The sequence below is a fragment of the Dermacentor variabilis genome, chromosome 5 (genome assembly GCF_050947875.1).
Source record: "Dermacentor variabilis isolate Ectoservices chromosome 5, ASM5094787v1, whole genome shotgun sequence".
Classification (NCBI taxonomy): domain Eukaryota; kingdom Metazoa; phylum Arthropoda; class Arachnida; order Ixodida; family Ixodidae; genus Dermacentor; species Dermacentor variabilis.
This window is the reverse complement of record NC_134572.1, coordinates 133,450,903-133,522,991: the sequence shown is the minus strand read 5'-3', so window position 1 is coordinate 133,522,991 and position 72,089 is coordinate 133,450,903. Positions and strand designations below refer to the sequence as shown.

Genomic DNA, 72,089 nt, shown 5'->3' with positions numbered 1-72,089 from the left:
GATATTTGATATTCAAACTGTGTCGCATACATACTGAAGTACTTATTACTGGAACGGTGCTGCAATTTTGAATAACGTGCAGAATGTTTTAGCAAAATGAGTCGGGCGGTAGACGGTCGGATGGTTTTACTCGGTGTGAGTATGTTGTATGTAGCAGGTTCACTTCTTTCGTTGTTTTTCGCAATGTCATGCGCCAGACAACCGGCAGGATAAGTGCTCTTCAAGCTTTAATAATAATAGTATTTGGGGTTTTACGTGCCAAAACCACTTTCTGATTATGAGGCACGCCGTAGTGGAGGACTCCGGAAATTTTGACCACCAGGGGTTCTTTAACGTGCACCTAAATCTAAGCACACGGGTGTTTTCGCATTTCGCCTCCATCGAAATGCGGCCGCCGTGGCCGGGATTCGATCCCGCGACCTCGTGCTCAGCAGCCCAACACCATAGCCACTGAGCAACCACGGCGGGTTCTCTTCAAGCTTTTGAAAACACGAAATAGTTTATGCTCTCATATTTGATGTTCCTGTAACGACTTTTCGCTAGGAGTCCACATTCTGAAAACTTGACAAAACTCACTAAAGAATAGAAAACTCCTCATCTTTTCTGGAGCTGTACACTTTCTATGATTCTGATGAGGCAAGAAATGTGGTGAAAGCAAGTTTTCGATCAACGGGATAAAGTGGCATCTGAAAGGGTTAAGGAAATGGTTGGGGAAGTCAAGACCTAGCCTGAATCAACAAAACAGTACATGCATCCACGTCTTACGGTAAGTTAATTTTAGTGCAGGTAATTTAGTGCAGCGTCTACTGCATACAAAATTGTTCTTTTCGCTGCATCGTCGAGCAATGTTGTTAAGGCAAGCTCGCGTAATGTCTTTTTTTTTTTAATATGCGCCTTACGTTACGACCGAGCACAGCAATAGTGCACGCGTCCCCACGTTCATGATTGCATTCTCCCGTTTCGTGATCCTGACCGTCACCAGAAAAGCAATTGTGGCCAAAGGTACGCACTTAAATATACAGCGTCCACGATATGCCGCCCGGTTGACCCGTTTCGTGACGGAAACAATGATGTCATCTTGTGAACTCTTAACCTGAACGTTGTACAGGAGCTCCTGCGCTGGCTTCGTGTCGCCTGAGCAGACTACCCAATTCTCAGGCCGGGTACATGTCTCTTCGGGCAATGGAACTTCGTTCCTTCCAAACGGCACATAGCTCCCTTATTGAATCCTGAGACTTGCACCAGTTCTCATATGTTTGCCTTCTTCCAAGGAATCCGTCTGTGTTCTACGGATTTTTGATAAGAAAACAAAATGTATAGGACACTGATCCAATTTGCTGCAGCTTTAAGAAAGTTGTCTATAGACGCTATACGTTCGAGATATTGAAGGGATGTGCGAATATTCAAAACTTTGAATAGGAACAAAATAGTCTTTGCTATTCGAATCATGCTCGTATATATGGAGCCGCGGTTAATGCGTAGAGGCGTGCACCACTTGTTGAGCAAACGCCTGTAGCAGCTAACGTATACTCTACAGAAGTTTGAGCCATGTTGAGCCAGATATCATGTTATTTTGTTTCCTTTTCTTTAATCAAATAGAGTATGTATGTGCAAACCGCTTGCCGCACGATATTTCGTCACAGCACCTTCGCTGTTCCCTGGGCTTGTGCAATAGTTTCTGTTCGAACCCTTATAAAGTACTTCTCACTACCGTTCCTGTTTATGAGTATTATGTACCGTGCAAAACTGTATACATCATGCTTCCATGCTCTTTTTCTTTTCTCGTGTGAATTGTGCTCTAAATGCGGGATGTTTTAGTGGTATACATTCCAGAGTGCTTAATATTAAGATTTTATTCGGTATAATAGGATTCGTGAAAATTTGTCTCTTACTTCGTATAAGTGCTCCACCCTAAATAAATAATGATATTTACGTATTTTGAAATTCCGGTACTCAGCGTTTCGGAAAAGAGCATGTGCAGTCAAATAATAAGAATCATAAGAAGAAGCAGGAAGCAAAACTAAACGAAACGAAATGCAAGAAGTATCGCTACCCTCCCCGGAATAAAGGAGAAATGGGAAAGGTAAGGAAGATGAAAATAATTTAGTTTGTGGCCTAAATTTCCACTTGCTTTCAGGTAGAGGTGAAATATCTACGAGGTTTTTTTTATGCGCGAATGTGTAGGAGGTGCGTCACATAACTAAGATTACAAATTAATGTGTTTTTTTTTCTTTTTGCTGCTGCTGCAGTGCAAACAATAAGGTTGTGATTACCACGACTACAGCGCTGCTGCGAGCTCCATCGCAAAGGGAACAAATGCTGAAGAACGGAAAGGAAGGTGCGCAGGCTCCTATGATATATAACCTATAGGGTGTTCCAGCTAACCTTAGCTAAGCTGTTCAACGACAAAAAAAAAACATGATTTAAAAAAGCAAGTTGCACGATACAATTTTAAGACCTATGGTTCTCGGTTGTCAGAGCGCCGACAACCGAATAACGTAAGCCTTATAATTGTACATTCACCGTGCTTTCTAAATGTTTTCTTTTTTTTTCTCTGAACCGCTTCGCTAATATTAGCTGGGACACACGATTTAAGAAACAATATTCAACAGGCCTTCGCGAAGCTATAGAACGATTTGTTCGGTAACAAATGATCATAGAAGAAGCCCTATAGTATATACTTTTACATTTGAATTACGTGCTGTTAGAAATTTAGTAGCCCATTCATCTCTTTATTTAAGAACTGTTACGTAAGGGGAAAAGTAAGACTCGTGTTGTACATATCTTCTTTCCGTCCCACGTGTGTCGCGCTATGGTTTAACCCTTTTGATTATGTACGAACTAGGACAAATACCTACTTTCATGGAAGAGAAAACGTATACCTGCAAGAATTAGCTGGTCCTGTACACTCTTCGCAAACGCTCCCCGGGCTGACTCAATGTGACCGAGTTTAAAGGGACGTCCCTCGTACGCTGTAGAGGCCCTGCATGAGCGGCAGCGGTTAATGCCCCAGTCAGACCGACAAATTTCCCGACAGTTCGAGCGATTGCACTTCGCCTCCCTGGGTGTCACTTCGGCGGCTGCGTGCTATAGACGGCAAAACGAAGCTTCATTCGGGATTGACAATGATGACAATGACGACATATAGAGCTATGAAGCTCGATATGGGTCTCTGCGTTTAGAGTTTTATAAATGGTTACTCTTTTATTACGAAAGAAATTCTTATTTGCAGTAAGAAATATAAATACTATAACCTAATCATTTACGCGCATATATTCGCCTTGAGTAAATGCAAGGAAGGAACATATATCCAAAATCATGCCAACAGTAAAAAATGAGGAGACCGTCGACGAACTGACGGAAGCCGGAAATGAACGTTTCACGCTTATTTTGGCTTCACTAATGTCATGGGGATGTTCGGGATGTTCATAACGTTTGAATCACACACAAAAAAGAAAAAAATAAGGTGATGTTAAAATTAATGATGATTTTTAATGGACGTATTTCTTAATTCCTTCTTGAAGTACTGCTATCGCGGCTATAGCACACTTCAGCACAGGAATGAATGACTGAATGAATGAATAAATGAATGAATGAATGAATGAATGAACTTTATTCCCCTTTTAGGAGAAGGGAGGGGCCGGGGGGGGAGAGAGGGAGGTCTAAGTACTCCAGTCCCAGCAGGCGTCCGTCACCACATTATGTGGCTTGAAGTCCGTCTACCAGTCATGGTAGCCCTCCGCTACCTCCTCAGCCCACCTCCTACCTCCTCAGGGGAGGAGTTTTGATGGGGCATTTCCACATGATATGGGAGAGATCTGCTATCGGCACAGGGCAAAGGCGACACTTGGGTGTCGGGTATGTGGCGGGAAAGAATAACTGCAAAGTGCGCGGGGCAAGAAAAGTGCGAGTTTGTAGCTGTCGCCACAGTATTTCTCTCTGATGCGTTCTAGGCACAGAGAGAGTTGGATACATAAGGCGTTGGAGCACAGGAAAGTCAGTTCATCGAACACACTCGCTGGCACATGCACCGTCCACAGCAAGTGTCACTAAACGTTTCCGTCCGACAGCCTGCGAATAACACTAACGGCGAAGTGCACACGCTTGAGGTGTCATTAAATTTGCCCGTCTGACCGGGTTATAACACCCCAAGGTCTAATCTCGCACACACACATACACAAACACCCGTAAAATATGGACGAAAGCATACGGTCACCGCGGTAGCCTGATTGGTGAAGCACCGCCCGCATAATGAGAAGGTCGCGGGTTCAGCTCCCGCCTGTGGTAGGCTATATTTGCGTCCACTTTCATTTTCCTTTACCTCATTGCATCTACATATGAAATGAACTAAACAAAACAGATAACTTTCCGTTTGAAATTTTGCTCTAGCTTCCTTGTCTGTTAGTTCCTAAGAGTGTCTAAATTAAAATGGGGGTAAGGGGGGCGGGGCTGTTAGCGTTTTGGAACTGCACAGTGGTTGTGAGGGCCGCCGTGGCAGCGAACCGAATCCGCGACCTGGCGCTCAGCAGCAGAATGTCGTAGCCACGAAGCGACCATTGTGGGTACACAAAAAGTTTAGGATCAAATGTCAGCTGCGTGAGAAATATTTTCGTGAATGTCAGTATTTCGCTAGTTTCAGAATATCTACAGGTGTATATAGTTTAGAAAGGCATTGTTCAAAAGGAGGTATTTATTTAATGTCGCGATATTATTAGCCTTAATTTTTGTACTTAAACTGCCCCGACTACATCAAACGACCTTAAGTTTGAATCGATTTAGTTCATTTATTTTTCATTTACAGAACACATGGGAGCTATAAGGTTTAAGATGCTTATGTTTAGGTTCAATAGGCCTTCAGGCACCAGGGCAGCGCATTCATTCTCACCATGAAATCATCTATAGAGGACTTCATGTAGGCACTGACAAAAACAAATTTGTTCATAATTGTCAGAGCTGGGTGTGTGATGAAATGGAAAGCTTTATTTCGTCCCATAGCAGATTATGACGGTCCGTGCCAGATGACCATCAGCCCATGGCTGACGGCGACCTGGCTGGCACACTTGGTGGCCTGGACTTGCGTGTCCAGATCGGAGCTGGAATATTAACTGGACATAATAATGGCCACGTGATAAACAACGATGATAAGAATGCCAGAATGCCACGTGATAAAACGCGCGGTATAAGTGTGCGACAAGACATATAAAATTTTTTAGGAAAGTAACAGCTTAAACCCTGTAAAGCCGGTTGAAGATAACTCAATATCTTTAATTCCACTAATGCATTAAGATAAGATTGCAATTTGGCACCGTTTACGCTGGACATACATGTGGTAAGTGTTGGGCAACATTTGAAGATAACCAGAAATAACCTTAACCGTATTGTTTGCTTAACATTGAGGAACTTCGTAATATCTGTGTGATGATACGACGAAGATCTGTAGAATTGGTATTTAAAATGGTAGCATATTACTTTCGCTAATTAAATTAATATTGCTTTAAGAGCTTATGTTCAGATATGCCCAACTCCTAGCAGCTTTGTAGCTTGGCCTTTGTTATCTCATTTTTAACAAACTGGTGGTTTGGAAATCTGAAACATATTTTTCGGCGAACACCCGTACATGTCTAAAGTTTTTCTTTTGCGTAATGTTGCGCATATCTGGAGTACAGTACGAATCAGCTATGTTGATTGTGACTAACTTCAGATGAACCTTTCGTTAAGATTACCTACCTTTAACCTTTTCGGTTACTTACATGAAAACTTGGTTAACGTCTTAGCCTTTCAGCTGTTGTTTTCCTTCCTTCTTTCCTACATGAAAACTGTTGATAAGCACACTGTTATAGCGAAGAAAGGAATTACTGCCACTGTCCTTATCATGACACGCTCTGCGCTTTTCACTGTTAATATAGCAGATGTTCTCTCCGTGAATCGGTAAAAGGAAGAAGTTGCGGAGTGATTGTGCTGCTTCGCTCGTCTCCCTGTAGTTTTTCTGTTTATGTTATTCACACTGCCTGTCCTCTTGCACAGTGAACTTGTGAGTGTCGGACATGATTCCAGCAACAGGTCCGTCGCCCTCGGGACCACACCCTATCAAGTCTCCCGAGATTCAAGACGGTATTACGCCAAACCAACAACTGCAGATGCAAGCGGTGGTAACCAGCCTCAAGATACCCTCTAGTGTTATATTGCAGCCTGGAACAGTCACAGGCCATTACTATACTCCGTCCTCTGTGAATTTATCGCTTCCGCGTGGCTAAGGTCCTCCCACTGAGACCATCTCCTGCTTCGATGTCAGTCTGCCCGAAGGTCAGGATTATTTTTCTGATATGCCAGAATCCTCTTGCTACTGTTAGCTACACGGAGGCTACCGCGACTTCTTCCGACACCTCGGAAAAACACACTGGAATATCGCCCCCAAAACGCTGCCTCGGATTGAAAGGGTCACTCGTGGCAGTTAGCTCTCTGCCAGTTGAAAACTCACCTAAGCCGAACTTGACCATCATATTTAAGCCAAAGAATCCAGAGCAAGTTATCACACGCTTTAATCCACTCACACTGAAGACAGCTTCTAAAGCAGTAACTCCAGATAGAATACTGCAAGTACGACCAAATGAGCGTTTGAACCTCCTGGTTGTCTATACACGCAATGGAGAAGCTTCGGAACGCCTTCTGAAAGTCTGAAGCATAGCTGAAATACCTATTCAGGCCTACGAGCCACGGCCGAGCATTTGTGGAGTATAGCGTCATCAAGGGAGTTCCTGCTGACCTCGATCAAGCGGATACCTTTATGGCTGTTATTCAAAGAGCGCCTGACAAGTCTGTACGTCGACTGGGAGCGTCAGAAAACATCCGTATTGTGTTTGCCACAGAGAGTCCTCCTGAGTACGTCATCTTAGGCTGCACACGTTACCGAGTATATATACGAGTACATTGACGCCCGGAGACAGTGCTCCAAGTTCCAGGGTTTTGGGCACGTTCCTGGTGCCTGCAGGTTACAAGCACGGTGCCCACGCTGCAGGGGCAACTACGGCCAATCTGGCTGTAGAAATTAAGGGCCACAGTGCCCATCAGCGGGAAAAGACACGAATCCACGTCCGCTCGCTGCGCCGTCTTGTGCAAAGAGAAGCATATAAATAATCACAAGATGAAAAACAACGTTGAGTACCGATCGGCAAAGGTTGCGGTACGAAGCAACATGAAACTTGAGGCAGTGGCCAATCGAAGATGCCTGCAGCCGACAAAGGTACACCTAAAAAGGCAGTAGTTAGAACTGCCAATCCGCCACTAATTGACGACACAAATGAGTTCCCGTCTCTATAGCAACTCGCCTACCAGCTCCAACTCCTCCTTTGCGAACTGCTCAGGAGAGCACAGCTGGCCCGTCGGAAAAGACACGGGCCTCAACGTCCTGGGGTAGTCCGCAAGAGTGCGGCGCTCGACAAGACCGCGAAAACACATACTCATTGCCATTTGCGCTTGTCGACGCTGTTCGCAGCTTCCTCGCCCCAATGTCTTCCCCAATGGCTAAGGCCACCTTGACGCTGCTTGACTTTCCTTCTTCTGTTTTGGCAAAATGGCGCTACCGACCCAACCAGCCAGCCTGAAGAATATGCGAAACAAGGCCACCATATTTCAATGGAACGCCTGCAGCCTCCGCTGTCGTCTCTCCGACTTCCAACAGTTTGTACACAAGCACCGCTTTCCGGTGATCGCTGTCTCAGAGTCCCGTGTGCGCACCCGCATTCGCCTTTTTGGATATACCATCACACTTTCCTTGACAGGAACGGATATCAGCATGGTTGTCTTGGCTGTTCGCAATGATTTAGCTTTCATTGCTCATGCCATGCTAGCCGATGCATCTAACGAGTATGCTGCAATGACAGTGAAATGGGACAATTTGACATTTACAATGATTGCGGCGTGCATACCACATCAAGCTACATTTGACGTGGATAGGCTGTAGGACATTATAAATGAAACACCTGGACTGCAGATACTAACTGCAATGGGGACTTAATGCGCATCACTCCGCCTGGAGCGGTAGGAAGTCTTCAGTCCGTGGTCGACACCTTTTTGAGGTTTTACATCGAAATAACCTACCGATTCTTAACGACGGGCAGCCAACCTTCTTGAAGAATGACCGATCCAGCGCACTCGACGTCACTATGATCTCCGCGCTCCTCATACCTGCGGCGACCTCGTTCGCAGACATCAGAAGTCATGGAAGTGACCACGCACCAACCTACCTCTCTTTGGGCTGTAGACACACAACGAAGGGCGGTTCGTTGCGCTAACTGAGACCTCTACAACGACTCAATCGAGGAGTCAGACCTATCTGGATTGACGTAGGACGAGTTTGTTGGTGCGCCAACTTCAGCAAAACAAAGCAGCACTAAACATCTTAAACCTCTGAAACCACCTCGAACTCATTCAACGGCTGACGTTGAGTAGGGGTGGCTCCAGGCAATGCGCCGTAGAGCTGAGAGACGTCCTCGTAGGACACTGTCTGTAGATGATATTCTCGACGCTAGGCGAATGCAAATGCATATACAACGTCACCTGGACAAGCTAGACAGGAAGCTGTGGCGGACCGTTTGTTCCAAACTTGACCCCAGGAAACCGCTTTCAAGAATATGGAGCATTGTGCGCAGCCTGAAAGCCCCGCTGACTCAACTGCATCCTTTCAATTATATCGCACTATACCGCAACAGCAACGAGTTGGGCGTGGCGGATACTTTCTGCACCAAGATCACTGCTAGAGCGGTGCTCGCAACTTTGTCACGGGGAGCACAGAGGGTTTCAGCGACAGGCCACTATTGAAGCAGAGGAACCTTTTTCGATCATGGAGCTACTTGGCACGCTGGCTTTGGTGAACAAGGCGTCATCTTCTGATCTTGCCACGTCAGCTACGCCTAGTTCGTACACTTAGGCGACAAGGCAAGAATGTGCCTGCTTACCATATTCAATGCCAGCTGGGTGAGTGGCCGTCTTGAACCATGCTGGAAACGAGCACGTGTTATCTCTGTCCTCAAGCCTGGTAAGTCTCCAACAGACAAACTCGTATCATCCGACTGCTCTTCTCAGTTACGTGGGAAAGCTTAGGGAGAAGATGGTATTGAAGTGCTTGGTCTGGTCGCTGATAAACATGAATATCTTCCCTCCGCAAATGTCAGGGTTCAAAAAGGGGCAGCACCATAGACAACGTGATCATCCTCGTCAACTGCGTAAAACTCAACAAATCTGCACGCAACGTCTCTGTCGGCGTATTCCTCGACATCAAAGGAGCTTCGGTAACGTGACTCACGAAGCTATTTTGTACGCCCTGAAGTGCGTTGGAGTTGGTGGTGGTATGTACGACTATATCTCAGACTACCTCACTGGTAGGTTAGTCTACATGTCCACAAGAGAAGGGGACACAGCTCTGCACACAGTGCATCGAGGAGTTCCCCAGAGTGGTATTTTAAGCCCGACCTTATTTAACATCTCTCTTATTGGACTAAAAGTGCATTCCCACGTCGGCTGAAATGTTTATATGCAGATGACATCTGTATATGCAGCAGTGGTCGCAACAGACGTGTCCTACGAACGAGATAGCACAAAGCTATCAATTCTACTGGAAATTTTCTTTTTGCACGAGGTCTAACGATACCGCCAGAAAATTGTGCCACCGTTGCTTTCACTAGGCGTGATGTCTCGCGCTACATGTTAAAAGTTGCACACTTTCCCACTCGGTAGGTGTCAAGTCAGAAGTTTTTGGATGAGACAATCCGCAGACTAATGACGTGGACGCCCCATACTCGAATACTAAAAGTAAAAAAATTGGGTTATACGCTGAGCATCTTCAGTATGCTACCAATCAACACTGGGGGCTGCTCCGTAAATTCTCTGCTACGCATGTATACGGCTCTTTGCGAAGGTCTCCTACGATACAGCCTTCCTGCGTTACGAGGCATTTCCCAAACCAACATAAGAACACTCACGTGTGCGCAAGCAAAAGTCCTGATGGTGTGCCTCGGCCTACCGAAAAATACACCAAGTGTAGGAACCCTTGCAGAAAGCAGACGCCTATCGGTTCCAGTGCTTCTGCAGCAGGATTTTCTTCGAGTACACATGCGCTTTGCCGCCAGAGTGCCGGGTCATCCACTTGTTTCACATAGCGGTCCTGTATTGCGGAGCTTGCTCCCACTGAACTATCACAGCCCTTCTATACCGACGGGACCGCCTTGGAAAATTCCTTCGTGGTCCATTGTCACTTTCGTACCTGGCTTCAAGAGCAATAGAAATAAATACTCTTGGTTCAGTCCTGACATATCTTGCTCTAGAGCACGTTAACACCATCTACTGGGCTCACCGTCATATTTACACTGATGGCTCAGTTACGCCCGCATCAACTGCCATTGGTGTGTGGATTCCGTCTGCGAGTGTTACCATCTCCGCCACTCTAAGTCACCGCACTTCAGCTAGAGCCGCTGAACTAGCTGCACTACGGGCAGCTTTTATTTATATCATCGACCAGACAGCTGAGTTTTCGGTCATCTTCACTGACAGAAGAGCGGCGCTGCAGTCACTGAAGTCGCCACGCGTGCAAGAACTACTAGTAATCGGAATCAGACGCTATATGCAATAAAGCCTGTGAACTGCATCGCAGCGTTGTTTGCTGCGGTGGTTACCAGCCCACTGCAGAATACAAGGCAACGTCTATAGACTGACCATGCTGCCAAAGCTGGACATGACACTTCGATAGAAATGGTCCAGATACCTTTCTCGAGAAAAGACGCGGCGACACACTTGGTGTCTCCAGCAATCCCTCTGGACAGATGCCAGCTACCAGTGTGGACCCCTATATAAAATACATCCGTCGTGCGACTTTTACATGCAGCGAGGCTTCAACAGACAAGACCAAGCATGCCTTCACCGCATAAGACACAACGTGGCTTACACAAACTGCTTCAGGCGTAAGATTCAACTCACGGACTCATCAATATGTCCTGAATGTAACGTCTTAAGACCTGCGGCATGTTCTGTGTGACTGCTACCGCTATGCCCATTGCAAAGCACCAAGTGTGCGTTACGCGGCACAAAGGCGCTGCTTTCCTTCTTGCGGCCCACGAGCCTTAACAAAACCTTGTAAATGTATCTATAGTGTGTGTGAGTGTGCGTGTGTGAGACTGTACACGCTGTAAAGTGTTTATCACTGTGTGTATCTTAATCGTCACCCAGAACCTGAAGCAGCAAGTCAGGCGAACAGCCAGGCTAACATCTCCATGCAGCATGCCATTAAAGCTTCTCTCTCTCTCTCTCTCTCTCTCTCTCTCTCTCTCTCTCTCTCTCTGTGTGTGTGTGTGTGTGTGTGTGTGTGTGTGTGTGTGTGTGTGTGTGTGTGTGTGTGTGTGTGTGTGTGTGTGTGTGTGTGTGTGTGTGTGTGTGTGCGTGCGTGTGCGTGTGCGTATGTGTGTGCGCGTGCGTGCGTGTGTGTGTGTGTGCGTGCGTGCGTGCGTGTGTGTGCGTGCGTGCGTGTGTGTGTCACTAGCTACACGTAGATTCATTTAGGCCTGCACTTTGGGGGTTGATTGGACGGGAATTGCGCTAAGGTAACTAACACAAGACTGTGCCTGCTTGCATCTGGTGAAATATTGTTACGTTGTTGCATAAATGTCACGGTGCGTTATAGATGTGATCACCTTTCAATTGTTTTTGACTACATGGCTATTCACTTGACCAGGAGTATAGTTCTGAGCGGCATTACATACATATCAAACAACATACATAAGCCTGCCTTTAATCAAATGAATTTCCCTTCGGGCTTTCGTGTACTAGAATTCTTTGATAAAGAAAGGTTATCAAAATAAGAAAAGGAACTTTATTAAAAACAATGGTCCGGCAGTTTTGATTGTGGTAGCCTCAGGTAGTTGATCGAAGTCTTTGGACTCGGGCGGCATCGTCGGCCTGCCGGACGGTCCAGACTCTGATTTTACTTTGTTTAGAAATGAGAAAATGTTCTCTACCCTTTCAATATATACAAGTGTCATTTTTACCTTTCTTTTCTTTAAATATTACCGTTTTATATCATTCGGAAGTTTGCTATTCGAGCATCCCTGAGAGCCACTGATCTAGAACCAGCCGTAGCATGCACACCTTTGGGCCAGTCATTAATTTCGCGTTGCAAGTTGTCCTTCCGGTTCGATTTTCCCAATATACGCATGGACATTGAACAGCTTACTTATAGCATAATTTTTAATCCTGAGAGTGTTGATGGTATCACAGATCAGTTAAACGCGCTAATAATATTTGCATAAGGCTCAATTATTTTCGACTATTTTTGTTACAGTGCTTTTTTCCTGTATACCTATAGTTGCTCGTGATTAATTTGTCTTATTTGGATGATAATTACGTATGGTGAGATATATACCCAATGCGTCACGTTATTCATTAACCTGTATTTCTTATATAGAGCTCTTTAATTAACTTATTTTCCAAAATTTGGTTTGCAGTCTACTTGCCTGGAATATCCTGCTGAAGGCTCACAGTGTTGCTCGCCACATCACAATTCTACGATGGAGTTCATGGGGATTCACCAACTCTCGCTTGAACTCTCACGACCCTAACTCGCGACTTCGCCTGCCACCTTAACTCTACCGCCGCGAAACAACTTTACTGTTTCGCGTGCGCTTGAGCGTCGTACTTACAAGTTCCCATTCATTCCTAATAGGAATTACCAACAGTGCTGCGTGCAATTTGTGCGGGTGCGATGAGACTGTCGTTGTGAAATCGGAAAGTCCCAAGTTCCGTGATGTCAACGTGACCACTGCCTACCACTGTCGTGAATTTCGGGGGACGTGCGGCCAACGAAGGTGCCATGGATGGTACCGGGCCAGGTGCTGGGAGAAAGAAGCGTTCCGAGCGACGTTGAAGAGAATGAAAAATAATTACATTAAAAAAGAAAGACGCATATGGTTCAGTTCTACAACACGGCTCCAACTAGCGGAGCACACTGCGTGCTAGCGTCTTTGCATGTCCGAGCGTCTACTTTCTTCACAGCCGTCCGGATCTGCTTTTTATGCTATTTTCTTCCCTCTTTCCCTCGTTGAGGCAATTCACTGACCAATCACAAACGCTGAATCATTCACCACCTACATCGCCCCTCACTGGTCTCCAACGTGGTGCGCCTGTCTTCAACGTGCTGCTCGTGTCTCCAACGTGGTGCACCTGTCTCCAACGTGGCACAATACGAGGCAACCACCTGGCGTCAACGCTTTTACCTGGAAGTTCTCGACGATGCCCCTGTCATCGATCAGTGGCCTCTTCTTGACGGTCATTAGAGGCGACGTTGCTGTCTTCAAGCGAAGTGAATGATGGCGTGCGAACATCAACCGTGACAACTGCATGTCGCTGGTGGGGCACCCCCCTGCTCTGAAGGACCGCCAGGCATAACAACCACTCAAGAGCACTTTCTGTGTCACTGCCCATCGTTTGAAGTTCAACGACGTACTCTAAAGCTAAACTCAACCTGCCAGAAAATAGCGTGCTCCCGGAGGAAAAGTTGCTGGGACCATGGCCAATGCATTCTTGCATGCAAAAAGCCACAGAGGCTTTTCTTAACTTCTTCAATACTACTGGATTGTACGAAGTACGAGCGCGTGTCACAGTGGACATTCCTCTGCGACTGACTGTGACTGAATGACTCTTCATTATGTTTCTTCTCTCTCCTTCTTATCTATTCTTCCCCTTTCCCCGCCCCAAGTGTAGGGTAGCCAACCGGGCACATTCATGGTTAACCTCCATACCTTTCACTTTTCGTTTCTCACTCACGCTCTCTTTCTCTGTCTCACAGTGTTGCTAAATAAGGCTGCTGGTCACTTGCTGTATCCACTGCCGAAACTCTGAACTTCTACATGTAAGCTAAGTTTATTACTGATGTGCAATTCATGTGTGCATATATATATATATATATATATATATATATATATATATATATATATAGAGAGAGAGAGAGAGAGAGAGAGAGAGAGAGAGAGATCAGGTACGTGCGAAGCAATTCACAGAAGTCCACATTTCGCATAGCACATGAGTTGTACACTGAGAGCTGCAAGCACGGCATCGTGCACAATTTTAACTCGACATTGCCACTCTTAAAGGTAGGAAAACATAAATTGATGAAGATTAAATAAAAAAGGAACTTTAGCAGGGTAGTTTTACGGTACAGTCACACCTATAACCGTTGGTTGAACATACTCTCAAGGTGCTTAGAGAGAAAGGGAAGAGTGAGGCAGTGGGGCAGGCACGTCCGTTCTATGCCCCAACCTTTCCCTTCCTCACACAGAACCACTTTTTTCTGTGACTGGTAAGAGGCTAACCACAGCACGATGAAAGCGTAGATACTGATTATTACAATACTCGACATGTTGCGTGAAGGAGGTGAAAATGGACTGAACTTCGCCACTCAAAGGAGTATGGTGAAAGCCGCTCGTGGTAAATGTGAGACGCGAAACCTTTGCGGGTTCACACCCTCGAGTTACAAGTGTTCGAAGGAATCCGAGCTGTAGAGCGCAGTGGGTAGTCAGGAAGAGAGAATAACTGCCCTCTCTCCACTGTAGCGAGAAAAAGAAAGCTCACTGCCTCCGGCGAGCACCAGAGTCGCTTGCGCCCGCAGCGCTGCTCCGCGGCCGAGTGGAGTTGCCAAACTTGTTGCCCGCGCGCGCCGCTCCGGCGGCCGCCGCTCGGGCGAGCGCCCTCCCACGAGCCCTCCTCCCCCGTGCGGCGCCCCCTCCGCCGCCCGCCCCTTTCCCCAACAAACACTCCGGTCGCCGGCGGCAGCGCTATAGTCGGCAAGTTTGGCGCGTCCGCCCTGCCACGTGAGAGAGCGCCCACTCGATCGCGACTGCTCGCGCGGGCCGCATCGGTCCGCCCGTGCTTGGATTATACAACCCGTGCGTGTTTTGTGGACGCGCCGCCGCTGTCGACTCAGTGCGTGGTGAAACTCGCCGACCGAATCCGCGTGGCCAGCGTCGTGCACCGGACAGCTTAGCGACCGGCGTTCTCCGGAGAGTCCGTCGCATGTGCGTGGACCGGCAGCGGGCAACGCGATCGCCATCCATCATCGTCGCCGCCGCCGCCGACGCCGGAGCGCCGCCGGGTTCAGCGCCGCGCGCGCCGCCTCCGTCATTGGATGGCGTCCGTCACGTGATATGCTAATCTCCGGCGGCGGGGCGGAGCCATGGCGCTGCTCGGCGACGAGACCGAAGCAAAACTATCTCCATCATCCAATTCAGCCGGCAAAAATTAATGACCATGAGTTCGTTTTTGATGAACTCGCCGTCCTACGTGGACCCCAAGTTTCCGCCGCCCGAGGAGTACTCGCAGGGCAACTACATCCCGAGCCATGGGGCCGGTGACTACTACGCGGGCGCCCCGCCGCACCATCACCACCACGCGGCCGCGCACCCGTACGCCTCGTTCGGAGGCGCGGCGGCCCCGCCGTACGGCGCCGAGAACGGTGGCTACGTGTCCAGCGCCTCGCCGCACTACTACCAGCACTCATGTTCCATGACACAGACCACGCTGAGCCCGCTGTCGCGGCCCAGCGTAGCTACGCTCGACCATGCCGGCGCGGGCGGCGGACACAGCCCACCGTACTCGGGGCCTCCCGCGCCGCTGCAGCGGTCGCCGTCGCCCCCGCCGCCGGCGTCCATGCTCAGGCCTTCGCCGCAATCTCCGCACGTCGGGGCAGCGCCACCGATGCACAGCCCCGGGGCCACCGCCACGGCGCCGACTTCGGTAGCCGGCGGCGACTGCAATCAGGCCGGACAGCCCGTCATCTATCCCTGGATGAAGAAGGCGCACGTCAACGCAGGTGAGGGGTCAATCACCACAGCATGCGCCGTCGTATACACAACGCAACACGTGCGACGTGAGAAACGCGGCGGAGCTTTAGCTTCAGCTAGTGCCGTCCAAGTGCGCGACCTTTAACACCCGGGACAACTGTCATATATATCGCACGCGCAAATTATGTTTGCTAACCTTCACGTGACACGCGCCGTCGAGTGCGAAGTGTGATCTTAGGGAAAGCGAAACTGCTATGGTCACAGTTCTTCACTTTGTACCGAACGTGTTTCTCTTTTGGATGCGCGTCGGCTGAACACGGGAGAAATGTTATACATTACCAGAGATCGGAAAATGATTGGCGAAGCTCGCAAGACATATAGTAGCCGTGTAAGTTCACCAAACAAACGCAGCTACTCGTTGCGAGTCGCGCACAAAATATGCTGCGTCTTTCATACGCCACTCATATAGACGAAGGATGTATGTAGCCTGTAAACTTAGTGAGAGCAATGTGTTCACCTTTCTATGCTGACACAACGAGCGCGTACTCTGGGCAAACAGTTGTGTCACATAGTTTATTACATCTCCCTCTGTCCGTGCTACTACACGCCTGCAGAACTGCGTTGTGGACGACTGCCGACAGCGTTGTAATCGCGACAACATGAGTGCTTCTGAAAGCGCGCGGTAATTTACAAGTAAAGGAGAAAGTTGTATGAAAATGTCTGTCACGTTGCCCATGTTAACAAGAACAATTTATTCAACAGGAAGATGTCCTTCAGTAAATACACAACATACAGGAATTTTCAGATAATCGTATTTCAGCGCGCAGAACGCACAAGATAGACCTTTCATTGTTTACAAATTTTTGCAATTCCAAAAGCAATCGGCACTGTCCCGAATGAGCCAGCTAAATCGGGTAAACATTATATGGGTGTAGCGATGAAAAAAAAGACTGAAACGGATAACTATCGTAGAGGACTGCGCAATTTTGTCGCGAATACAGACGTCGGCATGTTACCGCTTAACATATGCAATCGTACTGCTTTGACAATTCCTTTTTACAAATGGGATCGGGCAAACCATTTTCGCACCGCGAACCCGTAATGTATACATATTATTGCTCTCGCCGGTACCTAGACTGCTGTTGTAGAAATTGATAGTATATTCATTTCATTGCCACATAGCTCCGGCTACGATATCAGCTCACGTGCGTTTCACCATTAAGCCAGGGTCGTGAGCCCCCTAATCGAGCACTAAATGTCCCGTGTAATCACCGGAGGAAAAGCGAAGGCTTTTGTGTGAACAATCACACGCCTGCTTTGCAGCTGAACAACCTGCCATGCACTGCTAATTTTACACTTACGCAAAAAAAAAAAGAAGCACAAATTTAGTTTTCGTAGATTTTATGCCTTGGTCTGAATTTAGCACATTTACTTCTTTGAACATCATAAATTTAAAGCACGTATTAGCCTATAGACATTTACAATAAAAAAAAAGGGGGGGGGGGACGTGTGTGGTTAGAGCTTTCTTCTTTTATGAACCAAATAGGAGCGAAATAGTGATGCTACTGAATTAAACGCTAATTAATTAGTTTTCGAATACTGTCTCGGCGGCGTCTACGTTATGCCGGGAATGCTGTAATTGAAAGAAAGCACGCTTGCATTACTTCGAACAACAAACCAGCGGACGAACGCAGCTCAATCCTGTTTGTACACAAGGCCGATAAGTATGCTAACCGTCTAAATCATAACTTTGGCCACGTAGTTAAGACGTCTCGTACACCCGAGCTAAGTAGAAAAAAAAATGTTTCAGCTAGAAAACCGGCGAAAATGAAGTATTGTAAATGAAAGAAGTGTGGAGACAGTGGTCTTCATTTCAAATGAAGAAGTAGTCGAGAAATCAGTCGTCTTTCTGCTTCCATATGTCTTTATAAGAGAAGAAACTTGAGCATGACGTCGCTTCGAAAAATTGTTGCAAATTTGCCTGCTTATAGAACGTATGTTAGCAATACCAGTGCATGCATATTTGCTGACTATACTAGAGATGGGTATTGAACATTAATGATGCCGGAACTAATAGAAAAATTAAATGCATCGAGAACGGGGAGATGCAATTACGCTAGAAAAAATTCCTTGGACATAATATGCAAAATCACGTGATAAGAGTGTGCACAAAATCTGAAGCTATACGAGAGTAAACGTTGTTGGAAAAGGCAGTTTTCTACGATTACAAAAAAAAAGGGGGGGGGGGGAGATTGGTAGGATAAGAATACACATATATGCAGTAAATAATAACGATGATAGTTATGTAGAACAGTACTAAAGTTATAGTCATCTGGTATTAGAGTGATGGAGGCAGGATGACGGTTCCAAATTATACTAGCTTGCGCCATGAAACTATCAAACGAGTTGCGCACTTTTTTGTAAACCGAAGGAAAAATATTGCTGCACACTTATTTATGAACATAAGCGAAAAAACATTTCACATTTTGAAGATGCTAATACTCTGAAAACGCAGGAGTTGCGAGCGGGATTATCAATTTTTTGACACCTTCAGGTAATTAATAACTAGGTGAAGCTAAAAGAGAACAAAGACGGAAATTCGTGCAATCGAGACAAATAAATTTCAGTTACAGGCCTTGATGTAAGGTTGGTATGTGGCCTAGCCGCCCCAACCACAAAGACAATTCTGCGTTGAAATGTTTTCTCACTATCTGTAATTTCAAGGTTATATCCTCAGCAACCTGTGCTAGGTAGGATTCCATGTTTTCCATACGTGCTGAATGTTACGATGAACTACAGTTGCTCGTCATTGCTCCGCGGCATCAAATTTTACGGCGCTTACAATCTGCAAAGGTCATTTAGTGTCTAGTATGACAACGGATTAAGTAAAACAGTGCTTACAGGCCTCTTAAATTAACAGTAAGACAATTACCACGCTCACTCATGAAACCAGCGTGTTTAGAAAAAGAAAAATGACGACGAGCTACTAAGAGAAGTTTATTGGTAATCTAGTAACAACACTGCAGGTGACTGTTACTTGGAAAACCATGCGCACCGCATTTATAGGTAGCTCTCGGTCGCGCTAACCTTCACAGGTTTCTCTACTGTACAACGAACGAGAAAGTAGATGTTTGCAAGACAATGCCAGGTGACGTTTGATTGGTGGGATCATACGAAAGGCGACGATAGCCTGCAGGTGAAGTTACAGTTTACGTTCTCTGCCTCAGCAAAATGGTTGGGCTTTTCGCTCTTTCCTCTCTCCTGCGAGTTTTCATAGCTGGGGTGGCTGCACATTATATAGGTGCAAGTGTATATTTAGCGTCGACAATTGTTGCGATTCGATAAGGATGGATTAATTATTTTACATCGAATTTGCTTTTCAGTTGTCTCCGTCTCAATGCGAAATGTCGTAAAAGTACTGAAAATGTTTTAAAATAGATGTTTAAAGCTTTTTTGGATAAGCGTCATTCGTTTCGGGAAATAACGGAAATATTTTCACAACTGTTGCATTACTACCCGCCATGGCGTCTCGGGACGCCTGAAAGTAAGCTGGCGTAGAGGGCATATGTTAAGCACGTTGTCATAGCCTGTTTACTGTATACTTATACAGCAGCATTCCTCTCTCTCTCTCTTTTTTTTATTCAATCTCATTCCTTATTTGTCCCAATCACCTTCCTACATCTAATAATTTAAGGCCTCATTGCGTACAAATTGACGCGAAATACCGCGAAAATTCCTAGCTAACCGTTGAAACGATCATTATCTATCTTCAATACAAGCATCATCACTCACTCGCTTCAATAAACCCGCAAGAATTCGCAAGCGCGTTGGTAAAATATACACCGTAGTTCCGTATAAATCGGCAGCTTATTGCGACAGTGATTGTACTTTTCCCTATACCTAAACGAAAAAAAAAAAAAGAAAAAGCCGCAAGGGAACACTGACAAAAAAAAAAAAAAATGAGCCAGGAAAAAGCTATGTTATGACACACAAGCGGCACATTATAACACATTCGCCGGAATCATTACTTTCGCCGCGATCATTAACCATATTGCTGAAAGGGCATGTGAATGGGTGCAGGGCTAACGCCATTCATTTTGTTTTTACTGTAACGAGGTAACATCAGCGCCGGCTACACGCTATACCGATCCCCATTAACATCATCACTCATACTGTGGAGAGTGAATTTCGTCGAATTGGGCTAGCTTTCACATGCACATGTGCGCTTAACATATTCCCTTCATGACGTCCAGAAATCGCTTCCTACCGGTTTTGGAAAGTACACTGTATCTATAGCTTCAGTTATGGAATAAGTTAAACCACACTCTACATACTTTTACAGCCAATAAACGTGTTAAGGGGAGTTTCGCAACCGTTTTCGTACGGCAAGGAACGGTATGCGTATCGTAATATCAATCAGCAACGCCGCTTTCGTCGGAGTCCCTGACTTTCGCGTTTAGACATATAATTATCAACGGTTACAAAATAAAAGTTGCCTTGAGTGCGCCTCACACGGATATAGTTGGCAGCCTTCGTCGCGCGTTTATTATTAATATTATCGTCATTTTAAAGCCAGTAATACGTATTTTTATTTCTCATGTGTGTCGTGTTTTTGCTGGTTCCACGATGGAGGTATGCCAGGAGCTTGTATGGCAGGGGTGGTAAAGAGCTGCCACTAACGCAATCCGCGTGTGAGCCCCGAAACGGCCGCATAAGCAGAGCTACAGTGACAGCGCGCAGGCGGTGTCGGTGACAATCTACTTATGAAGTTGCGAATGAGTACACTGTCCAATTCAAACAGTGTTTGCGCAGATGCACCCACCAGTTGAGATCAGCCTTTGTGCCACGTGTTTCAAGATGAAACCTGATCGTCTAGGGCGATATTGTTAGGCAATCTTGAATCACTGCTCGGCCATAGCTGACATTTTTGCTTGAAACAACTAGCTTTTCTTTTGCCATTGACCCAGAGTTTTCGTTAGCAGAACAAAATGATAAGCTGTTAGTGGATTCCGGCCAGCAGGCTCGTCTCTCTTTCAGGGTTGAAATGCAGGGACGTATTTCAGCGATATCGCTTTCAGTGCACGCTTATTGGCTCATTGAGCAAAACCGGATGAGCTGATTGGCTGGTCGAGCACTACGTCACGCGAGGGCAATAGTATCGCCGAGAGTGGTCGGCCGAGAATACGTCTCCAGGTGCATTGCGTATTTTGTAGGAGGGGCTTGTTTGTAATTTTTAGGTTGTTACCGACCATAAGAACATCCACGAATAGGCCTTTATATGTACTCCGTTTCGTACATAGCATAGATCGCTATACTTCCCTCACTGCTCGCAAGAAAACTGTATGTTGTAAGAAAGACATTAGGTGCGCGTAACGTTATTCACTGTAAAATTAAGTCTCGCACTTTTATATCGCACAATATGACGTGTTTACTACACGAGAGGCGTCGAAGTTTCGGAGTGTATTGAAACCAAACGAGCGGAGTAACACGTTTCTCCGACCAGCGGCCACAGTGCACCGCCTGCTCTCGCTACCAAGAAATAGTGCGCCACCTGTACTGGAACCACAAAGGCACGCAATTCATTCATTTTTCAAATCATTTGGCGTGAACTTGCGTCCACAACTCGTGGCTCAAACTTATCGAGTAGAAACTTCTTCCGTAGAAAGCGTAGCAGACGAAAAACAACTGCACTGGGAAACGCGCGGTGTGAGGAGTGTGTGGCCGGGCGCACTAAACTAGCGTTGCTTCCGCAGCGTTGCCTGCTATATATGAAACTAGAATATACCACTTCCCGATGGTGTGAGAACTCGCCTATAGGGCTTCGCAGTCTTTGATGTATCGGTTGCTCAAACTGGGCATACGAATGCGAATGTTTCTTTTTTCTTTTTTTTCTCATACGAAAGACGCAATTCGAATACGCATGTACGGCTTAGTGCTTCTGCTCGCAAGCAAACCAAAGCAAGTAGCACGCATGCAGTAGTACCCTGCGTGTTGTTCGTCACGTAATATCCATGCTGGCAATGCCTTGCTCGAAGGGTGCATGCAGACGCTTTATATACGCCGCAAATGCCAAAAGGCGAACGCCTGAACACTGGAGAAGTTTCGTCGTTCACTTCCTTCGAACGAAATAAAAAGAACAAAATGAGAAATAAAAAACAGAGGCGCATACCCGGTCGCGTGTTGCTTCCTTCCTGCAAAATCCTTCGCGTGCCGCGCTCCCGTAGTTCGGCCAGTCGCATATAGCGCGAATAGACGAGGAAAAGAAAACTCCCCTCCGAGCTCTTCAGCGCACGCAGCCTACCGGGTAGCGGGCGCGCGTTCTTTGCAATGGACCTCCCGACCGTTCTCTTCTGCAGACCCCCTCCCCCCCTTCCCCTTTCCCCTCAAACTCCTTACTCACTCCAGCACCATCTAAATTTGAAGTCATCGCTAAAACGGGCCACCCGACTCCGTCGGGAGACGACCACGGTCTGTGCTGCTGTATAGCCGCGGTGTATGTATATACCGTCGGGCACGCTCGCGCGTTTTCAGCGCCTAGCCGAGAGAACGGGCCGCCGATGCCTTCTTCTTGCCGTTGCCGCGCAGAAGCGGCAGCGGCGTCCCGATTTAGAACCCGCGCGAGCGAGGCGCGTGTTAGTTCCTTTTAGCGGCGTCGGCCAACTGGCACAACAGCAACAAACAGCCTCGCGCCCAACCGGCGGGCGAGCACGCACGCGTGCGACCCGCCGTCCGTCAGGTGCTCGAGTTTTCAACGCGGGCTTCGAAACGAAAAAGCCCGCCCGGGCTGCGCGTCCACGCTTGTCAGAAGAGGCGTGCATGGCATGAGTCGAAAGTTGCGCGTAAACCGAGAGCTTCTTCCACTTGCACGGCCTAAACGAGTCGACGAAGGCTGTTGTGTATAGTATGCATGGGCTGGGTGTTCGATCTTCTTTTCTAAGCGCTAAACAAAGTTTTACTTGGGCTATAAAGTCTACGCGTATTTGGAGCGTTTTTAAATGCACATCTCTAAAGTCTAAATCTAAGTCTATTTAATGTCTCGTTAAAACAGTTTAACGACACGAGAAGTCAAGCTGCCATGGAATGCCGCGGAGTCCATGCACCTCAAAAAGCTTCTTGTTCGTAACTGCTCTTTTCCATTCCCGACCGCCTTCGCGGATGTGCAGCATCGCGATTGGTTAGAATTTTTCTATTACGAAAAAAAAAAAAAGTCTTACGTAGCGTCAGAGCTTTTTGGGAATACGCGGGTGCAGCTTCTTTTCAGGCAATAGCCCGCTGCGCCACAAATCTCCGAAGCTGTACAGTCGGATGGATGACGATTTTCCTTTTCATGAACCCTCCTCCTTATTGCAGGCTTGTGCAGAACTCTTTTAGAATGGTATATATGGCCGTTCACGTGTCTTCCTCGCGAGGTGGTAGGATGCCGTATGCCGAGTGCTCGCCGTTTCCAAAAGCTGTATACACACTGATTCCGTAACAAGTGCGACATCATTCTCGCTCTATTAACCGCGCAACATGTGGGGATGACGCGTCACCTACGCAGCTGTTTCCATTGTGCGCACCCGGGTGTCATTCTGCTTCGAGGCTTTATTAGCGCGATGTCTGCAGTTCTGGTGGGGTGTATACGCCAAAAGTGTCAGCGAGAGACGTGTATAATATTCTGCCTCGAAGCAGCATCGGTAGCGTATATGCACAGACCGCCGTAGTGGAATACGGCGCATGAACTTACATTAGGTGCCTGACTTCTTCGAAAACATGGCTGGCTTTAAGTATCTTGCGAGTACAGTGCTGTCGATTCGATATGGGATTGAATGTACGTCCCAGTATTGTGCAGTGGGAAGTCCGTATATTTTTGAGCCTGCACTGGCGTTTGCACGCAATTGCAAGCGCAGCCAACAATTTTGCGTACGAGTAATTTGTAACGAACTTTCACCTACAAATATTATGAAGTATAGTCATTATTCCATGAAAGTTGCGGCTGCGCAAGATGACATCCTTATGGCGTATAACTACTGAAAGTTGGACGCGATGTCAGCTGACAGACTTCTTTCAGCTGCAAAGAAGTCAGCCTGCGTGATTGTAAATAATGTTTTACAAATGTCCATGCTTGCACTTTTTTTTTCACATTATGAAATCATGCATGATAACAAGGATGAACTGTTCGACATGCTTCTATAAGCCAACAATTTTTTTGTTTCTTCTCGTGTAGCGACACCTCACCTGTCCAAAAAAATCTGTGATGATATTTCATTGCGTCCCAGCATAATGTTTCTCGAAGCTATACGGTGTTGTTTTTTTTTCAGTAAAACCATCGAATATATTGTGTCAATAACACTTCATGCATCACCGAACCGGGACAAATAAGGGTGCAGAATGCGCGAATGCGATGCACTTTGACATGGTCTGGCATTTTTCGTTCGCATTGGAATGCACAAATTTGACAGAGCTCTACATCAATGGCCACTAACACGGGACTATCAGCTTGCTACTTATTACGATTATCCAGGCACCTTAAATGAACGCTTTCGTTCCCTGCCTATGTAATACATTGGACTTCCGGTAACTCTCGCACTATCGTGTCTCGGCTCCGCTTATATGTGTTAACGTTAGGTTGAACTCGCAATTCTTTTTATTTTTAAGAACCACAGCTAATGAACGGTTTGGGAACACGGACGCACTGACAGACCACTCACTCCACAACCATTTCTATTTCATGTGCTAATAGAACTGAACTTATTGGTGTGAACTTCGCTCCGCTTGGCGTGAATTTGTATGGTTAATTAAACGGTGAATCCAGTTAGACGTTTTTTGAAAGCAAATACGCAATAAAGAATAGACATTAAAGTTGTTCAAAAAGAACTACAAACGTACGGCTTTTTGTTGGTAAGGATTGAAGGCAGCAACAGGGTACATGTGCACCAATAGAAAGGCAATCATCGATGGCTGACAGCTAATGAGAAAGACTCGGCATTACGCTGTTCACGATACCTGACGCCGAACTCACAAAGCCCTTATTTCGTAAATGCTATTTGCCATTGGCCACCCGCCTTCGCTAATGATATGTTCAACACGACGAGTGGCTGAAATCTTCTAGCGTACGAAGTTTTCAGGAATACGGGCCCAGTATTTCCAGGAAAGTAAGCACCGTGCAAGAGCTACAAGCACCCATAAAAAAATGTCGCTAATCGAGATTTCTCGCACGCCTCCCAAGAATGGTGATCCGTATTCTGTAAGCCACTTCCGCTACGATTGTTCGTGTAAGTGCGAATTACAGCAAATCCTGGTGCTGGACATATTATTAGCCAAGGTGTCCAGCCAATCGTAGATAGCACCTATGAACGCGAAGATGTGTGAATTCGACTCCTTTATCGGTAAACGAGCGAAAGGTAACAGCTCTAAGACGTTTCATTGACGCGTGCCGCCTGCGCACTGTATTCACGCGTTGTGATGACGCAAGCGCGTTCCGCTGCGAAGGAGATGCATTCGACGGGAGAAGGTGCGGAAGCGCGCGGGAGTAAAATCGTGACATTCGCGTGTTCTGGAGTGATTTCCTCGCGCCCGGCGTCACTAAAATGGCGTGAAGAACTCTGCGGCACGCGACGATTTCGCGCCTCCATTACACGTCTATTTAAACATCGCGCGCGGCCGTTACGCGTACACGCACGGACGAGCGACGCGTGTTGCTTGGTAGCTACGTCAGCCCGCGCGCACTTCTTTAGCGTAACAAGATGAAAGTGGTAGAAATAGTAATGGCTCCGGTGAGAACGAACACGCGTACTTGAATGGCTTATTGAAACACCTGAGCCCCTGCCCTCATCGTAAAGCCGCTTTATTCTTTTATCTCTCCCTCTCTCCTCCTTGCTTAAATTGCACGCACGTTTGTATTAAGGGCAAACATAGAGCGCTACGAGTACTTCCCGCCAGCGTCAGCGGAGCGGGGGGACCGCTTACCGGGACCCTCTGCCCCCCCCCCTTAAAAAGAAAGAAAGAAAGAACGAATCTCGATCAGCCTTATCGCTGTGGCGAGGATACGCGCGCGATCTCCCGCTGGATTAATGAGCCGGAGGCGCTCAAGCATAAGGCCCGATCCCACGCCAGAGACCATTCCAGGAGGGGACCCGCGTAACACTATACACACGCGTGTATAGGTGCTTCCATTTATACACCTGTTCATGGAATCGCGCGTGCCACTGGGCTTTCTTTCTTTTTAACAAAAGTCGCGCATGGAAAGTGAGAAAGAAGCGTGGCAGGCGGAGGGAGAAAGCAAAGTACAGACGATGAGAAGAGAGGAGGGGGAATTGGCCGCGGCGGCGCCCCCCCCCCCCCTTCCACCTCCCCCGTTGTCGAAATCGGCAATCACTTGGCACGCCATAAAGAACGGCCGTAAACACTCGTTTTCGGCCCGGGGGTGACACAAATTATTGCGGTCCGGCGGTGGCGGCGCGTCTGTCTGTATGTGCGTCGCCTGCGTGGCAAGCACTGTCCATTTGCTCGGAGGAGGATGCGGAGAGCGAAGGCATTGAGGGAGGCTCCCCACTTGTGCGAGACCGCAGTAATACGGCCTGCAGCGAGAGAAGAATCATGCTCTCGTCTAGTATATGGCCGGGAAAAAAAGAAGAGAGAGATCGCCTGACGAGGAGGTTCTTATGGAGTTCTCGAGCGAGGAGCGAGAGAGAGAGGAAAGGCTCAAAAGGAAGGTCATAGTCGGCGGCGAGCCCCGGGGTTCTAAAACGGTTTTCTTTCAGTCAGGCGAGGAGAAGGTCGCGCACGCGCCCTGCTTTTTCTTTCACGGTGCTGCCGCCGCCGCCGCGCGAACGCTCGCTCGCGCGCTCGTCGGCAGCGTGCGTGGTTCTCCTTTGGGCGCCCTCGGATATTTATGGGCCCGTTTGGCGGCGGCCGCCGTGGTGCCACTGATCGCTTGCCTGCCCGCCCGGCGTGTATGTCTGTCTCTCCTCCCTTTCGCCGACACGTGTAATGGTTAGGAATCGTGTCTGTTTGCTCGCTGTCCCGCCGAGCCACGTGCCTCAGTGGCAAATGGCTGTTTTATCGGTCTCTCTCTTTCTCGGCTACTCTCTCCTTCCGAACCCCCCCCCCCCTCCTTCCACCGCCACACACGGACATGCAGAGGGGGACCCCGTGTGGCCCCTTGTTATCGGCCGTGGGCGACCGATCAGTCTCTTCGCCATAGAAGCGCGTCGCCCCTGTGTAGCAGGCTGTAAGTGCGTTCTCGCACAGAGCTTGTGTTGCTGCCAGCAGCTGTTGGCGAGTGTCGCAGTTTTGGACGACGCACGATTTCGCCGGATATGCTGGCAGGTTGTCGCTCGTGTTGCGTGTGCGTTTTGTGTGTGTATAACGGCTCTGCAACGACGGTGCAGTGGGCCTGTTTTTTATGGGAAACGTGTCGGTGTTGCGTGCGCGATAGGAGGTGCACGCGTGTGTCGCGGCGACGGCGAGGTTATTGAGTGGCGTCGCGCAGGGAGCGGTGCCGCGGCTTCTCATTAACACCGCGCCACTCTGATGAGCTATTTCTGGCGCTTGCTGAGCGGGGCGCAGTATGCATCGCAAAGGACCTCGCTGCGAACGAGAGGCATGACACTTCGCATTGCGGTGAGCGCGGGCATTTATAACTCCGCATTGAAACGTACTCGTCGAGATTAACGCTTCAGACAAGTTGGTTCCGTAAGTGATTATTCCGGCACTATTCCTTTCTTTAATACGTTCAAAGGCGTTAGCTAAATGTGTATATGTTGGCAAAGACGGTCTATCGGCTGATGCGCTTAAGTAGAGTAAATCGTATACTTGGTTTAGGCGTAGTATCGCATTAGTGCTGTCGTTTTCTCCTTCTTTTTTTTCGTTGAGAGAGTAGGAATCCTTTGTAACTAGGCGGCACTGTGCGTTTCTGCTTAGTGGTTGGCTATTCACAATCCTTGCTAACGTTGGAAAGCGTCAAATAACCTACAAACCCATTCCAAGTTTCGGAACGGAGGGAGGATTGCTGATGAAATTTCTTCTCCGATTAAACACTTTATACGCTACTTCCTCCGACGCCATCCTTCCACTTTCTGTCGTCTTTTTTTTAATGGCAGATGCAAACCAATGTCAAACCATAATGTCAAACGGCCTGTTGGAAGTGATGTGATGCGACTTATTGTGATAAAATTCGAAGTGTTGGTAAATTTTGTGTCGCCGGCTTCTCCAGAAACAAAAGATTGTCCAATGAGCAAATGATGACGAGATGTGGTGATAGATGAAAAAGGAAACAAACAAGCTTTCCAGCGATAAAGCACATTTTGTAGACATGCCTAAACAGTCAATACATAGAAAGAATAGACAGCACGTTCTGCATTTTGTACAAGTAAGCACAAATCTATCTGTTACGCACATAGAATGCTGCGACATAACAGTAACACACGGCGACATACGAAGTATTAATATAGAGATATTTAATGTCACTTTCCGTAAAGAAAGTTATCAAAGCCTTCAGAGGTGATCGCTGTAATGAAGCGTTATCCCATGGCCCAAACAACTGTTCAAGATGCTAGGCTAGGCTGAATGGACGATTATCAAGGGTCGTCGAAGTTGCCTTCAAAGCACTTTTTTTTTCCCTGTTCGAACATAGGACAACTTATCAGAATGTTTTCTATGTTATTCCATGAAAGACCTCACGTGCAACTAGGCATAGCTGAACGACGTATACGGTACATAAAGATGGTTGTATACGCCACTTCCAACCTGAGTGGATGAACCATATATACAGTCTACGTCACGACCAGTAGCAGCAGAGATAAGAAAGTATGCAGATGGTGGCCAAAGAAGAGCGTTCACAGAATTGGCATGGAATCGATAAACGTGTGTTACGGGCGTTCACAATTGTTTAGTTGTAACGTTAGAATCAGTTGTCGTGCATTAAGTTAGTGTGACAGGAACGGAATGAGCGATTTCGTCAGCCTAAGTGTTTCGTGCAATACTGACAATTCCAGGAATCCATTGCAGCTTCGTTTGATGGCCTGAAGATGCAGCTGTAGCTATGTTAAAGTAAATCTGAGAAATCATCACTTCGTTTAGATCACGCGTGTCAAAGCGCTGCAAGTATTGAAAAACCGACTTTGAGTCTGTTTAAATAGACCCCACAGCCAGTTTTTACCTCCTGTGCTTGAATGAATTCAGTGGTCAAGAGTATTGCATGGAGCTCTGCCACCATGATGATGTCGCATGTGAAATGCGACAACTTCGACGTGTTCCGAGTAAATGAGTCGCAAACCTACTGCGATGATCGTGTAAGGGACATAGAGTTAACATTTAAGCAAAAACAGCATTTTATGTGCCCAGTCCGGCAATGTCGGAATTTAGGTGGAGAAAAATCGACGGTGGACAACGTGAATCAACACTCGACTGCGCATGGTCTGGAATCGTGAATGAAAGGCTGCCAAGTAATCTGGGCAGAAGTAGCTGTCGCGTCTTGTAAATGTGGCAGGTGCACTACACACGTAGGAAAAAATGTCGATGGTTGACTCAAGAAAAATGACTGTATGCTTCCGCTACTCGAAGTGCCTAGGTGTGCGCGCAGCTCGCACCATATACGTTCATGGCGCGATACCGTTTGTATCGCAGAGAATTAACATTCGTGCAGAAGCTTTATGCCCTAATTCCGTCCGCAGGAACACGGGGGGTTATATATACTCTAGTAACACATCGAGGTGACTTTCGTCATGCGCGCAAATTCCAAGAACGTACCGTAAGTTTGGAAAAGCTGTCGCCCATTGTCGACATTGTGGTGGATGTGTGAATATAGACTGAACGCTCGCATTTGGCTTTTGGGTTTTTGCTTACGAAGGCAACATAAGACCTCTAGAGTTCGTCCAGCGTCAAATCAGGTCAGTTCCGTATACACTGTCGCGTTACGAGAAGGAGTCATCCTCGCGCCATCCACGATCTCAATGGGCTGGTTGTTTTTCAAACAGGCGGTATGCAGGCTGGTCACTCCTTAATGAACTGTTCCAACTTCTAACATCGGAATCTTCCTTGCTACATTAAAGGCTTTATGTTGCGCCTGTTCGTAGTATTCAGCGCAGATCAACGAGAAATGATCTCAATCATTGCGACACGCGCTTAACAAAATGCAGGAGCATTTCTTATTGGGCTAGTTGGTGAAACTTCACTATTAGAAGAGAAGCGCAATTAAGACGCAAGCAAAAATGAAGTACCGACAGGAAGAGCGTGACTATAAGTTGTAACAGCTAATTAAGAAATGCGGCATGTTGCGATAACCAAGGTCGAGTGACCAGGTGACCGAGTGGTGTCGTTACGCCGTCCTAATAACGTCGCATAACACAATGGGGGAGCAGCTGCGCCAAATACGCCAAACTGCGCTGAGAGCGACCCTTTGCACCATCCAGTGCCAAAACGGCAGTTCAGCAGAAAATTGCGCTGTGCCTGCGCCAAAGCATGCATAAAAGCTTCCTTCTGTCGATGCTTCGCAGTTATCAAAACTGAAATCAAAACCAACAGCACGCTATCATCATCACCATAGAAGGAAACGGAGGCCCGTCTATACAGTGGGCCCGTCGGAGCCGTCCGGTTCGTCATTCGCGAATTTTTCTCTGACGGCGGTACAATATTGTGGCGCTGTACCGTTTTGCTGGCGCTTTATTTCGGTGTTCATCCAAAGCTCGTGCTACGCTGAAGTTTGCCGGAGGAAGATGTCACATTTTAAGATTAAAGGTTAACTTTTTCGATGTTTATAGGTGATAACGTGGCTTTGCAAAGGAGTTGCTGAGATCAGAATCGCACGTGGTCCATTGTTAAGAACGACATTAACGAATGTGGTACACGGCAAAAGTCGCCACTTCGATGGGCGCTGCCATGTTCGTTGACGTAAAGCTTTTGCGTCGAGCTTCTGTCGCTGCGCTATTTCAGTGAAATAGCGTCGCTGACACAAACGCAAAAACGGATTTGCGTCTCGCGCATGCGCAGTGGCGCTGCCACTTTCTTAAACTCCTTGCGGCCCCCATTCGAAAGTTTACTAATGTGCGTGGCATGAAATGAGTATATTGCATCATGTCACGTTCAGTGGAGGCGCGCGCGTACTCGATTAGTCATGCGGTCAGCCTTTGCCCACAAATGGTGACTGTCGCGCTGTGTTGCATTCTGGGTTAATAAACACGCGTTTGTTGACGATCTGTCTGTGGCGCCTTCTCTGAGCCATATCCTCGAACCCGGCCGTAGCGCCCTTTGTTCGTCACGGTGTGGAGGAGTGCCGCACTCTTTCCTGACCGCGCTTGCAGGGCAAGCTTCGCGCAAACCCTTATCTACAACATGTTGGCTACACCAGTTAATATTTTCGTGGTATGTGGTAAGCACACGTGCGTTGGACCCTGCGCCAAAAGTGTTTGCTGCTGCGCCAAATCGTCTTTTTGCCTGCGCCAAGACCTGCGCCGAAAAGTAAAATGGCTGTTCCACCACTGATAACAAAAGGTATCCGTAAATGCATGCCTTTCGCACTAAAAGTATGAAATACTGTACGAAAAACGACGAATGGAAACAAAAATGGCGCGCCTACACAAAGTTCTTTTTAAAGGAAGAGCTGTTGAACATTGTGAAACAGTACATGAGATTAGCAGCAAGTCCTGGTGAAGAGCTCGCCGTGCAAAATGTTGGATACTCAGCACTGCCATTGAGTTTGCGTGCGCGGGTGCAACGCGGATGCACTAGCAGAGTAACAAACACTGTAATGGCGGGGAAAAGGCCGAGGATTCCATAAATATGGATATTTGAAGTGACAAGGGAACATCGCTGGAGCCCACGTTTCGACAAGGTTGGCTACAGCGAACTCTAGCTGTTCAGCGCTGTCTGCATGCAAGGCACACACAGCGTGCACGGCTGTAATGCACTATGGGCAACAAACGCTGAAATTTCGTCTGCCGACAGCAGCGACGTGTAACATGACTAGCAAGTGCACTGTAAAATAATTTACACCCTAGAAAGTGACAAAGGGTGTAAATGTGTCTATAACTCACACCCTTAGGGTGTTATTTATATAACGGAAACCCTAAGAGTGAGTTATAGACACATTTACACCCTTTTTCACTTTATAGGGTGTAAATTATTTTACAGTGTGGAGGAAACAGTGTACGGTATACAGCATGTTTCAGCGAACACTTTGAAATTTTTTTAAAGGTTGCCTGCGATAGATAGCTCAATTCTAGTTCATGAGGTGGTCTACACTCGAAGCGGCGGACACTACTTGCACAAAAAATGGAAATGAGTAATCGACTAATTAAAAAAAATTTACTAATTAAATTTTAGACTAATTATATTATGACCCATAATGCAATTTAGATATTCTAGCGGTGGACTTCGCAAGGCGGATCCACTTGGAACCAATTCTCAGGATGACACCAGTTTCGAGATATTAATTCCCAAACTTTTCGGAGAAATGCACTGGCGTTCCATCTGCTTTAACAAAACGTCGTTTTATGCATTCATGCACAACAGTAACTGGAATGCCAATTCATTTATCCGCGAAGTGAGGGAATATCACGGACTGGTGTAATCCTGAGAATCCCTTCCAAGTGGACCCGGCTCGCGAACTCCAGGGCTCAAATTTGTAAATTGCAATATGGGTCATAATGTAATTAGTTTAAAAGGTAATTAGTGATTTGTGTTAATTAGTCGATTATCTATTTGCATTTTCTTTTGTGCAAGTAGTGTCTGCCGCTCCGAGTAGACCACTTCATGAACTAGAATTGCCCTATCTGCCACAGGCAACACTTAATAATTTTTGAAAGTGTTCACTGAAACACCCTGCATAGCACGTGCAGCGATATCGCCTCGGCAAACTTGCCGTTCATATCGAGACCCGTGTGCTCAGCTTCTGACCTGACTTACCACCGGCGTGCTGGATTGCAGGAGCGAATGCGCTTCTCGCAACGTGCATGGCCATGGACACGGATATTAGCTGGAGGCATCGGGCGAACGCAAGCGTTGATACAGGAGCGCGTATCTTATCGTTCAACATGTCGTGCCATTCTTGAGGCCTCGCTGTGCCGGACGGCGTCAGCATTTTGTGCGCACTTAAACTGCCGTAGCGCCTCCTAGCCAACGCTGATTCCCCGCAGAAATCTGGCCGACGCATGCTGAAATGCACAGGAGCTGTACTTAAAACATCACACATAACACAATTGTTTACTGCGATACGCCGGAGTTGCTACAGCTTTACTCTGCGATCAAGAGAAGGAAGCGGTAGTGACATGGGACGATGAGAACAGAAAGTGAAGGCACACGGCTTGTTGATGCAGGTGCTTAATCGATGCACCTGTTCACACTGCTTTGGATCCGGATTCGTGCTGTGCAAGAATTGAAGTTGACTCCACATGACGCCGACGTTCTGTCTACGGTACATCGTAGGTGCCCGCATATGCGACTTCTTCGAACAGTGGCCTTTTGAAATGTGAGTTGGAAACGCAGACAGCAGATGTCGTTCACAAGCACGCGGGGTGCGACTGTGCCATGCAGGAAGATGACTAAACTGACAAGCCTAGAGAGCGCACAGCTTTCAAACAGGGACGTTTGTGAAAACATGTACACGGATTAATCGGATACATCGGATTAAAACTAACTGGTTCTGCATAGCCGAGCTTGTGCATTCGCTTCTTATTAGGTATGCAAGACCATATATCGCCGAACGTATGCCTTCGCGAAGTTATGTTTGGACTATGAAACGCAAAGCAGCTACTGAGCAGGGGTATTTAGATATGGTTGATACTACGCGACAACTGACCATACAAGGATGCCTTCGCGTGGCAAAAAAGAAAGGGGGGTGGGTTACATGTCCAAACCACCATCTGATTAGGAGGCCCGCCGTAGTGGGGGGACTCCGTCATAATTTCGACCACCTATAGGGTTCTTTAACGTGCACCTAAATCTAAGTACACGGATGTTTTTCGCATTTCGCGCCCATTGAAATGCGGCCGCCATGGCCAGGATTCGATACCGCGCCATCTTGCTTAGCAGCCCAAAACCATAGCCAATAAATAACCACAGCAGGTGCCTTCGGCACAGCAGACAGCGAGGTTCTACGAATAAAACGATGAATGGAAACAGACATGGCGAGTCCATACAAAGCTTTTTCTTCTTTTGGAAAGTTCAGTTGAACACTGTAAAACAGTACACAACATTTGCAGCAAGTCCTGGTTCAGAGCTCGCTGCGCGAACTTAGAAAATTCGCGTACGATTGCCTGTGAAGTGAAATGTTGGACGCCAGGCGCTGCGATTGCGTTTGCGTGTGCGGATGCAAATCAGATGTGCTGTCAGAGGGAAAATGTTAGCGGGTGTTTGAATAGCAGTGAATAAATGTTTGCAAATGTGCGAACACTTGAATGTACAACACAAGTCGCGGTTATATAGTAGTGCCGACTGGATACAGAAGCGAGCATCCTTTTTTTTTCTCGCACTGAACAGGGACTGACTTCACGAAGCTTTATGTTCGTAAGTAGTCTGCTACTGGCTGGTTGCATGCACTAATAATATGTCCAGCATCAGGATTGGCCAGCATATGCTCTTACAAAAATTCTAGCGTAAGAGGTTCGTCTGAATACGTTCCCTGACGTCGTTCTGGCTCTCCTCGACCAGTATTAACAGAAAGTCGAATGGACAGGAGCGCTTACGTATGAAAAGCTTTGTGAATTTGTCTCCTTGTATTTGTTTACTTACTTCTAGTTTACTTGTAGTTTACTTGTTCGCGTTCAGCACACGTAAACGTACAGTACGAAATATTTCACCTGATGTCGAGTGCGCGCGAACACATGCCTGCACTTAAGTGACGAATAACGTTCTTTACACGCCACAAAACTTGCAGGATAGGCTTAAATTATATCGCTTCTCTTGCCGAATGCGCGGTGTATATTGCTACAAAAGCCAAGGGGAACAGTTTACTAATATTCTGTCTTGTGCTTCTTCCATTATGATTTAGCTACTTACCTCATTTTCTACCCTTATGCTTGGTGATACTCGTCGTAGAAACGCTCTCATTGAATATATTCTGAATATAGGTGGACATTGGTTCTAGGTATCGACATGTGTTAACAAAGCAGTTCTTACTGTTTAGTGGTTAGTAGCAGCAGGCGCCGGCATATTGTGGCGCCTGCTGTAGTAGTGAAGGGTATACCAGGCTATGACAGTGTTTTAGGAATGAAAGAGACTGTGAATTTGGCTGTTGTGGAGCCCTAAAAAGCAGTTACACAGAAGGGCTGTTTTCATGCCACTGGTACTGCACTGTTCCAATGCTGTATACAACCGACCTTTATTTAACGTTGGTATATTTATCAGTTACTGTGTATAACCTCACATTTTATTCCCCTCTGTTGTTTATTTTGTAACGCACTACTCCCTCTAATGCTGAAATGCCTCGAAGCTATTTTGACTTTAACTGGAAGTCTTTCCATCGAAAAGATTTCGATGAGCTTATACAGCGTTCATGACTTGACCTTCATTATGAATAGCAAAATCAGAGTTTGATTGGAAATCAACCTGATGGTAATCTCCGACCGGTAAGAGACACGTAGGTTGAAAAATCTTCCGTGTAAATGTGATACTTCACGTTGCTTTTATAATTATATGAAGCTGCATGTATTGTACCAGTCAACCATGTGCGCACAATTTTATTCGTGCTGTGGAATCACCTCTCTCGAGAAGCGAACTGGTTCATTTCGATTCCTCAACATGATCCAGCGGTATACGAAATGCTGCATAATGATGAAGAAGGTGACATCACAACAGCTGTCGCCCTCTTCATTCTTGTATCCTATATACTTCTTCATGTACAACGGCGTTAACTATATTTGCTTTTTGCTGATCAGCCTGTGAACATACTCTTGTGCTCAGTTGTGCAAGATTTGTTAGTGATAGCTTTCACATTAACTTCCGCAGTATCTCTCATCCTGACGCATAATCGAGACTGCGAAAGAAGACGAAGCACTTAAACAAAAAAGGGACACCGCGTCGTTGTCTATTAGTGTAGGAATACAAGGCTTATCAATGTACGCAGCACTTGTGACGGTGCCCAGAAAAGCTATGCAGTAAAAAATTTATGATAATCAAGCGACAGACAGCGTCAGGGCGATTTACCCATTCAGAATTGCGTAATATGTCTGCGTAAACAAGTTCACTGAAAATGAAAGCCAGGTTTATGTGACGAGCATAACTATCGCTGTAGAAGCACAAGTTGTGAGAACCTGTAGTAAAACTTTCGTTTGAGCCAGTTGGCTCGTAAATGTATAAAAACGCAGCCCGTCTGGGACAAAGACAAGTAGTGACACAAAGCTACATCACAAGCGCTGTGGTGCAGCTTTGTGTTTCTTCTTGTCCTTATCTCAGTCGCGCTGCTTTTTTATCCAATTGTGAGAACCGCCTTGGTTAAGTACCACGCTGAGACGTCCATTCTGGAGTCAGGACATTACAATCGCACGGCGTTGTTCGAATCGGGGTTGTTCTTTGGCCTGAGATGTGTAGAACACTGCCCGAAGAAAAATGCAATGTAACCTCCCATGCGTCAGCATTTTGGGCATGCTTCCAGAGCGCCCTCGCGCTGACAGCCAATCGTTTCGGTGTACAGCGCTTTCGGTGACTCGGGGGCGGTGACTTTTGTCGCTCGTCTTGGAATAATGTGGGGGCACAGCCGCCTGGCGTACACGCCTGTCGTGTCCGTCACCCAGAGCTTGCCGTGGTGCCAGTCATGCATAACTTAGGCAGTTCAGCCGTAGTGGACGTAAGAACCTTTTTCGGCGCGACTATCCTTACATCTGCACAACACAACGTCTTCTATCCAGGACGCAATTGGTCTGTGGTGTGGGTGATTTATGTTTTTTTTTTTTTCGTTGGGAAAACGCATTGGGCAAGTTTCGAACGTTTTGCCACGCAAGCCCAGCTGCATAATGGTCGGACGAGTCTGTCGACACCAGTATAAATCGCGTGTTTGTACGCTAAGGCGGGTAGCACTGCTGCATGGTTAATGACGCCTTGTCACGCATAATTAACTCATTGCTATCGTATAGCAAATATGAAGGTACAGCGATACCTGCATTCGTTTCGCGTTGCACATTTGTCGTTATTGCATTTCGAGGTCACGATGTCCGTGAAAAAGATGCAAATGTTACGATCAAGAGCTCATTCTGAGAGGCTAAAAATGTAAAAATGCGTGCAAAATCAATAGAAGCTGTCGTAGTAGGCATGTCAGTATCAATAATAATGCTTTTCAAGCGTAAATGCATATTTGAAAACCCACCCATCGCATACAAATTCCTCAATCGACGATTATGATGTTCAACCGCGTGTGTGAATTGGCGTTCAAAAAGAAGTGGCCTTGCTATACCAAGTTTTTGATCAGTCAATGTAGTCTTCTATAGGTTAAAAGCTCCACAAGCGCTATGCAGCCTTGGAGAACTGAAACGTTATTAAGTTGTTGCTAGTTGCCAATGCGGTGTCTGTGCTCAATGTCATAACTCTGGACACAAATTATTTTTAAATTTCATAATCAAGATGTACGTAATTTCTGTCACAGCACTGCACGTTACTGTGTCAAGAGGTTGGTCCAACTGTGTAGGTAACGGCTTCTGAAAGCTTAAGGAACGATATGGCCGAGTAACATCCTGATGATTTGATTTTTCTGAAGTTTAGGAAGTTTGGCTGATCGCATTTAGCGCAGCATGTTAACACGTGCTGGTTACTGCAGTTAATGTCGAGAGATGGATTTCCGAGGACCCTGTCGGCTGGTTAACTGCGGACGTGCCCGCGCGTGTGCTGTGATGAACAAAGGGATGCTAACTGAATAAACGTTAAACAAGTGGTTTTCTTGGGAAGCGCGTATGGTGTGCGCGGCCTCTCCTAGCTTTATAGTCCTGCATCAGGTCATTTTACTCACTCTTGCACGGGTAACAGGGTGTGGGTTTGGGAGCTAGAGACAGTGCCAAGATAGAATGCGCGCTCCCCAAAGCTGAGAGGCGCAGAAAAGAAATATAAGAAGAATTGAGGTTTTTTAAGTGTGTGTATACAAACACCGGATGGCTGCTGTCACCATTGTTGATTTATAGGTGGGCGGACAGCAAACGATACGACTGCTTTTTACAGGCTCAAGCCGAGGTGTAAATTCCACTTTGTCTAATGAGAAGCTTGCTACCTATTTTGGGAGATCGACGTGTTATAACAAGCTTGGTCACTGGAGCACTCCGCTGCATGATCCAGCATAGTGTTTATTGTTTCAATCGTTAAAGCATAAAAGCATTGAAGTAGTTTTTCCCAAGAAAAAGTTGCGCATTTCTCACAAACATCTGAGTCTTAAATAGCCGAGTGAGTCTGGTTCCGTTGGTCCACGCGCAATGTTCTGTTAGAATGCTCAAAGCACCGCGACATTTATTGCGTCCGAGAGCTGCTCAGAATGGTCGTCTAAATCAACTGTAATGCGTCTGTGTATGGTCAAGGTGTAGAAATACATGTTCTCATGTTCCAGAATGCATAGAAAATTATGGTGCATGCACAGTCTCTTTAAGGGTGGGCTAGATTTACAGAAATATCTTTAAATGTGATGGGTTGCATATCTCCAACACCATGGCCACAAAGATTTGTCAAGCTAGGCTGCTACAGATGTGATACACAAGCCTGTTTACATTAATGTCTCAAGGGCTTAATTGGAGCTTGCGTTCCGACACAGCTTGTCAGTGATTAGGTGCATAAACATCAAGATTCCATGGCAATGAAGTTGTAACCTTCGTGGCGGGTTAACAACAACATTCCATGAAATTACTCGAAAGTAAGCAATATTGTACGCATGGCTGTTAGTTCTAAAGCATTTAATTACCTCTTTCTGAAAGCTTCGCTTCACATAAATTCCAACACTTGCGTTGGATGTGCATTATCTTTTTAACACTTCATACTAGGAAACAATTGGTTATTGAGAAGATGGATGTACACCTGGTTTCTGACTTCAAAGAGAGGTATCGCCTGGAAATAATTAAAGGAGCAGTACATATATTGAAAAAATTCATATTATTGGGCAGACATGAAATTTCGACTATTTTCGCCTGCCACAGCAAGCCTGCCGAATGTCAGTCTGAGGCAGTGTTGTGCCGGGGCATAATGATGCAAATTCCGAAAAGATAATGAGTGCTTCGGTAGCGCAGGTATTGTACATGTAAGACAAATGAATTCAGAAATCAACTTGCCCCGAATCCTCACTCACTGGGATAAGTATAAGTGAGTATAAGCTTGGCGACAGAATTCATATAGCCCCCTCCGCCCTCCCATGTTAGGGGAGGTCAATGAAAGCTTTATGCTTCACTGATTATCACGCAATCGCGTACGAGGACAGGTGCTTTAGGAAGCGAAGAAATGGCCTAACGCTGCTCTTAAACGCAACGTTTCTTTTTCTTCTTCTTTTTTTGCTCTTAACGAGAAAACGAAAGTGGGGCTTTACATGAAAATTGGATGCCTATTAGTGGGCACGACTGTATGCGGCCACTAAATCTAAGCAGCAGCACGTTGACTGTGCGATAGATGTCAACGCGAAAAAATAAGTGCGCACGAAGAGAGCTGACTATCAAACCAATGTTTATTGAAGAAGTGTCAAACTAAAAATCACTCTGACAGCTTATGCGCAAAAGCGACATGACAAGTAACAATTATTTGCGCAATAATCACCGTGTCTTGCACAACCCCTAAACGTTCATACTCAAGCAGACGTAATTCACAGTATTTCACGTCTGCAGAGTGTCTGCATAATCTGGTGCTCGCCAAAAAGCAGTGGTGTGTGTGTGTGTGTGTGTGTGTGTGTGTGTGTGTGTGTGTGTGTGTGTGTGTGTGTGTGTGTGTGTGTGTGTGTGTGTGTGTGTGTGTGTGTGTGTGTGTGTGTGTGTGTGACAGAGAGAGAGAGAGAGAAGTTATAAGGGAAAGGCAGGGAGGTCAGCTAGGTTGAGCCCTGTTGGCTACCCTGTACTTGGGAAGGAGAAAGGGGATTGAAAGAGGAGTAGGAAGAAATAATCTCTCTGTTTGCACTGCTGCACACACAAGCGTTCATCGCTGAGTGAACCACACACCGGCGGTCATACAGGCTGGTGCATTTCAAGAAACGCAACAGCGCTTTTGTGGCTTTGCACATAGAAGACGCACGAGGCCACAGACCATGATCGTCTCTGTAAAAGGACGGTCGTCTAAGTGCCCCAAAGCTGCCCGTAGTACACTCCTCTCGTTTTCCTCTTCGTTTTCGTAAATGTTTGATAGTTTGTTCGACACCACATGTGCAGCAATTTGGACTGTCCGCCATTCCAGTTAGGAATGAGTAGACGTTTGTGAAATAAACTCATACTTGCAAGCGGCACAGTAGCGTTTCTTCCCATCGGTTAAAACCTGGTAAAAGTTGTAATCTCATATGCGAGTCCATGGTATATAGTCGCCGGTCGGTGAACTCCGGTGTGTTCCATTTCTTTAGAGTAATGAGGTTCCACGCTGCTTTCATTTTCGACAATGGTATCGAAATTCTTTCACATTCATCATGTGCCTCATGGGCAGCTTTGTCGGCACTTTCATTGCCAGTAGTGTTGCAGTGCCCAGGTAGCTACCTGGGCTTCAGTGGCTAGCCACTGAAATACAATGTCGTGGCCTCCGTCCACCGCTTGATGGTAGCGTAATCGTATATATCAATTCTTCATGAGGGCTGCGCGGCGCCGAGCTGACAAGATTGACTGCAGGGCTGCCTTCGAGTCACAGTTATTGGGGGATTGTTGTAGCCCAGTTATTTGGTGGTTGTTGCTGCACATATAGCACTGCACTATGAAGGGCGGAAAGTTCGGATCCTGTCGATGATGTGACCTGGCTGATCTTGAACTTCTTGCATAATGATATCGACGGAATGACTGCCGCGCCAATAGAGACTGGTTAGAGCCGGAGAGCTATCTGTATAAATGTGTACTCTATTGAAGTATGAATCATGCAGTATATGTAGAGCGGCTTGATTCAGGGCACAAGTTGGCAAGTCGGGCTTCTTTCCGGCTCTCGAATGAAAAGCCGCGCTTGTATAGCTGCCGGATGAAATAGGATGAAAGAGATGAACGGTACAAGGCTACAATGCCCATAAAGGTTGCCTCTGGACTAATTTCTCTCTGTTTTCTCGGTAAAACACAGCACCTAGTATGGAAACAAGCGGCGCTTTTGGAAGGCGTGAGCATGGCACTTATTGTTATATTTACGTTTATAGTTGTCACTATGAGTGGCGAAATTTGCAGGTTGACACGGCGGGCGGGAAAGTCGCTGTCTGATTTTTCAATCCTTGATTAATGCAGTGGTGGAAGACCTGCGCCAATTGCGCCAAATTGTGCCGAGAGCGCTGCCTTGCGCCATCCTGCGCCAAAACGCCATTTTAGCGAATAAATTGCGCCGAGCCTGCGCCAAAGCATGCAAATGAGCGAAGCCCTCCTTCCAGCGATGCTGAGCAGCTAGCAAAACTTAAAATCAACAGCACGCTATCATCATCATCATCATAGACGTAAGCAGAGGCCTGTCCTGAGAGTTTCTCGCTGTATAGTTAGAAACCCTGGGTCCTTCGCAATCGTCCGTTTCATCATTCGCGCACTTTTCTCTGACGGACGTACAATGTAGTACCGCTGTACCGTCTTGCTGGCACTTTATTTCGGTGTTCATCGAACCCGCGTGGAACCGCAGAGGTTCGCCGAAGGAGGATGCCACATTCTGGGATTAACACTAAGCCGTTGGATGTTTATGGGAGATAGCGGGGCTTTGCAAAAAAAAAAATTGGGTTCGTTCAGAATCGCACGTGGTGCATAGTTAGGAATGGTCTTAGCGAACGAGGTCGAATCTGGTACACGGCGAGAGCCGCCACTTAGATGGGCGGCGCCATGTTCGTTGACGCAGAACTTTTGCGTCAGGTTTGGGTCGCTGCGCTATTTCAGTAAAATAGCGTCGCGGACGCAAACACAAAACTCTGTTTGCGTCTCGCGCATGTGCAGTGGCGCTGGCGGAATTTTTTATTCATTTTTTGTTTGGAGCTGCAAAGCTTTTGCGGCCTACACTCTAATCATTTTTACACCCTTAAGGGTGTTTTCTTGTCGCACTGTAACACGCTTATCGTTATGGCCTTACAAACATTTATAGAGGACGACAGCGGAGCTCTAACGAGACGTGCGATAACAAAAGACGTAGTTAAAAACTATGTAATCATTCTGACAGCCTTGGGCGCATATAAATATCCGACAGGAGAGTTTCCTATCTCTCCCTGTGAAATTCTCCTGTCGGATATTTCTGTGCGCCCAAGGCTGTCAGAATGATTACATAGTTTTTAACTACGTCTTTTGTCATCGCACGTCTCGTCAGAGATCCGCTGTTGTCCTCTATAAATATTTTAGGGCTCTGACGGTAACGGTGATACCGCGCGACAAAAAACACCCTTAAAACAACCTTAAGGGTGTAAAAAAATTTTCTTTAGAGTGTATATTCGAAGACTCCCTAATGTGCATAGCATGGCAAAGCATGAGTATATTGTACGCCCTCATGTTCAGTGCCGGCGCACGTAGTCGATCGTTCTCGCGGTGAGCCTTTGCCCACAAGCCGTGACTGTCGCACTGTGCTGCATCCTGGGTTAATAAACACGCGTTCGTTGACGATTTGTCTTTGGTGCCTTCCCTACGCATTATCGACTAACCCGGCCTTATAGTGAGTGCCCTTGGTGCGTCGCGGTGTGGAGTAGCGTCGCGTCCTTTTCTGATCGCGCTTGCAGGGTAAGCCTCGCGCAAGCACGTCTCCACAACATATCTGCTATATGAGTTAAATTTTGCTTGGTATGTGGCAAGCACACTAGCGTTGGAGCATGCGCCAGAAGTGCTTGCTGGTGCGCCAAATCGGCTTTTTGCCTGCGCCAGGACCTGCGTCGAAAGGTGCGATGGCTATTCCATCACTGTTAATGAGATCGTGCTTCCGAAGCGCTCTTCAAGTTAGGACCGCTATATTAAATAAAAAAAAAAGGCAGGGAAATTATTGTTGGCTTGTTCTGGGGAATAAACACCCAGGAAGGCAAATGTACAGCGAGATCTGTCTGTGTCTTCAGTTTCACGTCATTCGCTTCGGCATTCGGACGCGAAATACATGTATTCTTAATTTTTCCTGCTATAATATGGCACAGTTTCTGACCAAATGCAGAAGGAATCCAGAAAGAATGTCATGTGTAGTAACCTTTACTACGTAGTTTAGCCATCAGGGTCTTCATTTCGTGTTTTCAATAAATGCCCCTTTTATGAAGGCAACCAGCGTTTCTTCGGCACTGAGCGTAGAATTTTGTACAAACATGAATGGTGGGAGATCAAGCGGTGCCACCGTTCATTCGTAATGACAATTATGAACGGTACATGGATTTTCCTACCACTTCGAATGAATTTATTCGGAAAGCATATTAAGCATATTGCAGTTTTCTTTTTGTGTGTGTGTGTGTGTGTGTGTGTGTGTGTGTGTGTGTGTGTGTGTGTGTGTGTGTGTGTGTGTGTGTGTGTGTGTGTGTGTGTGTGTGTGTGTGTGTGTGTGTGTGTGTGTGTGTGTGCGAGCGCGTGCGTGGGGTTCAAGTATGCCGAATTCAAGAATCTCAACATTTCTTTATAGCCAATTAGGTTTCTGGCATTTCTATTTATTTTATACCATCGCTTGATTTGAAGCGCATGAACAAACCAACACATTTTGGCTAGGCGTGCCGTAAATTCTAGATCGCGGTTAGCAAGCATAAATAAAGCATTTAACATGTGTGAATATAGTGTAAAGTTACATTTTCCCGTAATTTTCTAAGAATCATCGGTGGCCTTTAGAATTGCATCGTTTTTGGCTTAGAAAACTCGAGAAGCAGTTGCAGCAAAACCCTATTTAATTTTCCTCCATATAACTAAACAGTTTGTGAGACAACAAATGCAACGAACTTTCGGCAAACGGAAGATTAATATAAGAGTTCGCTGTCCATGCCAGTGGTACAACCACACTGGCAGCGCACATGGACACTAAAGCACTGTAGTACAGCCATAGTGCTATAGCGCGGACACTATAGTATTCTTGGTGCGAAGTTATGTAGTGCTCATGGACGCAGTGTGCGTGGTTGCACTGAAGTAGACACCAGCTTTACCTGGGCGGGGGGGGGGGGGGGGGGAGTGTATATATGTAGCGGATTAGTCAAGGTGCTCACAGTAGGCTCAAGGTGCTGACCGCCCATGACATCAGTGGATAGAAGGGCTCCAGGGTCAAGGCGGCAGCTCAAACTGGCTTCGTTCGTTCCTGCCATTTTCGTTGCTTTCCGTACAGCTGGCGATGACTGCAGTGCAGCAAGCTGAAATAATTTCGCTGTCGGCGCTGAGAGACGCGCATTTCGGTATTGCAGCTCACGCCGCCGCCGCCGTTATACTGTTGTGTAGAAGATAATAATGCTTTATAATATTATAGTATCGAAGGAGTGCCTGCTTGGTAGTGCACACTCCCTATAGGTTACAGAGGCCAGTTACATCAATCGCGCGCTTCTAAACACGCGATGCTTGCTCTTTCTGGAAAGAACTAAGTACCTGCATGCAATGTATCCCTTCGCAAAAGATGCCTAAAAGTCTACCGGCGTATATTTTACAAATGTGCACATTATTATTAGGTAATGTATGTAGAAAGGTTCCTTCAACAATGGGTGTGTGTGTTCCCGTGTGCTTAGATTTAGGTGCACGTTAAAGAACCCCAGGTGGTCAAAATTTCCGGAGTCCTCCACTACGGCGTGCCTCATAATCAGAGAGTGGTTTTGGCACGTAAAACTCCAAATATTATTATTATTATTAACAATGGGTGTGTGTCAGTGAGATCATGTCACCGCCGGAAGTTCTTTTTTCTTTCTGTTCCCTACAAGCTAGATTTATTACGTTGCCGTTACCATGCATGCTCACGTAGCTGTCAACAGTAATAGTTAGTCTAGCGTTCTAATTACCACTTCAGAAACGCTATGTACTGACGTGGTGGCATTATTAGGTGATCTTCACATATGAATTCTTTTACTTAAAGTATGTCCAGGGCCCAGTTGGCCTTGTAGTTTTCTTAATCCGAATGCTTTCACTTTGACAGTCACGAATAGCTTTTGACGAATGGAGAAGATGTAGCTTTCGTATAATTTGCTGCCGAAATGTTGCCCGTATTCACAAAATCTCGTACGCTAGAATTGTTTGCAAGGGAAAATTTCAGCCCATCCTGAGGCTAGACATATTATTAGCAAAGGCCGCTGACAAATTGTACTTATGAACAGAAAGCTTTATGAATTCGGCGCCGGATTTTGTATTTAGGCTTGTATTTCACGCGCATTCCTGAAGACAAGAAAAGTTGAAGCGTCAAGTTTACAACTCCGTAGCAGCGCAATAAAATGATATCAAGATTATGTAAACTGAATCTACGTGGACATTTAAAGCGGAAGAAATTGCTATGTTATACACTCTTGTCAAACATATAAGCAAATTTGCAACACCCCCGTAACCATTGTAACGATTTCACGTATAACTTGATAAACAATGCAACATGGTTGTCCGTTCCAGATGCTCTCAGAAACACAGTTCATGCAATTGTATTTGTTGTTAGCTTGGCGTTAAGGTGTTGTAATTTCGGCAATTTCAAGAAAACGTAGCTCTTAAATAAAAATTCTTTTGCCTTAAATAAGTCAAATTTCCCTCTCAGTCCCAAATGCAACCACTCTCATTGAAGTCGACTTGAAAGTTGTCTAAGACCACATTTTTTATGTCACAAGTATTTCAATCGGGAAATACGAGTTCCCCGATCGACAGTTTCCTGTTGAGTCAAATCCAGCAGAGTTGCAGGCTGCAGGACTGCGTGTAGTGGAACTGAACAAGTAAATAACTTCGCTTTCATTCAGTGCCGGAAATATCGGCTCTCTCAAAAGCGCCTACTTCATGCACCGATGTTGCGATTGTGTGCGAAAAGAGCGATGGTCCAAAGTGATTCCTTGGTCCGCACAGGGCAACATTTTTGTTGCCAAAAGTTTTCGCGAAGTCATATCATGCGATAATTGTATTTCCTACAATACTAACTAGGGAATTTATTTCGATAGTTGACGCTACTGGTTTACGGGTCAGTGCCCATGCTCTTCGCAATATCGCTTGATTTTCTGGGCCAATTACACATAATTCAAAATTCTACATTTGCCAGACGGGAAGTCCGGTGGCATCGAGCTTCCAGTGCGTTACATAACTCTCACTGTTTACGAACACGTGTTTAAAGTGCTCATTTAATGTCATTAAAAGCCGGGTTGATGATAGACTCACTTGAAACAACGAGCTCGTTGTGGAATCGCAATTTTCAGTGTGACGTTCATCGAAGCAGTGATCTGAAATGCATGTTTACAATTCAGTTCTTTAGGATTTTGTATACACAGACAGGTTCTGTTATAATGCAAAGTGCGATTGCATGCACACCCTCCTAATCGATATTATGTCCCGAGGCTTCTCTAAAGATAGCAAAAAAATAATAAATAAATAGAAATACGGCGATTGTTTGCTGAATTTACTTTTAAAAAATATATATATTTAGGCCCCATAAGCGTCAGTAATCTGCGGTCATTTGCAGAGCTTGACCACTTAGCAACCTGATTTTATCACAGAGAAGTGAACATAAGGGCGTATCAGAAAATCTTTGCACCTGTTCTTTATTAGCCAAAATAAAGTACGTGCGGGTAAATACAAATGTACGTACTATTCTACGTACCTTATACGCTATTTTCCCACATAGTTCCACACCAGTTCAGACATTTGTCCCATCGCAGCACTATATTTGAGATACCGCTGTGGTAGAATGCGACACACGCGGCCTCCCCGAACTCGCAACACCACCACCTCGCACTTCTCAAAGCGAGACGCCTTTCTTTCCCCATACGTGGGTTGCATTTCCCTGTGGATTTCTATGGGCGTTCGTCCCTTGCTCCATAGAAAACGAATACCACTTCGCTGCTCGTACGCTTTGGACTTGCGAAGCACAACCGCCATCTTCAACATCTTATCTGCCGTGCCGCGGAGCTACCGGCAGATAAGGCCGGGCCGGTCCAAGGAAGGTCCACCGCTGAGAATGGATTTGTTGACTTCGCAGTTACAGCCGTAATTTGGCTAAAAAGAAATAGGGGCAAAGACTTTCTCATTCGTCCTCGTAGTTGTCGCAAAATTTATACTCATCCGTATTACAAAACCACGGAATTGCAGTGATATCATTCGTTTCCTTTGCTCATAGCTGAGTGAAACCATGCACATGACACGAATGTTCAAATTCGTTTAAAGAACATTAATGCAACGGTTACGCATACTTGGCATATTCCGTAATTACGACGCGACGAATTGGTAAAGTCTGGTGACCAATATTTAAAATCATTCCAAGTGCGTGCCTAGTGGTTATCCAAACAGCATAGACCTCATTATGAAATTACATATACCGAACTATGCTTTTTTTATTGTATACTGCTACTATTTATGAACAATTAGGAACACAAATATCTGTCATATCTTATCACCGTAAGAAATAAATTCCGCACAATATTAATAAGAACGAGGTGAGCGCTCTTAAGCAACATAAAAAGAGGGAGTAAAAATATTGTAAGCCTTAATGAAACAGGACATTCGCCTAAGGAAGTGAAAAGATTAACGTCGTGAAATGTGCAAATACTGAAAATATACTGGTAATGTCGAATTCAATTATTAATCACGTTGAATCTCTTAGAATCGAGTATATGTGCTGACCCACTTTAAAGGTAACTAATGGTGCTTGCGTTCTAATGCTTGGAGCAGTCAACCATATACTTAAAATTTTAATTTTGGGGTTTTACGTGCCAAAACCATCTGATTATAAGGCACGCCGTAGTGGGGGACTCTGGAAATTTAGACCACCTGGAGTTCTTTAACGTGTACCTTAATCTAAGTACACGGGTGCTTTCGCATTTCGCTCCCATCGAAATGCGACCGCCTTGGCCGGGATTCGATCCCGCGACCTCGTGCTTAGCAGCCCAACACCATAGCCACTAAGCAACCGCGGAGGGTACAACCATATACTTATTGCTTACCAACGTGTTCCTGTGTTAAATTCGCTGAAGTAAATACGGCACTTTGACATAAACGCCGCTACCGTAATTGCATCTGAAATGAACTGCAAACAAGCACCATAAAACCACCGCATTAGCGACCTTTCCACGTGGCACTTATGGAAAACCGTGTGCAGGACATTCTGACGTTATAGATAACTACATAGACAGCGCCTATACTTAAGATTACCAATATGTACATACATGCTCACTGAAATGCGAGCCTTCTTCATATTTGGTGCAGGGAGATGAACCCATATCCGTCTCTTTTTATCAACGAAACCGGTTTATTTCGCATCGTCGAAAGTAGACACACACGTACGAGGCTGTTTCCTTGCTTTTCACTATACAGGCCCGCACGCGTTAAAGTTGCTTTCAAGGATAAGCTACACGTCATTAAGAACTGCATTAAACGAAAATTAGCGAGCAGCTGCTTTTCGCGAAGTGCCGTTCAAGAATTTGTCTGTCAATATCTCAGACTTTAGGTTTACTTTTACGAGATGAATAAAAGATAATTTGGGGCGTTCTACAGCATACGTGAAAAAATGAAAAAAAAAACTGGCCGCGCGCGACCGCACTCAAGCATCGCGCTTTATTTTGTAACGAGTGCTTTGAGTGTACTTTTTTCACCCAGACTAATTTTGGGTTCTGGAGAATTTTCATCAGGTTTACTTTCACGAAAGTTGACCCTGCCAACTCCGCGTGCGCATTACGATATGTTACTCGTGCAGCAACCTCCCGCATTGAAGTCTGGCATCCGAACTTTTAACGTGCGAAATTTCGAAAAGGAAATGCTTCGGTAAGCGCCGAACCTGACTCATGGGAGACCTGGGGAGGTATTCTGTAAAAGTCCATATAGTGGACTGTCCATTTCGGCCGTTCCTGATTGGCTAGGGCCGCTCGTATACTCCTCGCTCGTACAGCTGCATCCAATCAGCAGCGGCCGAAATGGACAGTCCACTAGGTGGACTCTTACAGAATATCCCCCCTGGAGCCAATGCAGTAGATGTATCGGGCCTTACCAGAGTAAAAACGGAAAGTCCACCTCAGTCGAAAGTGTAGAAAGCTTTTGCCGTGCGGGACACATGCAACGTTACCGGGATAGGTGATGCGTTAGGCCTACTAGCTGCGCGGGCGCGTATTACCACAGACTATACTTTTTCAGGTCACCATGACTGTATATAAGAATATAGCAGAGCTCAGACCGCCCGCTTCGATCCGAATTCGCTCGTGATAATTGTTCCCCGTGATAACATATATAGAAGTAAATGGTAAAACATACGTTCACTTAGTTTCATCTGATGCCGAGGACAAAAAAAGCATTAGCGATGTTTTGTCGTTATTACCGAGATCATTTGTTTTGACGCTCCTATAGGCCTATAGAGAGACGGCAAAGAGCCGGAAAAGTGTTTTGATTTCCGCCATGCAAGCAAATGGCGCAAGAACATTAGCGTTGGTGATGCGTTAGCATTTCGGAATGCTCTGACAGCGTAATTCTTAATGGCACCATTAATTCAATACCATACTTTAGCGCGGAACGCGATGACAGTATGAATAATACATGCTGATACGACGGTGCGTTGACCTCGGCCTTTCAACCGTGCTAAAGCTGACAGGTCGAGCATGCGCAGTGGGCCTAACGTATCACGCATCGCGGTATAACGCGCTACGCAAAACTAAAGCTCATGTGCACGTGTACTTTTCTCGCTCTTCACAATCACTCTTTAAATAACCAATGCCATCTCGTATGCCCCGCTTGTATTTGAAAACTCCTTCATGTTTATGTAGAAGTTGCAAATTGTACGCAGCCTCGAACTTCTCGTCCTTGTCTATCCGGGGCCAAGTTAAGATTCGATGCGCATGCGTCGACGGCCACACGCGTTATCGTGAATGGTGCGCTGGCGCTGTGCAGAAAATGCTCCAATATGCTTAACGAATCGCTTGCGTCCGAAACGTCACATTACTGTATGACATCGTGCAACTGCACAGGTGGCATTTATTGATTGGTGCCTTATTTGTGAATTCACAAATCTTCACAAAGCTTCCCAAATTGCAGATTCATGGCATTGTATCTCTTCGATGCACACATACGCACGTTACTCTAAAACCACACGACTGAATAATCGACAACAGAAAATTTGAATTCTTGCGTTTTACGTGCGAAAACCTCAACCCGATTATAAGGCATTCTGCATTGTAAAATAATTTACACCCTTCGAAGTGAAAATGGGTGTAAATGTGTCTATAACTGACACCATAAGGGTGTCAGTTATATAAATCACACCATAAGGGTGTGAGTTATAGGCACATTTACACCCTTTTTCACTTTTAAGGGTGTAAATTATTGAGTGAGGGACTCCGGATGAATTTTGACCACCGGGGGTTCTTTAACGGTATACGGGCGTCCTTGCATTTTGTCCCCATCGGAATGCGGCCGCTGCGCACGGGATTTGAGCCCACGGCCTCGCGATTACCAGCGCAGCGCCCAAGCCACTAAGCTACCACAGCGTGTTAATCTCTCTCTCTCTCTCTCTCTCTGTGTGTGTGTGTGTGTGTGTGTGTGTGTGTGTGTGTGCGTGCGTGCGTGCGTGCGTGCGTGCGTGCGTAGAACAGGTGTCCGGGATCTATGACTTGTTGAAAGAACAGTGTAACTGCTGCTATATGACTGTGAACACTAACCACAGTGGCTTAGTCACGTGATCATACGCGAACGGTTTCTCAATCACTCTCGCTGGAAAATCGATGAGGATAACAATAGGGGCTTGTTGGTACGGCATATCTTATTTTGTTATAGCGCAAGCTTGACACGGACAACAGAAGGCACATCTGACACACACACCGCTGTGTGTGTGTCAGATGTGCCTTCTGTTGTCCGTGTCAAGCTTGCGCTATAACAAAATAAGATCGCTGGAAAAGTTCTATGCGAAATGGTGGAATTGTATCCTCTAGGTTGCTTTGTGTTTTTAATGTTGGAGATAATTCAAGATAATTAAAGATAGTTCAGATAAATAAAGCCATGCGTCAAATAAAGCCAAATAGCGCCAACGAACGAACAAATAAACAAGCAAGCAAACAAACAAAATAACAATGTGAATACGCTAGGCAGCATAGAGAGACACAGGGCGCGCCACAGGTGTTGTTATTGCCCCGACCGCGGGGTGTACACAAGAGAAATGCCAGAACAAATAAGATTTCTTTTATTATTGTTTCCGATGTCTGTAGCTGCTCTTCGTGCTGGAATATATATATATATATATATATATTGTATACACGAGGGGCTGTAAATGTGAAGTAACCATATTCATTCCCAGCGGTCGACCTTTGTTGGACCGGCCTGGCCTTATCTGCCGGTAGCTCAGCGGCACGGTGCTGCTGTCAGTTGTTGAAGATGGCGGTTGTGCTTCGCAAGTCCACGGCGTACGAGCAACTATGTGTGATTCGTTTTGTATGCAGCAAGGGAACGACCGCCCATCGAAATGCACAGGGAAATACAGCCTACGTATGGGGAAAGGTGTCTTGCTTTGAGATGAGTGAGGTGGGGGCGTTGTGAGTTCGCAAAAGGCCGTGAATACTTGCATGGTAATGAGCGTTCGGGGAGGCCGCGTGCCTCGCTGGCCGACGACTGCGATATAGGACAGATTTAGTGCTGCGATGGGAGAAATGCCTGAACTGGTGTGGGGACTATGTGGAAATAGTGTAAGATACGTAGAATAGTACGTACATTTGTAATTACCTGTGCACGCCTTATTTTAGCTAATGAAAAATAGTTACCGCTCAAAGGGCTACGCTGTCAAATGAGTATGAGAATGAAAGGTTACATTTCTTCTTTTGTTACAGTCATCGTGGCCGTTTTTTTTTTTTTTTTTTAAGTATTAGGTACCATCTGTCTGTCTCGACATCACTGGGCTACTTCGTTCAGAGATTTATTGAGGGCCGTTTGATCATTGCGGTCTTTAATTTCACTGTAAAGCATGCAATCGTCCTCGAATAACCGAATTTTAGCATCAGCTGTTTCTACAATATCGTCTTTGAATAGCAGAAACGAGCATGGAGCCAAACGGATCCCTGCGGCACACATGAAAGGACCTAACAGTGTATTGCACGAAATGGCAGCGATCTGATAGGTAATTTCTAATCCAGTCCACTATCGGGCCATTTCGAAGTTTATCTGTTATCTGTAAGCTTAGAGGTGAGTTTAGCATGTCACATACGGTCAAAAGCCTTTGAGAAGTCTAAAATATGTATATTTATATTTGTGAGTGGTTATTAATGGCCAGCGCAAAGCCATGCCTTGCCTCGACAAGTTGGGTGACTGCGGATAAACCACTTCTGAAGCCACGCTGAGAACGGGAGATTAGGTTGTTTTCTTCCGTATATTTTGTTATTATTCTTAAGATAATGTGCTCAAGAACTTTACAACTAGTACAAATGAGAGGCATTGGTCTGTAGTTTGACGGGGTTGATATGTCGCCGGACTTGTGCACGGGTATTACCTTGGCTATTTTCCAGTCCTCGGGAAGGCGGCAATCGCAAACTGATCTCATGAATACGAGAGATGGATCATAGGTTACAGTGGGGAACGCACAGCAAACGCGCCAAGACCGTAAACTTGCAGGAGCTTTACCGTTTGTACACTATATGCCCCGTTATCGTCTTTCTCGATTTTCATGGCTGTACAGGCACATCTTTTTCTCACCGAGTAGGCTATATAGATTAACCTTGGGAGAGCCGCAGCAGGACGGGGCTGGGACGCCAGTGTAGCAACCGGCCGCCGTCAGAGCTAGCGGCTCAGACAATGCGGCAGATCATTAACTTTCAATGCGCGGCCTTGGCGTGATGAACAAAAGCGCAAGGCTGTTCAGACACTGGTTGCTGCGCTACTGCGGAGGCGCGCACACGGAATAAAGAATGCAAGGGGAACAGGCCTCGCTCCCGTGCGCCGCTGTTGCGTAATTTCGACGCCGCGGCGTTAAGGTGTTGCTTGTGCGTTGTCTTGTATGCGCACGACACCCTTCTGCTCGGGCTTTGTACGTGCTGCTGGGTTAAAAAATTTTTTTTTTGACATTTAGAGCAGCACATGGCAGAATGCGTGTCGTTGCTCTTGCGAGAAGCGAGTAAAAAAAAAAAAAGATGTTCCACTTAGTATGCGCAGCCGGTATCAGATTTAAACAAAAGTGCAATAAAACCAGAGCGCTGGAGCGTTGAAGATTTTTCAGCGCGGAGATTGTTCTTGATAAAGCGTTGCATACTGGTTAAGCGCGACTTGGAAGTTGTAGAGAAGATTAAAAGGAGACAAACAGCTTTAATAAAGGGTGGTGTATTATTGCAGTGTCACTTGTTCTTTCTTTTTTCCTTGATGCGAGGATTCTCTCATCGCTGTGTTGTTGGCAATTCCGTGACCGTGTCCGTATTATCGGCGAACATGCCTCGACAAAACGCTCTGTGCTTTAGCGTTATAGATCGTGGTGTAGTGCCCTGCGAAGCTTCCTGTCTTTCTTTAGTTTAGGTGATCACTAGCCGACATTATGTTTTCACCGTGTTCATCTCTAATTTCAAGGTGTGACAACAATTATTGGTTACAGATTACCAAAAAACGAACGTTATCCGACCGAATAAACGGCACTCACAAGAGCGAAGGAAGCATACGCAAATGCTCCTGGTAATTTCGTAAGACAGTGTGCTGTGGAAGCGCATGACTTTAAAAGCGCATGGCTTAGATGTGTTCCATCGAGTGCACAAATCAGAAACACACAACTGTAACACTATTTACTGAGCACCTATACGTGACCGTATGCATAATTCGCTAGTATTGGAGCAACAAATGCAACTAATCTGTGATGAATGAATTTAGACAGTCAAACATTAATAATAAACGCCTTGTAGAGCGCTTTACATTCGTATAACCATTTCACCCACAAATTAATTCTGTTGATTAAGAACTTACATTTACTGCATTTCTTGTGTCTTCGGAATCACATAAAGCGTACAGCTGCAAAGAAACAAAATTGAATTTCCATCTTATTAGTGGCTTTTGTCAAGTTTACAGAATGTTGACTCAAGGAAAAAACTCACTATAGGAACACTAAATCAGCTATTTCAAGTCACGCAGGCTTGAAAAGCCCCTATCCAAGTACTTCAAAATTATGCCTGGTGCAACACACTGAAGAACAATGAAAGTAGTGAACCCACTACATATGAAAGTATTATTATTATTATTATTATTATTATTATTATTATTATTATTATTATTATTATTATTATTATTATTATTAAATATGGAAACGTACAAGCACACTAAGGAAACAGGGAGAGAGAAAGCTGACATACTCGCAACAAGATAAAACAAAACCGTATACCTTCCCATTCGTTCTACGATAAGATTTGCACCCGTTACTCAAACTCGCAGCACAATTCCAATCAGAAAAGCTTCAAGATGTATGCCACACATTTTAACTATTACTGCTTTCATGATGCTTTTGCTGTTTATGCACCACTTGGCCTACACAAATGTGTACCCAGCGCCTGAAAGGGACAAAACCGTACTTACCCGCTTTGCTCAATGTATGCCTAGGTACCTCGGCTGTAGGTAAAGCCCTTACAATTTTTGTATGTTGCGGTCTTTCGGTATGTTGGGTTTTCTCTTTCTTTTTTATTTTCAGAAAGTGTACAGGTTAATTGTCTAGAGGCAAACTACAGACTTAGCAACATCTGTAGACATTCTGTAGACAGCCTGCATAAGTGTTTGTGAGACAATTTTAAAGCCGTTACGCTTTATACACGGCAACTCTCCTCTACGATATCATCGATCCGTCAGTTATTAAACTGATCGATAAGGAATGTTTGATGTTGGCTTGTCTAGATAATTTGTAGACTGAATCTTTGCTGAAAATAAGCGGCGCTTCCTTGGAGTTCGGCTCAGGAAAAAATGAAAAAAAAAAAAGACTTCGTAGCAAATGACGCGATTTTCGTGACGTGCTAGCTGATGGCGCAACGAATTACGAGGAACGACTTTGTTTTCGACACAGCCGCGACATTTTAACCCCTTGCGATGTTTCTGTCTTGGCACCGACGCAGGTCGCTCGTTCCTGTTCGCCTCGGACCCGACGAACGGCACATTCACGGGCATGGAGCCCAAGCGGCAGCGCACGGCCTACACGCGGCACCAGATACTCGAGCTGGAGAAGGAATTCCACTTCAACCGCTACCTGACGCGGCGGCGGCGCATCGAGATCGCCCACTCGCTCTGCCTGTCCGAGCGCCAGATCAAGATCTGGTTCCAGAACCGGCGCATGAAGTGGAAGAAGGACAACAAGCTGCCCAACACGAAGAACGTCAAGAAGAACAACCCGAACCGGGCCGCCCAGCAGCAGCAGCAGCAGCAACAGCAGCAGCAGCAGCAGCAGCAGCCGCAACAGCACCAGCAGAACGCGTCGTCTCAGGAGCCGCACCCACCGCCGCACCAGCAGCAGCCGTCGCCGACGCTGCAGATGCCCAATCCGCTCGCGTTGGCTCCGCACCAGCACGCGCACCTGCTGAACAGCCACCCGCTGGGCCACCCGGCCCAGACGCACATCATGTCGCCGCTTCCGCCGCCTCCCCCCGTGGACACGAAGGCGGACTACGGACTCACGGAACTGTGAACCGCGTGTTCGCTTAGTGCGGCGTGACGTGCTTTGTGAGGGTGCACTACTCCCCCTTTTCATCTCTGCCACTCGCGGAAGGACTCGGGGGGGGGGGGGGGGGGCGTCAATAAGTGCGCGCTAAAGCCGAACACTTGCGCTTAGCCGCGGGCCAAGACTGCTGCACGGAAGCGATCTACAAGACACAAAACAAAACAAGTTCCTCTCTCAGGAGAACCCGGACGCGTCCTCCATTCTCAGTGTGTGGGGCGGCACCGTCGTCGCCGCCGCAGAAGCTGCCCCTTTCTTTTGCGAACACGGTTGTGCAGCCACATATATGTGCCAGCAAAGAAAGAAAGCGTGGTGGCGGCCGACTCCTGGCGGTGCTGCCCCCGGGTTCGTCGTGTGTGCGTGTGCGTGTGCGCGTGGACCACATCCTTCGACGAGTTAGTGCAGGTGTGTTGTCATGCTGTTCTCTTGTAAATACAACTCAGGTTTCACGAGACGTCCGCGCCGTGTGGCTTTTTGCAGTGCTGTGTGTATAGCTGTCACGTTTACGAAGGAAAACACAAAATGAGGTAGACGGGAAAGAAATCTGGGGGAGCCGAGAGGCGGTCCACACATCCGGTCGAGTATGCTCGGAACCTTCCCGAGCATCCTAGGAAATGCCTTTCGCGATGTCCGGGAGTTCCCGCCACAATGCCTGAGCACTGGGGGCTGCGGGATTATTATTATTTTTTCCTCTCCGTTACCCGGAAAAGCTCCTGTCGCTTCCACAGCTGCATGAATCTCGGATTATGTTAATCAGTTCGTACATATGAGGTCAGTCGCAGGTCGTCCAAGGTACATCTTGCAACGGGCAGCCGATCTAGTTTTATTTGGAATTAAGTTAAACCACGACCAATTCGAATAGCTGAACTGAACTTAGTTTAGATCGAGTGTGTGGAACTTTTGGGCGTGTGGTATCTTCCTAGTACGTTCTGCGGATTTGCATGTCCAGTTGGACACAAAAACCCTGGTGAACACACTTTGGGGCATCTACTCGCAGTAGTGCTCTCAATTTTTCAAATAAACTTGAACGTTTCAACATATCCGGAACGCAAAGAACCGCTCAGCCACAGAAAGGAGCGCTCTTGGCGTGAGGTAACTTGACTGTACGAACTCTAAGACTGCCCGTGTGCGCAATCTGTTTAACGCATTATGAAACATTGTTGTTATCAAAATTTAAGTGATAGAAAGCAAGCACGAATGCAGGCGACTCTGCCTCAACGCTGACGCTCAGTCATCAACACTGAGCATCGTTTCAAAGCTTTATAAGCCGAGTGAAATCTTGATGACAAAAGAAATACATTAATTCTACATTTGGCTGCGCTAATGCTACATTTGGGACCACACGTCGTGCACTTCTGCGTTTGACATGTGCAAGTGGACCATGCAGTCCGTGTACAACGCACTTCTGCGCCGAAACTACCTCACATGGAGATGTAACTCATGGCAGGCCTGGGGACGACAGGAGCTTTGCTGTGTGCGTAGGTCCTCGCATTCAAGGGTTTTGATGGACAGCTACTTGATACTCAGGGGCATTTCTCTCACGAATGAGTGCTATCACTGTGCTCAGGCTAAATAAGAGTTACGCATTTCACTCGAAGGTGCTCCGTAAGAACTTGCAGAAATACTCATGACGAATACAAAAAAAATGAAATACAGAATGGACTGCGAATCGGAGCAAAACGTAATCCGATCAACAGCATTCATGATCTCGCTTGTTGCGCGATTATGGTCAAAGTGTTATTTAACCACGCGCTTGGTCGCACGATGAGATCGTCTTGCGGCATACACTGTGGCCGTTTTACTACGTCTGTTTGTGTCGGCGGCGTTCCGTTTTTCTTGCTTGATAAATTTCGCGTCCTTTTGCTTCAGTCCGGTGGCCGTGACGCTTCAGAAAACACGAAATATATGCGTTCGGTTCGAGGAAAGAGCAGGTAGAGGTGGAGAGCTCGTCGAACATCTGCGTTGAGTCCTCTCAACCTCGCTCAAGACCGAGATGATGTGCCAGTTGAGATGCTAAAAGCAAAATTAAAGTACGGTGTCTACACACGATGATGTGCATAGCAGATATATCTTTTGTACAGTTCTCCTCTCTTCCGTGTATGTTGCCTTAAGTTATAAAGCCTATAGCGTGAGCCCGATCACGAGCGAAAATACTTCAGCGACGCTAGAGGTATTCTCACTGTCCTAAGTGTCCTGGTGGTAGGCCTAATTTATACTCGCGTTAGTTCAGTTTGTGCGTCCGGTGTTGAAAAGATTGGAAACTGTCACGCGTATCTGCTACAGTGCCGTTCCGCATCCTTGCAGAGAAGCAGTGAATGAGAAAAATGATCGAGGACATTCGGTGCTTTTTGTTGCGGTCTGTGATAACTTCTGCGCTGTGCACCAGGAATTCGATCGTCCAGATGTCAAAACAAGTTCGACAGCGAAGCACAAGGACAGACGCGCTTGAAATTTCGCCGTGTGTAAGCCACCAGCGGGAGATCTGTGATATTTTTGCATCGTGTTTATTGTTGTCTTGCTTTTCTTTCCCTCAGTGTGCATCGTTGTGCTTTAGGTAGATTCTTGAATTTCGTTGGGCCAGCGAAACCTTCATTAAGCGTATTACAGTAGGTCCAGGTGTAACGGTCCCGTTATGGTTACTATAACTTTACAACCCGTATCGTCCGTTTTGGTGAGGTAACATTAAGCAACTATGTTTGCACATCGTGGGTGGCGACCAGTATCCGTGGGCAGCGGTGTCACGTGCAGAAGGCAAGGATGAAAAATTACGCCCGGCTGCTGTTCACAGGGTTGCATGTTGGTAGTGTCCAGCGGCTGATCTTACAAACCTCTGCTATACACGAGAAGAAAGGGGGTTAACCGAGGGGCCCGATTTTTATTCATAGCATAAGAAGCCAACAAACACCGATACCAAGAACAACATAGGGGGAATTACTTGTGCTTAATAAATGAAATAAGGAAACGCTAAATTAATGGAAATTAAAGTGGATGAAAAAACAACTTGCCGCAGGTGGCAACCGAACCCACAACCTTCGCATCTCTATGGCGTTTTACTTAACGTTTAATCTCCAGTCCCATTCAGTTACGAATCTATAAGAATTTGCATTCAAAACGCGATGCATTTCTGCCAATAGGGAATAGCCTCGCACGGTTTGTTGAAACCCTGCTTGGCGTCAAGCTCTAATTCACAGGGCGCCACCCCGCGTGGCAGATGTTCTCGCGTTTACTCTCAGTGCTTTTTCGTCTCAATTCTGACACTTTTGGGCAAGGTAAGACGAATAGCGCCTGACAGAGCAAGAACGACTTTATGATGCGTATGACCATCCCATTTCACCGCCTCTGACAACAGAATATTCTCGCAGAGCGTTACCGTTCTGCCGTCACGATCGCCGATCACGCCATTTGGGCATGCGCGGTTTTTACTGTGCCTGCTGAGTTGGAGGGAATCGGTAAAGACAGAACGGTAACCCTAAGCTGAAATACTCGAATGTTGAAGCCAAGGCTCCTAAGAGTGCATTAGCGTCATACCTACACCTATTATTAAAACAATTGAGCTAGGCTGGCCCAAATTGGCCCTTATCGGCGCCGGTCCATTAAACGTTAAATTACTGGCATTTGCTTTTTACTGCGCCATTGGATATCAGCCCTTCGAGCAGCTGCGTGTTCTCACTCGGGAAGAGCCCCAGAGGAGACGTTCGGAGGTTCTTTGGAGCACGTTTTTATCACCTGACATTGCAGATCCACTGAATGGTTGTCCCGCAAACGCATAACTACAGAATGCTTCAATGTCAAATCTTGAAAGCGAAGCAATCGAGCCTCCACTGGATTAACAGTACCGCGAGATTGGTGAAAGCTCTCTGAAACATTTTAAGCGCCAACCGTACACTTGCAGGCCGGCATTGGGTAGCAGTTATGGTACTCTTAAGCAGAGCTCGCCTTCTTCTTTCTTTTTTTTTCTTTTCTGGTGATGAACTGTATTCGATTAATTTCGTAGTTTTAAGCTTGTTATGCTCGGTTTGTGCATGCTTTCCAGAGCTGGAAACGGCTTTCTTACTGCATTTGCCGAAAGCATAAAATAAACGAAAAACAAACAGTCTGGAAGTAAAATGTCCAATGCGAAATTAATTACAGCTGAATGTGTCGTTTACAATTGAAGTGACAATAGTACGAAGCGAGAGTGCTAGAGTAGCGAGATCCTGCCCGGTCGCCGTGATACCCTTGCCGAAAAAATAAAGCAAGTGGCACTAGTATGGCACTAGTAGCTAGTATGGTCTCGAGTGTTCTGGAATATCGCCGTCTTCTTAGGTTTCCTGTCACAACAGTTTCTTTCTATTAAAGCGTCATTTCTAGCTGTGTTGGCGCTTAAAAGCAGCGTTTCGTGAAATTTTCCACAATGACGCGAAATGTAAAATGAAGCCCTTGAATTCGCCGTACTACCCTACTTAAAAACCCTTCACCATAGCTCCCGTATCCGGTAAAATCATATGACTTATGAAAAAAAAACTAGTTTTTATATAGTATCCTGTACTTTTCATGTCGGATTATTGGAGATGGAAGTTACGGAGTGCGTGGGGTTTTTCAGTATCCAACTTCATCTGCTTTCCCAAGATTTGGCTTCCCTTTAATCTCAAACGAGAAGCCATTCGCGTCCGTACAGAATTCTTTAAATAATGATACACATATCCGCGCTGGTCTTCTATTTTGGAACAAATTCAAATGAGATTATGAGAAAAGTCTTCGCGATCCCTCTGTGCAATGTAAACACTAGTAACTCGAGAGCGCCGCTGCATCTGGGCCTGTATTCACAACACACGCCGCAGGCGAGAGCTGCTGGGTGCGATGTTGTAACGGCTCGGCAAACGAACCGCTTGGTTGCCGTCGCGTGATTGGTCAGAATCGCGCTTTTGCAGACGATAACGTGATTCGGACCAATCACGTGAGGGCAAGCGAACCGCTTCGCTTTCACCGGTTCCTGCCAATCGGGACAGGTAGCATATTATTAGCGAAGGCGGCCATCTCACGACGAACAGCAAACCTTCGCGAATTCGATGTCTCGTGTATCAAAATAATGACTCTCGCAGAATGTGCGAGGCCCAACCAGAATGTGTCGAAATGTTTATTGAAATACCGAGATTAATCACGATACTGATTGCGGGTACGGGAAGTATCTTCTCCGAACATACTTCGTTTTTTGAGTCACACAAGACACTGTCTCTGAACACAGCGAAACAAGTGCGACTTGTGAGTAGGTAGACCGCAAATGTGTATGACGGAGAGCGACGCACAGTAATCGTGAAAACAGTTCTCAGACTTGTGTAACACTGGGAGGGAAGCATTTCTCTCGAGAACCAACAGCATGTTCGCGGTATGTGCGTGTCACGTCACGAATGTATAGCGAAGTTGGGGCGACGCGGCAAACGGTCGCCTGCATCTGACGGCTGCCATGCCAAGCACAGTGATTTTGGATGTGGAATGTATATTTTGTCTGGCTGGACATTTTTGTAACGTTCTTTGAGTGAATGGAAACAAATGCAAACAACTACAAAAAGAGAGAGAGAAACACCCCTATCGGCCGGCATCGAGTGCTTGTGCTATTATGTATCACTGTAAGTGTTGTAGCCATGTTATTAGAAATGACCGTTTCTTTCACTTTTCGCTGTGAATGTTGTAAAAAACTGAGTTCATTTGAAAGAAGCGCCAATAAAAAAAAAAAGCTGCTCGTCCCTGTATATCTTGCTTGGCTGAGGTGCGTGTTTTCTTCGGGCTTGCACAATGTGTGCCTTGGTGCATGCGCTGTGCTCTTGGATTTCCCTTGATTATTTCCATGCACTCCGCAAATAGTTCGCATAAGGCATTCGCGTAACACCAGAGGCGTTCACGTGATCGTCTTTCAATCAACAGTAATTCGAAAGTGTTCAGATTTGAGCTCATTGGTATGGCGTATTTATCACTGTACAGCGAAACTTGGCACACAGAAGAGACGCACAGATAACTGACTACCAGCGTAACTTAGCTTTAAAACGAGGGCATAATGATACGCGAAAAAATTCACAGACGGAAATGACAAAATGCAGCGGGAAAGGGTAAACGGAGCAGTAATATAACAACCCAAGAACCGGATAGAGGAAAAAAATCGAACCACTCTGCTGACGGTGGGCTTCAACACCCGGTGCGAGAAGACAACCTTGTTTAGCACGCGGATGAAGACTGGATCACTGAAACAACAGCGATAACTTTTTGTTCAGAACGAGTACCTTGGGGATGGTGACTTGTGGGTTGTGCTTGCTGGTGTGAAGGTCGGCAGTAGGGCGTCGTTGCTTGTTAGTAAATAGACTGTATAAGCAGCGGGTTGTGGCGGAATCGCTGCGACACGCAGTGGTGTGATTACTCGCAGCACTCGCTGCGGAGGTGAGTTTCCTATCGGGGCATGCGCAGCGCTCACGTACACATGCGGCAATAGAAGAAGGCGTGCAGAGGACAACCGTTGCATAAAACACGAGATGAATATGTGCGAACCAATTGCCCACTTCTTGCTGCAGATAATTAAGTTTGGTCACCAATGGAACGACACCGACAGAAAAGATATTCAATGTTTTCCGCGCAACCACAAGAATTGCGTGCATCACTGCCAGTAATGCAACTTAAAAGAAAGAATGAGCGTTGATTGTACCTCCTGTCGCATGCGACCCAGTAAGGTTGTTTCTCAGAGAGCTTATTCAACCCGGGCGGCAGTTGAATCCATAAGTATTCGAATGAGTTTATGCGAAGTTCCGTAGATATTGGTAAATTTGGTTGTTAGGGCGTGACAAGGAATTCAGCGAAGTTGCTGCATCGTATAACATTTTTTTTTTTTTTGAGAAAGTGACGTACATAAATGCATGCAGCAGGTTTGAATAAGGTGAACAAATGCATGGGTGTCATCGTTGGCTGTAGTAAAATAGTAACGCTGCTGCGTATGGTCTCATCTCACGTGCTCCATCAGAGACATCGTGATGGCGAGGTATACGTTTGGGCCAAAATGACCAGCCACGACTCGTTTCAGAGAGTCGCCCTGTGGGATCGCAGAATAACATCACCCGAGAAAGTGAAACTGAGAACGCGTCCTTGTCTGCTGCCGCTCAAGGAGATGAGAAATTAGAAACCCCAGAATTCCGGTTTCGCCTGATGAGATAGCACTCTAAATTTAATGCGCAGGAAAAAGAAATGCCAGAACCCAGCAGTCGGGTGAAATCGGACGCAGCACCCTCTGGTGCTTTTGCGTGGCTACCGAACACGGTTTTCTCAAGGAATGTGCGCTATTTCGCGGTACATGGCGTGCGTTTCACGTTTGAAGCCAACATGAAACGTGTGGCAGCGTAATTGCGCGCTTGAAAACTGAGTCTGTGTTCACGAACACGTACTCATGCTGAAGCAAAAGCGCTGCTGCTATATATTTCTAAACAAGGTACACGCACGCTTTAACGAAACTGTGATTTGTTTATGTTAATTAAGTGAAATGACATGCTGTAGTCTTACGGGCAGTAAGTGGAGGATATGACTATGAGGCACGCCGTAGTGAGGGACTCCGGATAAATTTTGACCAACTGGGGTTCTTTAGCGCGCACCCAATTCGCCAGTGCACGGGCGTTCTTGCATTTCGCCCTCATCGATTAGGTTTGTAGGCGTTACCTGCGAGTTTGCGTGCTGTTACGATCACAGTGCGTACAATAATTATCACTCAACATTTGGAGTAGCATGGACTGCGATCAGTCAGGTATAGGGATCAAAGCATCATATAATAGACCATGACCTCGCCAGACAGCTGTACACGGGCTTTTAAAAGGGTGCTCACTATACACGGCAACCAAGCAGTAATCTTTATGAGGTGCGCATTTACACTGTTAAATGCGGCAATATGCATCATGTTGTTTTAAATTAGAGTAACAACTGTGCGAACAACAATTTGCACCTTCTCATTAAAGTATGTGCGCCTCTACTTCTAGAGCTGTTCTTCAGAGCAGATGCGAGCCAATCGTGGTAACGGACATCTCATTTACGAAGTCGACCGCCGATTCGACCCCTGCTGTACCAGAGAAGTGGCAGCGAGTTTTCGAAGTCCCTGGAGCACCGCTGCCGTGGCCGGAATTGACTGATCGGAACACACGTGACTGCACCACACAGGTGTATACGAACGCTTAAACGAGTGCCAGTCCACTACACAGCAACGACGCGGTAATTTCTATGAGGTGCACATTTTCACGCTTAAGGTTAGCAACAGCCACGACATTGCCTTAAATTAGACAAACAACGGTTGTTAATCATGCCTCTGTCATTCACTGATGGGAGTAAGCTCACAAGAGCGACTTACGCTTCGGGCATTGTATTTTACATGTTTACCGTGGCGCCTGGCAGCCTGCTATAATTATAAACTGCTACCGTCGGTAAGTGCAACTTTTTCGCTGGTATCTTCACGCGCGTGAAAACATTGCGATCAATTCAGCTGTTAGATTAGTTTAGGTAGCAGCGCAACTGGTATATGTCTAAATGCAAAATGTTGTACTGTTTGTAACCGCATTTGGCAAGTTTTTGTGGTAGAATACGTCGCTGTGGTGCAGGTCCAGTCTGTATAGTCAACAAGGCTGGTGCGTTTGTTGACTGCACGTCCTTATTTCTAGCCCTCCTTTCATCGTTTAGCGTAGCGTATTCCTTAGAGCCTGATTAATGCGAAGATTGCGCGAAACACGTCTTCTCGTCTGCCGTCGTATATCAGTGGTGAAAAGTCATTGCTGAACAACTTCGCGAACTTGAAGCACTGCCCATATAACCGAACTACAAAGAAGCATGCAGTATTTCATTTCACAGTCCGGAAAAAAGCGTATCAAACCAATCGTTTTGTAGCATATATTTGTATAATCTCTACGGCTTAGAAGCAGCACAGAAGTGGTAATTACTGCTTGGGCTTCAGCTTTCTCCTGAAAGAAAATCATTAAAAAAAAAGATGTCGCAGGCCAAATGCAGTAGCCGGCCCGAGGACGACGACAACGGCATCACGACAGCGACAAAGTCACGTGTACGACGCAAAGGACGACAATGGCCACCATGACGACGATGAGGACATCAAGACGGCTCGAGGGATCACACGCCTGCTCTCTTTATTCTTAGACGGCGACAAATACTTTATTCAAGACGGCTGCCGAGAAATCATTTCTGCAATAAATATCATGCATTGTGCATCTGCGGCAGAGGCCACAGCAGCCATATGTGGTACACCATCAGCAGCTATTGCTCTAAAGGTTAACTGCCCATCTGCCAACGAGGTTTAACCATATAGCACGCGTTGCTGTGGCCCTTTCCGCGATGAAGGTTCAGAAAGGGTACACCTGTTGAAAGAGACTCGGCCATGCATGCTGCTTGGACACGATGCAACTATGTCCTCAGACACGCCATCTCTCGTGAGTTCACCAGAAGCATCGTCCTCTTATAGTCAATACACGCGTTTTTGCCACACTTTACGGAGACGGGACAAGTACAACCCCGTCTACAGAAAAGAAAAGATGAAAAAAAGAAAGAAAGCGTAACGCGAGAACCCGCGCTCATAAAGCTCGACTGGAAGCGTGGCGGTGAGCGGCGAACCGCGTTCAGGTTTCCTCCCTTTAATTTTTTCTTCCTCCTCGCCCGCGCAACTAGATTGAATGGCCCGCGTCATCGAGGGCCCCAAATAAATGATATCTTACGTTCCATTAGCGGCGGAGAACGTGCTGATGCGATTTTAATGACGGCATAGCGAATTTCTCATCGGGAGAAAATCTTATCTCGAGAGATGGGAACGGGTATAGTCACACTTCAGCGCGCACACGACAAGGTGTGCAGAACGGCAGTCGAAGCTTGATTGCGCGGAAATGTATATGTGTCTGCGAATGTAACTCTCTCTCGCAGCTTCTCTCATCTCTAGTCTGAGACATGAGAAGAACGAAAGAGTTTGTTCTCTTTGAACAATTTTCTTCGTGCAATGGTTTTGCGTGACTCACTGTGTCTCTATACAACGCGTCCTTTTTTGTGTTTATTTGTGCGTAGTTCAACAGTAGGTATGAAAATACAACGTCTCAATGAAGGAATATATTGTTACGGAATTGGCAGTAATGACCAATTGAGTTTTCGGGAGCTGAATGAATGTGCAATATGCAAAACGCGCACATGTAGGTTTTTGCGGAGGTCTTAGACGTGCACGCTGGAAATCTGAGGATATGTCCGTTAATAATTTGCATCTACTAATAGCTAGCAGAAAGTCGCAGTTTTTTTGTTAGTAGAAAGAAAACAAAAAGACGATGGTGTTGTGCGGGTAAACGTAGCGACATTATATGCCGACTTTGTCTTCTGTTGTCATTCTTTCTATTTTTCGTTTTGTTTGTCATCACTACAAGCAGATTGTCGTGTGTATATTATAAATGTAACGGCGTTGCGAATTGCGTTTCGCGCGTACGAATGAAACCCATATTCACGCGAACTTGCGGTCGACCGTCGAAGACATTATGTATGAAATGCCTTTATCGTTTTCGGTGTGGGAAATCGTTACGAAACGGTATGCCCAACAAACGATTGGGCATATATAGATATCAAATAGCCCTCTCATTGTGTGCGTCTGAATAACTGTTGTTCAAACCAGCTGGAGGTGCTTATATAGCAGGTTACGTTATGGTATTAAAAGCGGCATATTTCGCCAAAATATTTAGAAGTGCGTATGCCCGTGGGGCAACGCCTTCTCATTGTGTGACAAAGTACCAAATTTCCCATTTTGTAGAAGGTAAACAAACACAAACGAAGAGGAAGTGAACGTCGGCTCAATATGCGCCTGAGGCGTGTTCTGAACAAGAGTGCGTTACGTACGTAAAAAAAAATATATGCAGTTACCTAGAAAGTGCCCACAGAAGACAACGAAGAGCGAAGTTGGGAAACTGAAACGCGCAAAATAATGCGCAGTATTAGACCGAGAGTGGATATTCACTCTGCAGCTTAAATAGCTTGTCCTCGACCTGACTGCTGCATATTTTAATGACTTTCGAAAGAACTTTAGTACCAAGCCAAGCTTGTGTTAATTCTTCCTGCTCGTTTTATGCGTGTTCAATCTTCTCGACGGGCCTTACATACGACGCACTCAAAACACAGGGAGAACGCCATGGGAGAGTTTGAACGAGTACCTCATGTTGGAACAGAGACTGTGTTGCTTTTGAAGGGATCCGCCACATCATCCGTCACACGGCTGAAGCGCGTATTCTTGGCGTGCAGCCTTTCTATATATATTGGTCGAGGTCACAGAAAGAAAAAAAGAAGGAGATAAACAGGGCGAGAGAGAGTGAGTTGCAAATAGTGCCAGCGGGACATGGACGCAAACAATGGCGGTGTGCCCGTGCGTCAGCTTAACCGGGTAGCTAACGTTAGCGGAGACGAAAATAAGAACACGAAGCAAGTGATTCACCACGTAAAAAAAAAAATAATAAAGCGTAAAAATATAGCAATCTTGCTCAAACTTGAAACGTGTTCTGTTTCCGCTATACGACCTCAAGCGCGCCACACCCGTAGCCGCGTGTTCGTGAATATCTCTCCCGCGCGAGCGCGTGGAAAATGCCTGCACAGCGGCCGTGTACGACAGAGACTGCAAATTAAAAGATGCTCGTATAGACTCGGATACAAAAAAAAAATATCAGCAAATAAGCGAGCACCGCAAAAGAAGCGCGAGTGGAGGTCGCCGCGGGCTTCACCGAAGCAAGAACTCAAGCTTCGCATGCGTGCAGACTCGAACGCTTCTTGTGAGCGCTGCATGCATATGCATGATTACGTGTGGGAGAGAGGTACACACAGCGAGCGCCGAAAGTGGGTAACACGCGTGTGCTTTCGCATAACGTATAGCGAAGGCGGCTGCGCGGCGTCGACACGGCCGTGGTGCAGGTATTTTTAATTAGCAAAAGGGTGCTATTCGGCATGCGTGCATCGTTGGCTGCGCGCGCACACACATACACAGCTGGCTCCGCGTTGGCAGGGCCATTTCGCTTTCCCCCGTATATGCGTTGAAGAGCTTATGAACTATGTAGTGTCAAAAACTATAGCAGCGCCGGAGCACCGTGCACGCTGGCCTGAGCCGCACCTGCGCACTTGAAATATAGCCACTCGCGCGTGCGATCAGACAGGCTATCGCGAACTAAGCCTGTCGGACCGAAAAAGAAAGGGGGGGGGGGGTCGACGAGAGGAAAAAATTATAATAAAACACTGGGAGAATATGACCAAAAGAAGTCGGTAGTATCATACTAAAGATAACTTGTTGAATGGTGAATAAGGAAGGCCAGAACGCAATTTGTTATATTGGGCAGCTTGGTCGTTGCGTTGGCTGTAATACAACGCCGTTCGGAATCTTCGAGAGGTTGCACCCGCGTTCACTTTTCTTTCTTCCTTTTTTTTTTTTGAAGGCTGTGCGGATTCTCTCCACGAGCTCCGAAAGAGTGACGTAAAAGGTTAGCCCAGCAACATAATAACTGAAATAAAGTTGCTGTGTAACGAGAGTTGGGGGTCAGGGCCATCACATGGTCGTTTTAATAATTACAGCGTGTTGCAATATACATAGCTCTGGTGTTTAACTGTACTTAAACGAAAATTGCATCAATGCGCAATATACACATGAATAAAAAGATAAACGGTAACGTAACGAGAAAGCAAGAAGTGAAAGACTGTAGTTTTGCAAGGCGGGTGGTGTCGCCCTTGTTTACGGTTTAAATTGTTGGCGAAGTTGAAGTGTTTTGATGTGGTTGGCCGCTTGCTTGTTCATTCTGCGTTTTCAGTTGGAGTAGGATAACACAGTGCCTAAATGTAGCTTATTTTCCGATTAAGTCGAAAAATGAACGCCCGCGTTTCCTCGATGCTTTGTAAAAGGCAAGAATTCAGGATAACTCTGGGACGTTATGGAGAATTGTGGCTTCGACGTACTCGGGCACTTTGGTGGTCAATATACGCAATTTCAATAATGAAATGCAAATCGTGATTGGTATGGCTTGAAGGAGAGCCGTTCATAGCGTCCTAGGTACAAACCGTATCTGTATATGCTTTCGACATTTTCAATAGACCACGTGCATAAGCCTTGAATGCGAACTATAAGCTTGTCGGGTTGCCCCTTCCTGTCAATATTTCTCGCCTTTAGAACGCTCCTTGTTATGCGGCAGCTTTCTGTTGATGTTTTTTAATGTTCTCATATACTGATTGACCGCTGCCCCGGCACTTCATGAGAAAGTTACTTTGGACAACAGTTGTTATCGTGATGACAAGCATGGTGTCAGCGTCCGCCATTACTGTATATATACTTCGCTCCAAGAACGAAGAGGTAAACTTCGTTTCCAGCTGCACTTTTGCAGGAGCGCTGGCTCTTTCCACTTTCCTTTTAGTGAACAGGAATTAGTACGAGGACACTCATATATATTTGTCCGTGCTATAACAGCTCGACTCTGTAGTCACAAACGCTATATATAGCTCGGATTCAACCCTCGGATACCGCACAGTTCTTTGTCCATAAGAACTATCCCGATTTGGTCACTGCAATGTCCACCATTGTTCTCTGTGTTGTATATATATATATATATATATATATATATATATATATATATATATATATATATATATATATATATATATACTGCATCCCACCCTTAGTGCAAAATGCACCTGCGCCAATCTCTGTGTGCACAGGTCATGCGAGCATCAGGTGGAGAACCAAAAACGTGTAAAAAAGCGAGGCGCATGGTAGAGCCTGTGGACAACAAACTCACAAGCTTGAAGTAATGAGCCGTTTATTTCTGGCGCTTGTCTGGTCCTGCATTCACCATGTATTCATTCATAAGCGCCAATAAACACCAAGCGTGCTTAGACACGGAGGATGCGAAAGAAAGGTTGACGTATACCATTTGGTATAGGAAAGGAACAAAGTTTAGCTCTTCGGTTGTCAAGTTGAGAAGCTGGTGCAAAAGACCTATACCTTGGCAACATTGATTACGACTTGTTCTTCCGTACGAACAGTATCGTGAGCTATAACAGTGTAAGAAAAATGTTCACCCTTTGTAGCTTATCTTGTCTAATTGATTTTCACCTGTCTTATCTGCATTTCCTTTTTCTTTCTTTTTTTTTTTGACGCTGCGTACCGGTACTTTAAAGACACGTGTTCACAAAAATCAATTACGCTGAAATTGTTTATAAGAGAAATTTCCAGCCAGTCCTGATGCTGGACATATCATTAGCGAAAACGGCCGGCCAATAGGAAAGACCACTTCCGAACATGAAGCTTTGTGAATCCGGCCTCAGGTAACGAATGACATGCGCGTACTGGCTTGACATAACGTTCCTGACTTGTTTGGGGACCAGCTAACCTGGTGCCCAACAAGTGGACCATATATATAGTTCTGGTGCTCGTGTTTGGGGATCAGACAAGCCTCAAAGGGTGTATGTACTCCCCTGAGTAAAAGTATAGGGGCCGGGGATTCCGCGATAAAGGCTACGTCTTTTCTGCCTATATATGTAACTTGAAAATGGGGGTTGCAGTCCAAACTTGGCATTGCGAACTTTCCAGTGCGCTTGATAATTTCAGTTTGTGGGTCTGCATTACGAATAAATTAAGTTTATATGCCGGACCTGTGGGCCGTGTACTTTTGCTTACGGGTGTACAGTGCGCACCACTGTTAGTGGGAACACTCAAATGTGTATTCGTCACTTCGCTGGAGCCCTAGCTGCAAGTGGTCATGGAAGCAACGGCAGGACACTGCACAGGTGTGTCAGTAGCAGTTAGAACTACCATCCGAAACTTATCTGCTGCAAATTTAGGCGATTGCACTCTTGCGAGAGAGGGAAATCCGGACACGCTAGGCACTCAAGCGTTCCTTTCAACAGTGGACCCCTCTGTGCATTCTTTTCAAGGCCTAGAAGCTTTTAAAAGTCTTGGTCCCATGTTAGTCCAGTAGAATTTTGGACTTCACCAAGGTCCGAATTCCTAAGGGATGTAAAGGTTGTCGAAGGCAGTCGGCCGCCTTCGATAATGATATGCCCAGGATCGGGATTAATTGGCTGGAATCGGCGCTCACAAACGACTCCAGCTTTAAGGGCCTTTTTGTGAACAAAGCCCAATACTGCACGGACGCCCATTTCGGTTCACCAAACCGGAAATCGGCCACGGCCTCAGACTGCGGCGCCCAAACTCGGTGCATTCGGCAGGCACGGCCCAAGGCGAAAAAGCTCGTCGACGGCGTGCATTGCCTTCTCCGGGCATAGGACTCGCGCCAGCGGGCATGTACGCCGGCCCTTGCACGCCATCCGGCCGGGCAAGGCAGGCGGACAGGCAGCTCCCCCAGTGGCCAGGGAGAGATGTGCAACCCTTGGCAGGAATCTCTCGCTGCTCGGGGCCGCGCACTGCTGGCTGGCCCGATGGCAGCAGCAGGCAGCAGCCGCTGAGGAAACCCTGGATACAAACAAAAGCGTCGGCTGCTGGGCCTGCTTCGGGGCCGCCGCTGGGCTCTCCCCCTCTCGCCCTCGGCAGCGGAGCGTTCTCCTCCCGGGCGCTGTCGGAGAGTGTCTCGCGGATGATAAATGGTTTTTCGGAGGCGGAGCTTCGGCAGACATTGTGCCCGTGCGTGTGGGCTTTGCTGCTGCCGCAGCGCGTGTCTGTGCGCCTGTGTGCGTTCGTGAGCGGGCCGCGTGCGGCTGCCGCCCTGTGTGTGCGTGCGTCGATGCGGGTGTGTGTCTGTACGTGTGTGCCTAGCTGCATGCGAAACGCGCTGCGCCGCAGCGCGCCCGGCGCAGGACGTCGCCGTCGCAAAAACCTGAAAGTGCAAGGGCATATTATGTGCATCGCCTTTTGTGCGGCCACGCTTTTCTTTCTTTCTTTTGGCCGCTGCCGCTCGCTGTGCCGCTGCACGCACTCGGCTGCATTTTCGGGATCCCGCTCTCTCTCTCTCTCTCTCCTTGTTGCTTGGCCTTTTGATTCTGTGTTCATTCCAAGTCGCCCCGAGTTCAGTCGATTTTGTTTTGTTTCGCGCGTTCTATAGCCTTCTGTACATATTACTTGGCATCAATGATACAATCGTCCTCTCCTATCCTTGTTCAAACGCCGTTTCATATTCTCCATGTACCAGTAGCAATTAGTTTAAACATCCTCGTTTTTTTTTGTACGATGATCTGTTCACTACGACATTACAAGAAACAAATTTAGTTTTGTCGTCCCGTATGTACATTCTCACACAACACAGGCAATACAATTTTTGTTTATAAATTCTGTAACTGTAAATGAGCTGATAAATGATTGCATACAAGTGTGGAAGTATATTACAAATTTGCATTTATTTATTTCAATGAGTAACGCTATGTTTGAATAACCGTTTAACCCATCGCAACAATATTGTGGTTCGAGATAGAAGTCTTGCATCCATCATCAAACGCCCGCAAATAAATTGCAATGCGGTGGAGATAGCGTGCTTGCCT

General features: G+C 46.4%; 1 protein-coding gene across 1 annotated transcript; it reads left to right on the top strand.

The window, feature by feature from the left end:
- Nucleotides 1-15,279: 15,279 nt before the first annotated feature.
- LOC142583168 (homeobox protein Hox-D4a-like) lies at nt 15,280-55,671 on the top strand. Its single transcript, XM_075693524.1, has 2 exons — nt 15,280-15,847; nt 55,015-55,671. The coding sequence occupies exons 1-2, from the start codon at nt 15,280-15,282 to the stop codon at nt 55,578-55,580; spliced, it is 1,134 nt and encodes a 377-aa protein (XP_075549639.1). The 3' UTR covers nt 55,581-55,671.
- Nucleotides 55,672-72,089: the final 16,418 nt, after the last annotated feature.

Bases quoted from the DNA above. Each gene is read 5' to 3' on its own strand.
- LOC142583168 (XM_075693524.1), top strand. From the start codon at position 15,280: ATGACCATGAGTTCGTTTTTGATGAACTCGCCGTCCTACGTGGACCCC. The intron at 15,848-55,014 runs GTGAGGGGTCAA...GCACCGACGCAG, and splicing joins GAAGGCGCACGTCAACGCAG to GTCGCTCGTTCCTGTTCGCC.